Consider the following 72,089-nt stretch of genomic DNA (forward strand, 5'->3'; position numbering starts at 1 on the left):
CTACATCATTTTGGTAAAAGATCTTTTTCTAGTTTTTGCTCCACTTGCTTTTCAAGCACGGGTTCCACTATTCCTTCATGTTGATGTACTCTTTCTAGTGGATTAATAAAATGGCTTAGTGATTTTATTGACATCTATTTGTGTATCAAAATGCTAGTTGTGTGTCTATTTGCGATTATTTTGCTGTTCAAGTTCATTTTTGATATCTGCTTTTAAATTTTTTTCCATTAGAGATATTACACTGTATTTAATGCTTTGTGTTTTCACACCTACTCAAATTTTTCTTTGCCTTAAAGGAACTATTCTTTCTTTTAGGCAATCAATTTGATTATTTTATAGAAGAATGGTAAGAGTTCCTAGATCTTGTAAGAAAATCTGTCAACACAATGGCTCTTTCGACCCTTCACCATTTGATCTTATCTTATCATTTACAGAATATCCAAAGTAATATTTGATTTTAAATCTTTCTATTAGCTTTATCTGGTATTGACATGAGACTCCTTGATTGTTCCTCCTATCATGCCGAGACAAACCAGTGAAATTTTCGAAGGCTATCATCATCAATTATGTCTTGGAGAAGGCTCGCTGAAACTGTCCTACACAACATTCTCTTCATCCATAATTTTATTGCTCCTTAAATAATAGCATATGACACATCAATTGTGAAAGGCAATCTGAGGACTGTTTTGTGAGAAAATCATTGCCAATATACAAGCAGCCCATAGTACATCACTGAATTTCTAATAATATGACCTCGCTCCAACTAAACATTAATCTTTAAGGTAAATTTCTGATTGAGGACCACATTAATCTTTAAGGTAAATTTTTGATTGAGAACCTATTTGTATCGGGTCTTACGAAGTATCTCCACTTGAATAGACGCTGAATTTATACTTGAGGGAACAAATTACACTAGCCTATAGATCCTTAACCATATGATCATTTTCAAAGGCTATCATCATCAATTCTCTCTAGGAGAAGGCTCGCTGAAACTGTCCTACACAACAGTTTCTTCATCCATAATTTTATTGCTCATTAAATAATAGCATATGACACATCAATTGTGAAAGGCAATCTGAACATTGTTCTGCCAGAAAATCATGGATAATATGCAGGCAGCCCACAGTACATCACTGAATTTCTAATAATACGACCTCGCTCCAACTAAACATTAATCTTTAAGGAAAATTTGTAAATGAGAACCTATTTCTATCAGGTCTTATGAAGTATCTCCACTTGAATAGAGGCTGAATTTATACTTGAGGGAACAAATTACACTAACCTATAAATCCTTAACCATATGATCATTCCTTCAGCAATAATGTTAGGCCTTCACTATTTACAAAGTTTCAAATATGCCTAGGTTTTGAGATAAGACAACGATTTTAGCTTCAGGAATGAGGCTGTAAGTTTGAATTGAATTTTCCAATTATTACAACATAGCAAATCAAACCTTGGCTAGGAGTTACAACCATCATGATAGGAGGTTTACGTAGCTTTTTCATTAAACAGAACTATCAAAGGCAATTTGTTTTGTAACCCCTGTTCAAATTAGCAAGCTTACCAACTAGAACTTTCTAGAATATCAACAATGTGCAAAACAAAAACAACAAATCATGGTTTGGGATGGCTTGTAAATTATCAATCAGAAAGTTAGTATCATGTAAAAGGGGTTGAAGTAGCTTAATGCTTGGTACTATTACCAAAAATACCAAATCAACAAAGAGGTTGAAATATACATTTCATAATGGTAAGTCTTTTCCTTTGAGAATGTTAAGGACTTTGAGCTTTGGTAAGAGTAGCATGCTTATCTTTGGGGATGACAAGGCAAGTTAGGAAAACAAAAACAAAAAAAAAATTCACCAATGCTTTACTTTGCATGTAGAACCAAAAGTCATATCAATCTTTTGCACTTAATTCTCATGTCAATATTAGACAAGACAAGATCAAAAGTAGGCTTAAAATGGACAACAAAGCATTGCGGATGATAAAATGTGGAATCTACCAACCACATAAATGAAGAATGAATCGTGACTTTTAAAAGTCAAACCATCAAGGAAAACAAGTCATCATAGTAAAGTGATTTAGGTTTTTGGCAAGAGAAAATTCTAGAACCTCATATCAATGGAAACCTCCAACTAATTGCCACTTAAGATTGTTCTTAAACAATCATCTGCCACCCACCACAACTCTGAAACAACTCCACCATTGTTTGTCTTTGTCCATGATATCACAATCTATACCTTCTTAGGTTTTTGGCAAGAGAAAATTCTAGAACCTCGTATCAATGGAAACCTCCAACTAATTCCCACTTAAGATTGTTTTTGAGAAATCATCTGCCACCCACCACAACTCTGAAACCACTCCACCATTGTTTGTCTTTGCCCATGATATCACAATCTATACCTTCCACAAATAGAAAATATTAAATATAAACATACCGGGAAAAGCAATCTAACTCCAAAAAACAAGAAAGACCGAAAATGAAAGAATTAATAAATATAAGCATGCATGGAAAAGCAATCTAACTCCAGAAAATCAAAAAAACAAGCAAGACAAAAAATGTAGGTACTACTAAATATAAGTATGTCTGGAAAAGCAATCTAACTCTAAAAAAAGCAAAAAAGCAAGAAAGATTGAAAATGAAGAGTAGCTTATGTGAAATTGTTGCCAAATATAGTCTAAAATTAGACACTTGCCAAATAGGAACATATCACATGTGGACAAAAGTAATTTCATTGATTTTTATGTGACACTGTTGTCAAATATAGTCTTAAATTAGACACTTACCAAATAGGAACATGTGACACATCTCACATGTGGAAAAAAGTAATTTGATTTTTGTTTTCTACAAGGATTCCAACTACGTGCTCAAAAAAGACATGCAAACCCTAAAAAGAACATTCCTAAAAATAGCATTGTCATGAAATTGTTTTTCATATCACCAGAAGCAAGATCATCAACATTGTGAGCTTGCATGGATCAAAAGTCTGTAAAAAATTTTACAGGCAAACCCTAGATCACCTCTAGATGCACAAGCAAATCTGAGGTTTAACAAGCATATAATAAAACCAGTGGCTAACCGAATGTATGTACTTAAATTCTAATTATTGTGCCAAGAAGGCAATTTAGCACAAAACAAGACACATTAAATTCCTATACAAGATAAGAAATAACATCATGATCAAAAATTTGGCTAAAATCTTGCAACTAAAATAGCAAGTCAAAAGATCTCCACCCAATAAAATCATTATTAAATGCTATATAACATGTTCATGTTCATACAACTTCTAGAGTGGAATTAAGTTCTAGTAAGATTGTGAATCTTCAAGAACCTTTGGTTGGAAAAGAAACCAAAAAATCATTTCTAATGTGTGAATAATCTATTACATGTGAATAACCTACTACAATAGATCAGCTCCAAAGGTAATTATAGTTTTTAGAAGACAATTATATAAGAACATAAACAATGACTAGTACAAGTTATCATTGTCAAACGAAGTATTCTTACTACCTTTCAATAGTTATTTTGGCCCTAAGAAGACACTAATAGTTTAATAATTGCACAATCCGCTTCATTTTGGAAGCAATAAAGGATGCTACAACAGGCATATGGTGAGGGCCCTCTCCTCTCCTTATCAGTCGATCCCCCTAAACTGATAAGGAGAGGAGAGGACCCTCACCATATGAATAGTGAGTGACTCTCTAGGGTTCGTGGATAAACACCTCAGTCATTCTATTATAATATAATTGCGTGCTTATTCTCTCTCCCACCCAGAGAGAAACATGAATGGAGGAGAATTGTCAATTAGAGAAGAGAGAGCCTTGTTTGACGGGTGGACATACCGCATTCACCAGCCTTACCATTACACTTGATAAATGATTATGGGTACCACCTATTACCTATTGGTTCCAGCCGAGCCTTGACGATACGATTCATCAATTAGAACCCACTCCATCGCCAGGAATAGACAGACCTACCCGCCTTTCATTTGTCCCTGCTACCTACCCACCAATAGACTCTTACCCAACCTTACTTCTCACCTATCGCTTAAGCCAGGAAGACGAGGGTCAGCACTAGGATATTCACCCTTTACCCCTATGACCCCTGATGACTTCTTCTGGGTAGGGTACACTCTTACCTTTTGTTCTCGCCAAGGAGCCCCAATATGATTCATCAATTAGAACCCACTGCATTGCTAGGAATGATTAGAACCACCTGCCTTTCTTTTCATGCCTCCACCTTCTAGTTAACCACCTGAAGATAGAACTAGACCTGCTTATCCCTAGACCACTTGGATTAATGAAGCGCTTAGGAGGTAGGTACTGCTTAGACCTTCGATTATTGGGTCGGGATTAGATCGGCCAACCTTCCCTTAATTAATTCCTTCACCCTAGGAGAGAGTGTGGTATCCCCTTAACCATGGCTTGCAATTATGGTCTATCAGAGCAACCTCTGAGATGATGGGGATGAGCTTCATATTATAGGAGATTCTGTCCAGCCAGGATATGCTTCGTTTATCACGCGTGCAGGAATCTTAGGAAGGAGGTCTGGGGCATCTATTAGATTATACCTTTGACTGGTATCAGGACGGGATCAACAACCTCATCCTTACCTTGCTACTGCCTGAAACCTAGGAGAGGGAGTCTTGACTTACCAACCCATTAAGTAATAATAACAGTGGAGTGGTGGAGGAGTAGAGCACTTAGTTTACCTTGCTTTCCTAACGTCAAGCAAGCCCCTACCGGTCCTTGCTTTCCTAACGTCAAGCAAGCAATAAATTCCTCTCCTTATCAGTCGAGCCCCCTCCGGGTCCTTGCCCCCGGAGGGACAAGCGGCTTCGCACCTTGTTAATCCAGCAGCAGATGATCTATGAAAAAATCTTGCATCGTTTATAACATGATTCACTTTGATTACTTTGATGTGCCAGTTCCAGCTTTCCTACCTGTTATCACAAAATCACTACTGAGGGCTGCAACCAAGCAAGATTTCATGTAACTCTTTCAACCTATCTTTAGATCAAAGCTTAGCCTCTTTGATCAGAGAGGGCTCTCTCACACACTCTTGATAAAAAACATTCACTACAAAAGATGGCTAACTCTTTATTCATTCATGAAAACAAAGCTGGTTGGAAACATATCAAACTGGTTCTCATTGGGCTATGGAGTCTCATATATTAAGTAAACAAGGAAAACATAGTGATCTCATGGAAGTCAAGGCTCTTTGCATTATATGTCAAACATACTTCACCAAAACATAGCTTGCCAAACACACAGGAAGTCAGAGCATAGGATTATGAATTCTGAGTGATTGTGTTACAACAAGACTATAAAAGAACATAAAGTATAAAACACCATCATTATATTTGAACATAACAATCCATCGAGAATCTTGAGTAGAGAACAACACTGTTTTACTATTACTGTCAAAAAGGTCTTACAATGGCCCAAAACAACTCTGTTTTTCTATAAAATGTCCAACCTTTTTTACATAAGAGTTATTTCTATATATAGCCCATCAAAACATTACTACCTGAGACTCCTCAACAAGCATGAAGGGAGCTCGGAACTCTGTCATTAATGACCTTATCTATATCATAAACAAACTAATTAATTACAAGAGATATTGTGCTACGAAAACAGAGGACTCCATTACATTGACACTTCAAGTCTATCTCCTCGTGTACTTTGCTGTGTTCTGGAAACTTGACACCTGTAGCACTTCAATAATAGCCAAAACAAACTGAAAACACATTCAATGGATGAGCAGCTTCGGATGCCTGATGTGTAGATGATTCATCAACCAATAAGAATATGTACCCTACATTCACGGTTTCTGCCTCCCATTAGTGTTCATGTATTAATGATCATGTTTCAAGCCATTTAATCCCCTGATAGTCCCGCATGACTGAAGAAAACTAATGATCTGGCCATCCCATAACTGAACATGTGTACCACTCAACACCTCGGCAGCTCTATCAAAACCCTAAAAATTCGGACATAAAGTGAAAACTTTCAACAAAAAACAAAATTTCACCTTTTCTTCGAATACTTACACCTGGCATCCTTTTTTAAACATCTGACTGACTTTCTATAGTCTCCATGCTGGCATTAAGTCATCTCTTTAAATATTTGCTGACCTCAGCATTCAAACTCAAGTTTTCAACATAAACAGTCATCTACAGCAGTTTCGTAGCGCGCTACAAAACTGCTGTAGGTAATCAAAACTAAGCATATGAACCTTAAAGCAACAATAACTTAATTCAGTGATTTCTTCAGTCATTCTACACAGGTGTAAGGACATCAAAAAGTCTCAAAAAGCTTTAAAATGTTGACAGCCAAAATATACCAAAATTTGGAAAGCACATTTGTCATTGGATCATTTAGCTAGTTTGCCTAGCTTCCCTTTCAAGCTGTTGACTTCTTCCTTTAACATCTTGTTTTCTGCTCTTAAACTTGTATTCATTTGTTTCATGATTTTTGCCTGCTTCAGAGCTGGCACTGTCCACACATATGCATCAGATATCGAGCCAGCTTGACTGATCAAACTTGTTCTGCCCTTCATTACATCCTTCTTATAACTTGTATATCTTACTGCCCTTTCCTTAAAAACATTTTGAACCTGAGGTATTTCTTCCTTTGTTGCTCCAGCCTGTTTCTTAATAGCAATCACATTTCCACTTTGACTGATAACAACCTTATTATCCTTGTTCTTGCTTTTGGCTGCTTGAACTATTTCAGAGAAGATTTCAAGTGCCTCTGTCCTAGGCACTTCCAAAGGTGCTTTCTCTTTCTGAGCTTTCTCCACTTCTTTAATTTGCCTTCTAGTCACTGGTCTGCGTGGTTTAAAGGCATATTCTTCACTTGGTTCTTCAAACTTTAACCTTTTAGAAGCCCTTGATTTTTTAGAACTTTCAGGTGAGGACTGAGTTAGATCAATATGCATTGGTGGTACCAATTGATCTTGCTCAAGTTCAAGTGGTTCAATTTGTATTGGATGATCTTGCTCTAGTTCAATGGCTTCAAGTAAGTCATTTAAACTACCCTTTGAAATAGGACTTTCTTCCACAGGGACTGACTTTCCTTTCTCTTTGCTTAGTTGGCCTCTAGTTCTCACCCTTGAAACCTTTTCAACTTCACTGGATTTAGTTTCATCTTTCCTTTTGTGAGTCTTCTGCTTTGATGACTGAGGTGTTTCCTTAGGTGATGACTTAGGGGTTTCCTTTTCAGATACTCTAGATGATTTAGGAGTTTTATCTACTGATGCTTCAGGTGTTTCTTTAACTGCTACAGACCTCTCTGATTTCTTTGTTTTAGCTTTAGGCTTCTTATGGTCTGTCACTTCTCTTCTAAGTTCAGCCAAAGTAGGTTCCTCACTCCTTTCTTCTCTTTCTCTCACAGGTAAGGGAGTGAGGCCTGTTTTGCTTGGGAAACCGGCCATAAACACAAATGAATCCCAGTCTTTACCAATTTTTTGTAAACTATCCAACACCATCAATTTTACTAGACCATGATGAAAAAGGGATGTTTCATAAGCATCTTTCTTTAACTGAATCTTATCACACATTTTGCTAATACTCCTGAACAAATAGAAAGGTATGTCTATTGAACTCTTACCAGTGAAGTGTAACAGAAGTTTGAAGTGGTAGGAGTAAACTTTATTGTACCTACCCTCACATGTCAGGTACTTCTGGATGCATGTCAATAGCATAGCATAATTCTCTTTTAGATAGCTCCTTGGGACTGCTTTAGTGAGATCTTCATCTACATAAGGTGCCTTCAAAAACTCTTTGCATGGACCCATGTCAAACTTGAAGTTCTTGAACCATTCTTGGCCACCCCTCGGGATTTCTGTGACAGTGGAAATAACTTCAGGGGACACCGGAAACTCCAACATGGCCACCTTCGAATTCAGTCCAGTGAAGTTTAATGCGAAAGCCTTGGTCACTTCTGCATGTCCTCCCTTCAATTTTTCGCAAAATCGCCAGCAGCCAGCACTTCGAAATGCCTTTGCTACCTCTTCATCCCTGAGAGTAACATCTAACCCCTCCGGCTCTGTCCTCACACATTTACCAGAATGGTGTTCCTTTCTTTCCATGCTGCTTTGAGTATTTTTACACAAAGGACTAATGGTGGCTTGTAGCACGAAAACAAACTTCAGCTTTGGAGAGCAGGCTCGCTTGCAGTAGTCCGTTTAAATAAAAGCTTGAGCTTTTCATATAGCAAACACGTTCATATGATATGAAGAACCCATTATGAAATGACCACCTCTTATAACATCCCCTAAACTGACACACAACTACATGACTTCGGACCTTATTGGTGAAATAATGGCTTATCATGACATGGAGAGGGTGTTAAATGACAATCATGAACGGACTTGTGACTCACTACTCTCGGATTTGACATTCAGAGAAAAACGCTGCAAAAAACCCTGAAACCCCGATTTCGTAGCGCGGGCAGTTCAAATTTAACAGGATGCGCTACGAAATCGCTGACAAACAGAGCGCTGCGAAAACACGAAAACATTTTTTCGCAGCTAAACTGACCAATCACACCCGCGCTGCGAAACTGCGCAAGTACCAAATACATCATACCCGCGCTGTGAAACTGCGCAAAGTACCAATGACATGACATGCTTTAACTAACAATGATGGAGGGTGTCTAATGATTTTTTCTTTACACGAATTCACATCAATAGCTCTTGAATTTCAAATTTGAAATTGACATATACTAATAAACCTATTCACAAGACTTCAAGACTTTATATAAAACTTATGGACAACCTTATATACATGAACTATAGTTCCAAGTGATAACACTACCATCACTTCGACCAGCATTTCCGCTAGCAGCATATCCTATTCCAGATTTGTCAGTTGTGGATTCATAGCGAGTAGATTCACCAACATCTAAGGCATATAAGGCAGCAGGAGGAAAGGCATAGGCCGTTAGAAGGGGAAACAAATAGGGGCATGCACTAAAACAGATACTAAAATGGGCTCCTACTATATCCAAATGAGGATAAGGTGAACGATGGCTAGAAGGCAATTAGCTAGTGTCCAAACCTAGGTGGCTTGTCCTTTTGGTCCAATGTGGCTGGGGCAAGGTTTCGTGTATGCCAGAGATCAATATGTGGAAAAAGAAGGGGCGTGAAGCTTAGCATAGGTAGGGGCTTTAGCCCAATTAGTGCGGCTCGGGGCGTATCGAAGTAACCAGGACAGATGGTTTTCACCTGATTAAGATTGCGCTCCCATCCCAACCCAAGACAAAGCTCCAGTACTCTAGGCAAGAATAGTTATAAATCCACCCATGCTATACATCGATATATGTCTCTCTAGCTAGATAGTCGGGCGGGATGTAGTACCTGAACCACAAGACCTGCTAACATCGGGTGAGTTACTCCAGCTCTCCAGACGCTTCTTGGGGGTGTTTATAGTAGTGAAGGTGTGGCCAGAAACAAAAACTTAGAGTGGTTTAGGGTGTTTGGCTTAGGCCATCTCACCCCCGGTAAGCTTGTTAGATATTTATCAAACCCCAATTAAGGTTTTGTCTTTTCGTCATTCTTGATAGGTTAGGCATATATCGATACATAGATATCTGGATGAAGGGAATTTCAATCTTTTCCCTAATGGGAGGTAAGGTGAAGGTTGTAAGGGCAAGGGCTCACTCGAACTAATTCCACCTTAGATATTGGTGATTCGGGCCGGTCAATAGGCTCTCAAATGGGAAACGATGCTTGCACCGGCCAAATTGATTATGAAAATGGTTCAAATACAACCGCGGGTTCTGGGTCAATAAGGTAAGCAACTTGCTCAACTAGCTAACCAAACCAAACCTAATCTAACGCCTAATGAGATCTCCGCTCATCTCATCTCATATAAAGAACCAATCTGTCTCTAACCCCAGAAGACACTGAATCCGGCATGAGCCAGCCCCAATCGAATTAGCAGCCAAAAGTATAAGTCTTTTTTGCTACGAGCTCAATATTTGCATTAGGGTTCTCCTCAGGGATATAAGGGTTTCATGAGTTTGATGTTGAGCTGCCATCCAAGCACGAAGACCTTCGTGAAATAGAATAGATCTCAAATCCCCTACGGTATGATGGTTAGACAGTAATAGAGAGAAATGCTTTTTCAGGCTGTCCTCCGTGGAGATAAATGATGTTGATAGATAGACTGGATGATGGTGAGATGATGAGATAGCTGAATGCTGAAGGTGTGTAACTCCTCTGTGGAGCATAACTAGCTGCTCCATATGGTAGAGTTGTGTTGGCTGAGACCAGAGATAGATGAATGCTTCCTCAGGCTGGCTAGCTTCCGGTGGTGATAGAGATGAGGGTGATATAGATAACGGTGAAATGCTCTGGCTGACAACCCCATTCTTATTCTGTTTCAACCCAACCAGGGTAGAGCCCCCGAAGGGCAGCTCTAGTTTGATTCTTCTTTTTCTTGCTTCCTATCCATAAGCAAGGTCAGCATTCTGACACGATTCTTCTTGTCCGGCCTTAGGGATCAAAGGAAAGCTCTTCTTCCTCTCCCTATGGTCGAGCGGCTAACAGCACCTCTTTCTTTCCATCTGGTTATTTCCATAGTGCTTATCTTGAACCAGCCAAGGAGGTAATAGTGCATTGCTTCTTAGTACTGTCTTACACCAAAAGTCCCTTCTTAGTACTGTGTCCCACCATCAAGCAAGCAACACCAAAGCTTCAAGCATGGTTAGCGAAACACAGCAACAATTAGGGGATTCAAAAGCATGGTAAATCAACAAGAACCTCGGAATCAAGAACAAGGGAACAATCTGCAACAAATGAGCCACAAAAGGCATTCTCCCTTAATCCAATTGCTTCTGCCACCACCCACTGGGCAATCGTCTCAGGGATCACAACTCGCCTAATCCTGATATTGGCTTAAGAAAGTAGGGGTCCTAATTGACAGGCATAACCCTTTAGCAAAGATCCCGTCAACTCAGAGTAGCTGGATACGCCACCTTTTAGTAGTGAATTTCCCATATCTCAAGGCATGGTACGGTCGGCTGGTCTTGCTTGCTGGTATGGCTGGATGGGATGGATGGCATCGCTGGGATGGCTCACTGTTGGGCATAAGAAGGTAAGCTGGTGGGCCTGTAGCTGGTGGACTGAGACGCTTATCCTCTCTCTTTCCTAGCCGCATCAAGCGGTAAGTACGAGATACCACGAAAACCACACTGATCCAGTTGGTCTCATATATAACATGAGATGACATTGATGAGGGAGGGGTGAGACAAGAGCGCGGTTTCACTTGCTTGGCATATCCAAGTCCATGGCAAAGAAAGAGTTCGGAGCGGCGGACCTTTTCGCACAGACAGCGAATGAAGGCTGGGTGACTAAATGAAGGGTGGGTGGAAACAGTAATAGGATATGTCTGCAGTATGTGCAGCAAGCAAGAATCGTGATAGTTGTCTAGGTGGGCAGCTGTTCTCGCCCGAACTATACCTTTGGGGAGAGTGACCCTTAGAAAGAAGGTCCAGGGGTCGTTAGAGAGAGTGTTAATCATAACACATGAAGTAAAGAGGATAAGTCATCTTCATTTGGATGACAATCAGGCAGGGGTGCTCAGCTTGTAATCTTTCCTTGTTCGCCGAATGAAGGCCGGACAGGTGGAAGGAATGAGGGTTCTATCTGAGGAATAGGAGCTCAGGCTGCACGAGTAAGTCAGTGATTCATCCCATTCCTTCTGGGCAGGCTTAGCCCGGCCTAGTGTTCAGAGACAAGCTCCGGCTTGACAAAGAAAGTGTATTATTGATAAAATAGAAATGTAGTGAGTGATATGTTAATGATAAGTCTTACTAAAGGAGTAAGGTTGGTGAAGCAGGTGGGTAGAAGGCTCAAAGTACGGGACCGAGTAAGGCACTGCCAGGAGGTTCAGAGCCGATTGTCACTAATTCACAAATGTAACTGACAGGATGCCGAGAGAGAGAACCTAATTCACCACCGGTATATGCCAGTCGGCCGAGAGAGGTGTCCTTAATAGGAGGCCCTTTCACACCATGTTTCTGGATGGCCCTTTCACCCTTCAAAGGCCCACTTCTATAGCCGAGAGGGAGAAGTGACCCCATGAGCTGAGACTCGCATATCTACTTCCTTGCCAATTAGTCCGATGTGAAATAAATCCCATCTAAAAGAAATCTCTACATCTCTAGCTAGCTCTCCATGGGTTTCTGGTGCCATTGAAAAAAGAAATAAATAATAACAACTGTCCATTCTTGTTCAAAAGAAAGAGAAGAAAAAGAAGCATAAAGTATGATAAGAGCTCTAGCAAAGATGTTATAGACATTTTTGTGCCTCGCAACATGGAGCATGAAATGTCGATAATTACAGGGATCCTCAGTCCCTAAACATGTTGTTCTTACCCCTAGAAGAACAAGGTCAGCAAACCACAGCACTTCCCATCAGTTCTCCACCTGAAAACACTCAAAAACAGGCTATTTTTGGATCATGTCAGCTGCTCCACTGAGCATCTACGCTGGAATGCAACTGCTCCTCCTTGTACCTGCGCTGAAAGTCAAATCTAATGAAGGCTACCTGCGCTGGGCGAGATTGGCCAAGTGGCACAGTCATTCTGCAAGGTGTCAATTGCCCAGGAAGCTTCCAAACTGACACTTGGTTCATGGGATTCACCCTGTGATGAGTAAGAGGTACTTGATCTCCATGTGTAAGCAAGGATCTCCAAGTGGACTCAAGAACTGAAGTTTAACTGAAGAGGGAGAGGACACTAGTCAGCTTCATGCCAGCCTCAAGCTGACTCATCCTCTCTTCTTCTCTCCTATATATAGAGCTCTTCTATGAGGTCTAAGGAGGCTGGAATTTTGTGCAAAGCAAGGAAGTGCTGTTGGTTTACAGTTAGAGCTATTGGGTGATTGCTTTTATAGAGGTGAAGAGGAGATTTCTTGCTGCTGGGGAGGTGCTGCTGGATTGGAGCCATTGATGGTTGTAACCTTCTCATAACCCTTTTACTTCTATCAATAAAGCTTTGAATGTTCTCCTATATACTTGTATTGCATTGATGTATTGTATTTACTTGTATATCTGATTCACTCTAATCCATGCATCAGTTATGAGTACATGTTTCTTGTAGTTTCCCTCTCTTGTTTGTGCAGGATCTGTGTGTAGCTGGGCCGGCAAAGGGAGCAAGGAGCTGGGAACAAGAGACAAAGAAAGAGGACAAGATCGACAAAAGCGAAAGACACCGGTTGGTCAATCTTTTCTTCCTTCTCTGTACTTTCATAAAGGAAAATATTAAAGCTTTACTTTCAGTTGTTGCTAAGGACTGTCACCCTTAGAGTAGGGATAGGGTCATCCGAGTCGGATACTTTTCCCCACAACAAACTGGTGACTCCGCTGGGGAACCTAGTATCTTGTTGGTGTTTGTAGTATCTTTGCTATTCATTTCCTGAACCAAAGAGTACCAAATCGAAAAGCTTTTGACTATATCAAAAGCAAAGTAGAGGGGCTGCTACTCTTGCTCATTTACTGAGCAGATTCATGATTTGAAGAGCTGATCTACAAAATACTCTTGTACTCTTTGTGATAGCTTTTCATCCTCTTGATCATCCCTTAGCTTGTACTTGACCTATAGCTTTTTATTTCAGCAAAAACAGTGCATTTTTGAGCTTTTTATGACCCGGAAATCCTTGTAAACGCAACTCTCGTGTCTCAGTGCAGGCTGTCCACAGGCAGTCTGCATTCCAGCGCAGGTACTCCCTTCGGGAACTGCGCTGAGAGTCAATATGACAGACCAGAGCCTGCGCTGATCCAGTTAGGCTATGTCCTCCTGAGGTTTCCCACTGTGTCTGAGCCCTGTTTTCACTGTTATTTTGCTGCTGATTGCTTGTCATTGTACTTGCTGTAAACCAACTTTCCTTGACATTATTCCGCCTCAGTTGTGTGATGAAACTATGATTATTCTTTCAGTATTTCTTGTTTCAGTTACAGTTTCCCATTGTGAAAAGCAAACCAGTACAGTTGTGACCTCTTAAATCCTGAACTGTAAAAGTGTCTTTGTGATCTTAAGAGCTAGTTTTATTACTGTTCATGGTTGTTTGAGTTTGTTTGTTTTTCATTTTATGGTTTGAATTCATACATTTTTAGTGTCAAAACAAGTGCTTGTAAAGCGTCTTTTCATTTTAGACAAAACTTGTTTGTTTACGCTTCAAATTGAATTCGAAAATTATACGACAATTTCCTTTTTGTCTACATCAACATTAAGGGAAAAGAAAAGAAATACATGCATCTTGCATTTGCATATTTTGATAAGTTTGCGTGACTGATCTAGGAGAAAGTGCATTAGTTTGTGCTTGGTGCTCTGTGTGGAAAGATAATGTTTTTCTCTCCCCTCAGTAGTTAGGATTTTCAAAGCTAAAAAGATTATAAAGCTTGCTTATCATTTTAGCTGCATTTAGGAATTTGTACCAATACATCTCGTGGTGATCCTGAAAGACAAACTGCTAAACAAGATCAACTTAAAATATATTGAATGAATCTAAAAATTCATTGTAACATAACGCTCACAATAGAGGTCTAGGTAGAGACGTGTTCCGGCGTCGTTAAACGTAGTGACTGTCGATCTCTACGAAGGTGGGTGATTCCTCCTGAGGGACGATAGCACTAATACGGACTTGTGCTCCCGCGTACCGTCGCGTATATTGGGAGACCCCTATAGGCATTTATCCTTTATCCTTAGGAAGCCGTGTCGGCCGCCCTACTAATCGCGATGCAGTGAACACAGCATTCACGAAGATCGACCACCCGTACCGTAAAACGTATTTTGTGGTTTCGCGAGAGTTTTGGCACACCCTCTGCCTAGATCTCCAGAGCAGTTTCTTTTGGCCCTTTTCAAACTCTATAACTGAAAAGGTCCAACCGAGCATTTGTCACTTCGGGCTCGTTAATACATCGAAGGCGACTAGAGTCATCTTTAGCTTTTTCTCGACTCTTAAAACATGAAAAAGCAAAGTTGTGTCTAAAAGCGTCTAATAAAATTCATTCAATACGGAAACATAATTCCCCTTTTTGTATTTTAGTTGATCAAGTAATCCGCAACCGTGGAGGAAAGTCAATTAAAACTCCGTCGTTCGAGGAGACTCGCGAGTCAACCGTCTTTGTCTCCGGAATCGAGAGTAGTACGGACAAAGCGAACTCGCTTGACCGGGTCGAAATCTCCCATTAAAGTTAGAACAACAGTTCCGACAACATCTGAGATCCTGGTCACTCCTAATATTTCTGGAATCCCTGCCTCTATTGAAGAAGTTCAACAGCAACAGAGGGACAGTTGTACTGATCCTAGTCTGAAGACAAGTACTTGCATAACTGAACCAGTTCCATCTGAAACCGGTCCACAGAGTCTTGTTGTTCAAACAACTGTCGCTGTCGAAGCAACCCCTTCTTCGGCACCAGAAATCTTTTACGGACCTGACGGTCTTCCTCTTCCTCCTGGTCTGATCGCAATAGAGGAAATCGTAGAGGACCAGCAAGCAAATACTCCAACTCATTTTGGAGTAGGCACCACTCTTTTTCCTTCTGCATCAAAAGTTTGTCCATCGCCACAGGAAGTTCCTGTAGAATCGTTAGGCAGTTTATTGGATAGACTTAAAATGTCTGAGCAACCGTCGACATCTAGGACTGTGCCAAATGACACAGCGACAGCAGAAGCTCCTGCTGTCAATCCAACGATGTTTGCCGGCATACCAGCTGTTCCGACTAGCCCTCATCAGCTAGAAGGAGTCCACCCAGGGACTATTACGACAACTTGGTCTGTTCCAGTTTGTTCTCCCGGTATAATACCCGGTAATTCTTATGTTGAAACTAGACAAATTGATCCCTTTGGAAATCAGTTTGGGCCATCCAGTCCTCAAAGGCAATCTATACCCTTGAGCTCCGGATTGTTACCGTATGGGGGGCAATATGCCCTTTCACTTCCCCTTCCGGGGGGATACCCATACGGCAGTTTTCAACAACATTCAGGTTTGACTGAAGTAACGACGAGTGGTTGGGTACCTATGTTACCCCAACAACCAAGAGTTGTATATTCCATGCAACAGTGTGTACCTATGTCTAGTATCCCGACGACGCCAGCAATTGTAACCGTGTCGCAAGTTCAATCGATGCCTGTTGTATGTCAACCCCAAGTTGTAATGCAACAGCCCATTGACCCTGCAACACAACCACAATCGCCAACTGCCGGGACGACACAGATACAAACGGGAACCATAACCCCGCATCTTGGTCCGTCGGTTAGTGTCGCACAGCAAAACATGGCTTCACAACCATGGATGGTGCAATACCAACAACCTCAGTTTCAACAGGTGTACCAGGGATCTGAGCAACAGATCTTTGCGAATAGTGGGCAACCCTATATTCAGAACGGGTTAAATCAACCACTTTACAGTGGCCAAGCCCACCAGCCGTATCAGTCATATCAACATCAGTTGCACTATGCTGGTATGCAAAGACCTAGTGCTCAGGCGATTCCATCGTATCCTGGATACGCCTCGCCAAACCTGAATCAGCAGTTGCCATTCGTGGCGACTCTAGAATTACCCGATTTACATCGATTGACGAACGATCCAATCGCCTATGCCCATTGGTGGCCAGCGATTCCTCACAAACTTCCTTCGGACATTCCTAAATTCAATGGAAATCCTGGTGAAGATCCGTCGAATCATGTGATGACATTCCATCTGTGGTGTTCGTCGAATACCTTGAATGATGATTCGATAAGGCTTCGCCTTTTCCAGAGGACATTGACTGGTCCGGCGGCTAAATGGTATATTGAATTACCTAGAGCCTCTTTCGACAATTTTAGTTCCCTAGCCACGACTTTCTTAACACACTTTCAGTTACCTATAAGGTACGAAACTGGAACAGAGATCTTGACCAATTTCAAGCAGACAACAGCCACACATATATCAGATCATATACATGAGTGGCGTCGTCGTCGCAGAATGGTAAAGACCTACGTTCCAGATCAGCTATTAGCTGAGTGGTTTATAAAGTCGCTTCTTCCTGCTATAACAGAAGATGTGGCCAAGGGAGGCGTCGTAACAGAGGAGCAAGTTATTGCTCGTGCTCAATATTTGGACTTAGTATATACTCAGTCGGGCACGCTCTATGATAAGATACCTGACGCCCCCAGACCGGAATTTTCAATCCCTCCTCCTCCCAGATCGAATAGTGACTCTCATGCCGGTGATGGCGTGATTGGAACTGCAAACGCTAAGTCGACAAGGGATTCGAATAAGAAAGCCCGTAAGACTTCGAATCAAAAAGCAAATCAAGAAATTCTTGCTTCGGAGGTAAATGTTGTATCTACGGATAAAGGCAAAAACTCCAATCAACCAGGAAGCAAGAAGAAACAAAACAAAGGGAAGAAGAAACAGGGTGAGTCATCCCCTCAGAAAACTTCTTCAGGCTCTCCAGGAAAGAGGAAACCACCCCCGTCAGGGTGTCAGATATGTGAAGAGGATCATTGGACGAAAGATTGTCCATTCAAAGCTGAGTTTAAAAAATTCGTAAAGAATTCGTAAACCCCAGCTGTGTTAAATGATCCGTTTCCAAATCCATGTCAAAATCTGGTTGATAGTAGGGATGCTTCTAGATGCGAAGTACTAATGTTGTCGACTTCTAAGCAACAAAATGATGCTTTGATTTCGACAAGAAGAAAAGATTGTGAGGATCCGCAGTCATCGAACAGCAAAGGGAATGATCAACCAAGCAGTTCGACGACAACTTCGGCAGAAGTTGTGCAACCTCGCATCATGGGAAGCATTCCAATAATCCATGGGAACAATTGTTCTCTCCAAAATATCGGATTCATCTTCCTAAAGAACCCTCCATTGACGGGTACTTTCGCCTTACCGCCTCCAAGTAATCTGGCGGAAATGGCTACAGTGGAGTATGAAACTTTCTGTTTCTGATGGATCTAAAGTTTCGAGGATAGTTCCTATCTCAGGTCAACCTCGTTAAAAAATGAAATAAGGATAGTTCTTTACTGTGTCAACCTTGTTAAAAAATGAAATGACCCTAGGGGGCATGTGCCTCCGTTGCATTATTTATGCTGGGGGCATATCGAGCAGTTTTAGCACATAGTTCATGCTCGTTAAAAAATAAATGCAAGATCCGAGCAGTTTTAGCGCATAGTTCATGCTCGTTAAAAAATAAACATAAGTTTATGAGCAGGCTTTCCTTTAGAGTTCAAGCTCATTCAGAAAAAATGAACCGGTAAATACCCTCTTGAGATCGTAAATTTATTAGCCTTAAAAGCCTTGGTCGTGTTTTCATCCATCACCTCCACTGTCATTTGGCCGGTCGTTCACCCCCATATGTGTGTTTACCCATTTTGAGGAGCATCTGCGAAGAGTGATTTCATCTAGCCATCCTTGTGACACTACCGTGATTGGAAAATTCCAACCTGTACCTGGAATCTGCTGCTATCCCTGTTTATCACTCGTTCCTCAAAAGACGAGTCTTCTTTGAGCTCTTTTCACTGACTCGTAAAATATGAAAAGTTTGCCGAGTTTTGGCCTTCCAGCTCGTTAAACGACCGGAACGCTATCCCTCCTCTAGATTTTAATCTTTTTTGGACCTGAGGGATTATTGCACAAAAAGATCGAGCGCTTGTCTTGTTCGGCTCGTTAAAGCAATCGAAAACTCATCCCTTCTGTATTGTTTTATACTTTTTCGGACTTAAGGGATTAGATGACGAAAAAGGAATTATGGAGTTAACTTTCTGTACCTTTTCAGACTCTCTAAAAATGAAAAGGACCGAGTTTTCTTTGTCGTTAAACTCGTTAAAATGATTAAATAGCGACAAACTTGTCTTTAGACGAGAACGAGTTTCCCTATCGCTAAGCTCGTTAAATCATAGCGATGGGCTTGCCCGAAGGGCAGGTTATAGAACAAGCATATGTTATCCTCCTCAAGCTTGACAAAAATAAAGAGGTACTGGTCAGAAATGACTGGGGAAAAATTGGGAGAACAATCAAAGCTTAATGGTAGCAAGTCGCTCTTGAACATGACACTTTTCCTCCATTCCACATCGGGTTGGGTTGTTTCATTCACCGGTCTCATCACCATGGTCTTCGCCAAACCATCCACATTTTGGGGTAATGCTACCGATCCATCGCATCAGTGTCGTTATATGTTCAAGAGAGGTCATTCTGAAAGTGTCAACCATGTCCCATCCACTGCCATACATTATCCTTCATCCATTCATGATCGCCACCCTGAATCATATATCACAGTTTGTTTTCACCTCCACTAAAATCATTAGCTCCGTTCCGTGTCATTGATGTGGGATTCATTAAGGCCCTCCTTTGACGGATCGCTTCTTGTCGACTTCAGCTCATTATCCAAGAAGCTGATCTAGGAACAACCCCATCAGTACTTTGAAGCTTGCATGCCTCAATGGCAAGCTTCTCACTTCCGGCGACAGGTATACATCAATGACCTTCGACCAGAAGATTTTGCGTGGCGTTCGACGCCAAGTCCTTTATTCACGCCACGTGAATTGTACTGCAGTACCTTGAGGGTCATTATCATTATCGGTGATTCCTCTCGCGCTTGTTAACGGTTTTCATCATTGACCGGTAATCAAGCGATGTCTTTCCATGTTCGACTTCAGCGAAATTCTCACATGGATCGACTTGTACTTAGAGTGAAGATCGAACGAGTTTGAAGACCCCGGATCTAGTTTCATCCATCCGGGCTGCGATACATATTCAGGAAATATAAAAGCATTTGTCATGTACATCATTGCAGCAGATGATCATCCTACTCAAAGGATGATAATTTCAGCAGAGAATTATCAGTCTACCATCAGACGATCGTCTGTTCTATGTACCAAAATGTATTTATAAAGCTGAGCATGGGAATGCCCGCCTCAGCTAGATCATGAAAACAAAATGAAAAATAATGTATTGTATTGTATTGTATTACAGGGTGCCTCCTCAGCACTGGAATGAACTTCGGACCCTCTAGATAAAGCATTTCACCCGATAAACGGCCTCATACTTTAGGGGGCAACTGTTATAGACATTTTTGTGCCTCGCAACATGGAGCATGAAATGTCGATAATTACAGGGATCCTCAGTCCCTAAACATGTTGTTCTTACCCCTAGAAGAACAAGGTCAGTAAACCACAGCACTTCCCATCAGTTCTCCACCTGAAAACACTCAAAAACAGGCTATTTTTGGATCATGTCAGCTGCTCCACTGAGCATCTGCGCTAGAATGCAACTGCTCCTCCTTGTACCTGCGCTGAAAGTCAAATCTAATGAAGGCTACCTGCGCTGGGCGAGATTGGCCAAGTGGCACAGTCATTCTGCAAGGTGTCAATTGCCCAGGAAGCTTCCAAACTGACACTTGGTTCATGGGATTCGCCCTGTGATGAGTAAGAGGTACTTGATCTCCATGCGTAAGCAAGGATCTCCAAGTGGACTCAAGAACTGAAGTTTAACTGAAGAGGGAGAGGACACTAGTCAGCTTCATGCCAGCCTCAAGCTGACTCATCCTCTCTTCTTCTCTCCTATATATAGATCTCTTCTATGAGGTCTAAGGAGGCTGGAATTTTGTGCAAAGCAAGGAAGTGTTGTTGGTTTACAGTTAGAGCTATTGGGTGATTGCTTTTATAGAGGTGAAGAGGAGATTTCTTGCTGCTGGGGAGGTGCTGCTGGATTGGAGCCATTGATCGTTGTAACCTTCTCAGAACCCTTTTACTTCTATCAATAAAGCTTTGAATGTTCTCCTATATACTTGTATTGCATTGATGTATTGTATTTACTTGTATATCTGATTCACTCTAATCCATGCATCAGTTATGAGTACATGTTTCTTGTAGTTTCCCTCTCTTGTTTGTGCAGGATCTGTGTGTAGCTGGGCCGGCGAAGGGAGCAAGGAGCTGGGAACAAGAGACAAAGAAAGAGGACAAGATCGACAAAAGCGAAAGACACCGGTTGGTCAATCTTTTCTTCCTTCTCTGTACTTTCATAAAGGAAAATATTAAAGCTTTACTTTCAGTTGTTGCTAAGGACTGTCACCCTTAGAGTAGGGATAGGGTCATCCGAGTCGGATACTTTTCCCCACAACAAAAGAAGCTGCTTCTTGTTGTGTCCTTTGAAAGAAGGAGGAAGACCTAGGGCCCAAGGAAAGGAGGCGAGGTACGAACCCGCTCGCCTTAAATGGGGGAAGCCGAGGGCTTTTCACCAAGGCTGATCGAACCCGATGAATTGATTGATTGATTTGATAGCCCACATCTTTACAAATAGGCGTTCCCATGGATGAATGAAATATTCACCACCGGACAAGAGGATTAGGCCATGATGTTACCGCAAAAAGAATCCCCCACAACGTGAATCACCTAACACGGGCGGGAATAAGCCACGGGACGGTACGGCAAGGGAATAAGCTACAGGACGGTGCGGGGCCGAGTTAGTTAGTCACAGAGTATATATAATAGCCGGTAGTAGATCCAAGAGTCAATCACTCAATGCCCACCAGTCATTGTCCCTAGTAATTGGCTTTTATCCATTGCCGATAGTACCTAGTCGTAGTTACCGTTGGAAGTATTAGCTAGAAGGTAGATGCAGCTAGGCAGTGCATTAAGTTCTTGTCAATCAGGAATTAGGTATAGTCCATGGAAAGACTCATTGGACACTCAGTTAAGTGCGTGAACCTCTGGTCAGCATGAATGAAGCTCTGGTTTGCCCGTGAATGAAAGAATGAAGCTCTTTTCAGTGCAGCAATTAGCTCTTGTCGGTGCAGCTAGCCTACTATAATTAGGGGGCAGCAGCATGATGAAGCTATGGTTGGTGCAGCTAGAAGTTATTGCCTTGAGACAGAGAAGATCATTCCAATAAGAAGAGACAGGAGACCTCGACCCTCAACTAGACCCAACAGTGGCCCTCGAAATAGACCTCGAAATAGACCCTACGAACTCTAAGAACTACACCCTAGCTGCTTTAAGAAATGGGAAAAAGCTGCTTTAATAGCTAACAGGTGGAACAGATACCCGCGAGCAGAACCTAGCTAATTGGTAATAGCTGTTTGTGATGTGAAAAAGTGGAATAGCGACCAATGGGCGTACCTCCCTAGCTTTTATTTGGTAACAGCTGTTTAATTAGAGAACATAGGTTATCCGTAACAGAGTGTTGAGTGGTTTTAAAGCGGTTTCTCTTGGGCTGTTGGCAACTTTTTCACCTCAATCACTATCTCGTCTCGTGGCATATGACCTCACTCACTCTCTCGTCATCTGGCGGTAAGGACTTCTCCCCTTCTCCTCTCATCGTCTGGGGTATTCTGTGAACCCCCGTCCACCGCCCACACGGGGTTGAAAGTAGAGAAAAGCCATCCATTTCCTTGCTCTCCTAACGTCAAGCAAGCGGGATCCTTTCCTTGCCCGCTAGCCTCTCTTTCATCTAGTGGGAACATGGGGATAATCCTCATTTCTCACGTATGGCAACTTGGCTCTCTCTCTTCTGGTGGTAACGATGGGGAACTTCTCTCTCGGGATGGGGTCCTTCTCTGCGGTAAAGACTTCCCTCTCGTCGTCTAGCGGTAAGGACTTGACTTCCCTCTTCTCTCGGGTATGGTGACTCGATAGGGGACATCTCCTATCGGCTAGTGATGTGGGCTTCCTTCTTTCTCGGCCAGTGATGTGTTCCTTCTCTCTCGGGTATCGTGTTATGTGGAACTCTCTCTCCTCTCGTCTGGGGGTAAGTCCTTCTCTGCGGTAAGTCCTTCTCCTCTCTCGGCCAGTTTGATGTGGGCCTTCTCCTCTATAAGCTTCTCTTAAGGCTGAAGTGTGTGAATTCAACGATATATGGCTGAAGTGAGTGAGCTCAACGATATAAGGCTAGTAAGTCTGTCTTGTCCTCTCTACGATTCTAAGAAGGCTAGTGAGTTCAACTTCCTTCTACGATAGCTGGTTCCACTACGAGAGCTAGTTCCCTCTATAAGCTTCTCTTAATGCTGAAGTTGTGGATGCTTTTAGGAAGGTAGGTTGGCTTGATTTCTTTGATAAGAATGAAACTAGATAGAACAAAGTCGATATAGAATAAGGCCAAGTATCGTCATACACAACTCCATAGAAGAACCTTATAAACCCTGCTTGCTATTGTTCCTTGGCCCGAGGATTAGAAATACTTCGTTACAGTAAGGCATCCTAAGCCGTCGGGAAGATATGAATTTAGGGTCTTTAGACCGAGAGAGGGGAATAAATATAGTAATAGTCGTCACTCCTTGCCCGCCAAATGTCAGTGGCCGGCATCCTCGTTACGGGAATTCAGCAGCCCCCTCCGATCGATTCTCTTGGAAAAAAGAGAAGTGAATCTTGGAGAAGTAAGGATGGTTTCTGACTTCAAAGTAATATATTGGGTGGATTATAAAAATACTTACCCTGCCCTGCTGGGTTTTGAATGGGTGAATGAAAATTAAGCCATCATTAATATGAATAAGGGGGAGATGTCTTTCGAGGCAGATGGGATCAAAGTAGTACAACCCATAGACCCTGATAAAGGACCCTGATACGCAGAACTTGTGGATGACACCATGGATGGAGCGGCCTTGGACCAGTTGTACAACTTGACTGCGGGGATGATTAGTCCATCCATCCATCGATCCATCCATCTTCGCCAGCCCTCACAATATAAAGGCTTAGGTTTCATCATTCCTTTCAGTTGACCTGAGTTGTCGGTATGGGGGGCAGTGATTCTATTATTATATGTTAACACAACGAATTTGGCATACTTTTCCACCTCACGATTTCGACCTCTTAGCTCTAATTTAGACCTCAAATAGCCCTAATTCTTGTTATTGGGGTGGGACACCAGTAATAGAGCCTTTAACGAGGGGAGATTCGTGAGTCAAACTCAAATTCATGCTATTAGGATGAGGCAGTTCTAGAGCACTGATCTGGGGAAATACCGAATTGGGTCAATCCCGGAACCAGACCTTGCGCACCACACCCCGGAAAGCTGCGTTAAGCCGCCAACCAGTCAAAATAAATCTATCTTCTCCCAGTTTCACCCACCCAGGAAAGCTTCCAACCAGTCAAATAAATAGATTCTATCCAGTATATTCACTCACCCCTACAAGCCGGAACACTCAATATATCCAGACAATCAAGAAATCCCTTAGTCTAGGGGGAATGGTGAAGGAGAGCGTTAACAAAAAGAATAGGGAAAAAGAATCAGGAAAGACAGTAGGAAAGAACGACCGAATACCCTAATGCCCAACTGCCCTTAACTGCTTGGGTTGGTTTGGGTTGGTTGGGAAGGCGATACGAACTTGTTAACCGTTGAACGGGGAGGGGATGCTCTCCGGGGAATTCGGAAGTATGGGGGAGGCTCTTCTCAATCAATCTATCCTATCCAGTAAGTGGTTTCACCCGTTCTCTCCTCTCCAGCTCTTCTCAATCAATCTATCCTATCCAGTAAGTGGTTTCACCCGTTCTCTCCTCTCCAGTAGAGAGTTTCACCCATCCCAGGAAGCCAGCCAGTGAAAGGAAATCTATCCTATCTAGTAGCATAGTTTAAACAACTCCTACAAGCCAGCCCTTCCCAATCCCAATATATAGGCAAGGATCAAGCCCTAAAAGTTAGGTTCATAGTTCAATGAAATGCGATGGCGGCCTTCTTCGCGTTGATGGCGGCTTTTGGGGCCCCTACCCGAAAAGAGAGTTGTACGTTAGTGACTTTTAGTTACTTATTTGAGAGCCCAATAAGTAAATTGAAAAGAGGAGGTGGGTGATTCTATTCTGGTTCCTATCTCGAATGACGTAATTACGTATATAATGAATGCCGACCAAGACAATGAGTAAGTGACTGCTGGTCATTATGCATGAATGAGATATCTCTTTGTATACGATATTATGATTGATGATTCGAGCGAATCCTATAAACCGCCTAATTGATGGTGAAATGGTGGTAGTTATATATGAGCATATGGTAGTTGCGGCTTCATAAAATAGAGATTAGGGCCCGTAAAAGTCTCACTGAAACAATAGCTAAGGGAAGAACATTAGCTCACTGAACCAAGAGCTAATCACGGGAAGAAACATGACTCGCTAACCTACAAGCAAGCAACCTAACCGGCCTAAAGAGATCGACTGATTCTACTGCCTTACCTCCAAGCAATCATACCTGCTAAGCTATCCTTCCAAAGACATCTATCCAAAGCTACTGCCTACTGAACCATCCTTCTACTGCTACTTCTCGGAACTACTGCTTCTATCGCTACGGGGAAGAACCTTTTCTCGCGAGCTCACCAATACTTCTCCAAAGCTAACTCACCCAATACTTCACTGATAACCTTCCACGGATCAAATAAGCTCAGGCTGGGACGTAGAAGGCCCTTGGTCTTCCCACCCGGTTGACCCTCGATTAGGGCTCAAAAAACGACCTCGGTATGTCTATTTTGAAGCTGGAGCCGGCGTGTCACATAAGAAAGAACCCCATAATAAGAGCCAAGAACAAACAATATGGGAAGACTAAAATGAATGAAGATCAAACTCACTATCTGACCCTGCCGGATCACGGAGTACGGACTCCAACTAATCAATGTCGAGGCCAATGAATGAGTGTCGGGGATATTGTGAGCAACCATGCTTCACTCACTTTTATTGATAGAAGGTGTTTAGGATGCTATGCTCCACTCTAGCCCAGCAGGCTCGACTGTTAAGGACCTTTAGGTGCTCGACTGTTAAGGACCTTTAGGTACTCGACCATAGGGAGAGGAGAGGATGCGTAAGCAGGCTCGACTGTTAAGGACCCTTTAGGGGGCTCGACTGATAAGGATGCTACAGCAGGCTCGACATTGATTAACCGGAACCACCCGACATTCATTCTTGTTCCAAAGACTGCCATTAATCCCACCCACAACCGTGCAGGAGATTTGCTACGTAACAGAGTCCCATGCTAAACGGAGAGAAGAGAGATCCCCACAGAAGCGCGGGCCATACATACATACGTCGTAAATGCTATGTAAGAGCTCTAAAACGGGTGGTTGGTATGGGTCAAGTCATAATCCTCAACGGGGTATCTGTCATGCATTTGTTATTAGGCAAGTGGCTTCATGATAACATTTCAGGTAATTCCCACATCATTCGATCCGGCACTTATAAAGGTCTGATAGCATTCCCTCCAAATCCCTCATGGTATAGGGTCAGTCAATATGTATTTCTGGTAGGTTGTTTGTATGAACAAGGTAAGTTCATATCATAGTGTCGTACTGTAAGTCCTGCATCCACCACTTTTTCTTTTACAAGCCCTATTTTGCCAATTAGTTGTTCCCCCCTATATATCTTAATTACTTCCTGCCAGCCTTGAGTTTGGGTTTATAAAACCATAGAGAGCCCCAAGTTACCCATGCCATGAACCATTTAGTTTGGGTTGATCGAACCAGAGCCTCTTGCTCCCCCCATTAGAGATTGCTTGATTACATGGATGGTCGTCTTACTTATTCTCTTTAGGGCATGGCATGGCTGGGCTGGCAGCAGGTATTCTTATGGCTTGAAGCTTAATGGGTAGGCGAATTCTTGCTGGATCGGACGAGGTGCGAAGCGATCGGGAAGGGACGCGGGAAGGGGAAGCTTCGATCCGGGAAGCATTGATATAGAGGAATTGCTATATAAGTATGATGACGTTAAGCAGTTACGTGAATAAGTTACATTAGTTGGTTGCCCTAAAGCAGTTACGTAAAGCAGTATTTAGAGAAATAAATAATCGATCTACATAATCAATCAGGAATAGCGCATATTTACTCTCTCTCCAACCGAGGGAAGGAATAAGGAAGGAAAGGAAGCACCAAAGGAAGGAAACTATTGACTCTATATCTAATAAATTTATCCCCAACTAAGAAATAGGGAATGTAATTTACCGCCATTACTTACCATGTAATCAAGCAATCTCTAATGGGGCCGGGAACCCATAAATGGAAAATTCGTGGCTCTATCGTAGCTAAGACACTGATCAAAATATATATATAGGGGATATAATAAGGATACTCTTCAGTAAAGAATATGAGAGAAATCACTAAGTATGACAATTGAATAATTCGTGTGAAGAGTTCATGCCCCACTAAAGAGTTCTTGGGTGAGTCCTCGATATAGATTCTTGGGTGAGCCCCAGCACAGGAAGGAAACTTACTTCTATTCTTTCCTGGCTTCATAAGAGGTTGAACATGACTCCCTCCCCTCCATGTCCTGCTAGTGTTTCGGTAGTCAATAAAGTTTCAAGGGTAAGGTGGTTTCTTTCAAAGCACATGCCATAAAATTCCAATCCCAGTTCTCCCTCCGGTTCTCTGGTTCTCTAGTGGTATCTCCCTAAGATTGCTACCTAAGGGCAAGTGCGCAAAGAGATCCTTGTCTGGGATAGTATCCTATCAGTACTAAGCTTGTCCACCCACCATTCAACAAGGCTTTATGATGACCCATAAGTGAGATATCCAGCAGTTGTAAAACGAGAAAGGTTTTCCCTCCCCTCCCTCTTCCTTTTCGGGACCATAATCCCCCCGAGCATGCAACTTGGTTCCTTGGCTAATGACCGCTATTCAGTAATCCAGCGATAGTGAAAGCATGGGTATCAAGATAAGAAGGCTAGTTACGACAGAAGGTCTCCATCCAGCTGCGTGTCTCTGAAGTGGCTGTATATACTTATCCAGGCAGTGAAACGATATAAGCTGCTTATTCTGGCTGTCGAGAATTCAATCCCACCCAAGAAGGCTGTTCCACCCAACAACAAAGGTAAAGATTGCTGTAGTTCAAACTAAAAGTAATTCCTCCGATACGGCACATCTATAGGTTTTCTATATTTTATCCCTCCAAATAGAAATAGCCTAACGCGGCGGTTGGGCCGTGAAAGACGGTAAGTAGTGGCAAGCTAAAGTGTGGTCATATTATATACGTAATAAGAGTCAATTCAAAAGCCCGCTGTCAAGGCCCGCCCGATCCGATCAGCCTGCCTGTCAAAAATGTGTTATTGTGGGCTCCGTATTAAGGCACCCAGGTGGGTTCGGTCGATCCCTCCCAAAAGCTTGTCCAACAGCATATTTGAATGAGAGAAGATGGTGTTTTCTGGGTGAGTAGGCCTATTTCATAGTTCCCGAACTTGCTTTTGTAAGTGGGCAACTTGATGATTGAATGCCTTTCAGGTGATGACTTAATTCCATCCATACATCCATGCATGCATCCTCCGGGGGCTTTCAAAGGTCTTCTCATGATGATTGACTCACTTACACTGGTGCATTCCAGGTCTCTAGCTCCAGGTCTCTAAGTTCTGGCAAGTGAAAGAAAGAGTAAGGCAAGGTCCCGGAGGGGCTTACGCTTCCTAGGGCAAGGGAGTGTGGTCATCCGTCATAGCATGATGTGCTCCTGGCTACTTGGGTCTTCCTAGCATCTCTAGTGTGTACTGTATGCTCCTAGGATTCAGGTACAAAGAGGTAAGTTCTTATAGCAGTGCCTCCTATTTGTAATCCCTAATGGTATAGGGCTGGTACAGAGAATATCCTCTTGATTTCTGGCAGGTGTATTGTATGAACAAGGGAAGGTCTAATAGCATTCCCTGGAAGACCTAAAGTTCTAGGGCCTGTGAATATATAGTGATTGCAGGTAGCAGGTTTACAAGGTCTTCTAATCCTGTCCCCTACTGATCTTCCTTTCCTGGTTTGAAGAAAGGGTTGTAAAGTTCCTCCATGGTCCTAGGTTTCCAGCAGTATAAATATAAGGGTAAGGGTTGGGACTCATGTACTCTCTGAGGCATATGGCAGGTAGTTCTATTGGGGTTTCTACAAGGTAGGGCTCATGAACCAATTCAAATTCCCACTGGCATTCCACGATCCAACGATCCATCCGTGGGTTCTAAGGCTCTCCATGGCTGACCTACTAGGTGATTCCAGTTCTCTGGCTCCAAGTCTATGTCTAGCAAGTGAAAGAAAGGCAAGGTCCCGGAGGGGCTTGCGCTTCCTAGGGCAAGGGAGTGTGGGATAGAATGTTCTCCTGCCTACGTTGGGTATTTCTGGCTTCTCTAGTGTATACGCTCCTAGGATTTTGGTCTGTAGAAGGTATTCCCTTCAACTCTAAGGCATATGGAAGGCAGTTTGTGACGATTCTAGGTCTCTAAGGTAAGGTCTAATGACAACCAATCCCTGCCTCCAATTGCCCATTCGAAGCTAAACTACTGAGGGAAGCTCTTCAATCGGCCTTTGGTTCACAATGTCGCCCATAGTAGTGACCCTTATTCAGCTTCAGCGGTTGACGACCCATTGGAGATGATGGATCTCGCCTCTCCTTTATCATTTAAGGGTGAGCCTTTCTTTCTTTAGTAGTGGTTTTACTGCCAATGTGTTTCACTTAGTAGAATCTCATTTCCTGGTTCCGAGAAATCGTTATCATCATACCGCTCTCTCAGTAGCTCCGAAAGTCTCTCCTTCCCACCATTTTGGCAGCTCTCATTACATGGGCTTTCACCACTACTCTGGTAGCTTTGACTCCTCGGGCTTACTTGACTCAGGCTGCTTGGATTATACCTATTGATAGCAGGACGGGACGGCTGCTCACCAACTAAAGGCCGTAGACTACTGACATTCTCTCTGCTGCTACCTTAAGAGAGGGATATCGGGCTACCAATCATAGTAGCTGGATGAATGAGATAATTATGATAAGTACACAGGCCCCCCAAATACTGTAAATTCACTAATGTGAAAATAGTGATTTTGTGCGCCGCCGTAGCTAAGAATGATCTTGAAACTGATTTGATTTTCGGGGTAGCTTTGATTTGTTACATCATATACTAAGCGAGAGCACGTGCATCATATATTAAGCCTGCTTGATGAACTTACTCACAATTGGTAATTCTTTAATAATTAGAAGGGTTGGATTGAATGTTGGAACTATCTGGGTTTACTTATCTGCTAAACTCATGATTTAAACCACATTTGGATTGATTTCTACCCCTTCGCTTACTGATTGCTACCCACAGGCTTTCACTTTTAGGGTTGCTATAGGTCTTATTCTTATTACTTTGGCTCTGGAACCATTTCTGATTTTAGATACCTTTACTTGGACACTTTTGACTCCCTAGGTCTACACTGCTCTCATCTCTTTCACTCTGGCTGCTATCTTGAAACTGACTACTGCTAGTCGGGTGCACACCATCTATAGGGTGTAGCCTACTGATACTGCCTTTACTGCTACCTACAGATAGGGATATTGGCACCATAATAATACTAGCTGGAGACTGCGGGAATTTATGATTGGTACATTGGCGTTACAAAGAAATGGAACTGCGTGATATGCGTGATTATGTGCCCTGATGCTTCAGAGATCGAAAAGTCGTGGCCAACTCTGATGACGGGTCGCTCTCGGTCCTCTGACACATAATAGGCTGAAACGGACGTTCTTTTTTCTGGTCACTTAGCGTGTTCTTAAACAACAGCTTTATCCAGTTGCTTTTCGTCCTTCATATACCAGATTGTTTCAAGCATAGGTGTGCCCAGTTGGTTCATCCCACTCACGACCATAAGGGAGAGGATTTCATGCGAAGCGACAGATTGGCCAATAGAGAGTTTTTCGATCCAAGACCTTATCCGTCCGTCCGTCCGCCAAGGCACGAGAGGTCAAGGTTAGCCTGTGTTTGATATCATCAGCATGCATGCATAGCAGGCATATCTTGCCTGCCCTGGGTACGAAGTGTCTGGTGTGGCTGGGGAACTAGCTAACGGGATGTGATTCCTGGGGAACAAGCTACTGTGCTGTAAGTTGATCAGCATATTGAAATGAAATACCTTCTCTATATTTGGAATGCCTTATCCTTCACCATATTTGAAATGCCTTACCTGCCCTATCCATGAAATTCAATATGCGTTGCAATCTAATATCTATTAGCAAGTGTTTGTTCATCAGTCTCATTCTATGAAGAAATGATGCTGTGTTAAGCTGAGTAGAAATAGATGAGAAGGAAGCATCCTGCCAGTAGCGTGTGTGAGGTGGCAGGATTGTTTCCTGGGAGAGTAATCAGCTAAAAGAGTTGGTCATATCATATCTATTTTGAGAATACATATATTGCTGCGATGCGTGTGTTTTCGGGCCCACACTCGGCCTGCCCCATATATATTGGGTTGGGAATATAGTTGAGAAGCGGAAAAAATACGTGCACTGAAAGCGGATCTGATGGTGAGAGGTGTAATAAGCTTACATTCCTTGGCTACTAGCAGTGTCATGGGCAAGATCATAATCTATATTGGAGTGGCTTATATTGGAGTGGCTGGGAGTGAATCTGTGTGTAGAAGTGTGAAAATGAGATACTAGGCCCCAATGGAGGTACTAGGATGGAATGGGTAGAGTCTCCTTAGTATGCTGGGCTGGGTGTGCTTGGAATCTACATAAAGGAAGTACTGACAAGGTCAGGACTATTTGGATATAAATAGGAGGTACGTTAGTGACTCGACCAGCGGGAGAGGAGAAATGCTCCGAACCAATTCCTTGCACTAGGAAGCGCAAGCCCCTCCAGGACCTTATTCCAAATAAGGACAACAAGTATTTCAACGTTCATTGTTCTCTTGGAAAGACTCAAAACAATGGGTGAGGGTGTTAAGTACGGCAGGGGCATAGGATACCAAGGAAAACTATTGATCCAACCTAGTATGCTCTGGCATAGCTTTTAGTTCCTTTGAAGGATCAGGAAGTACCTGGGATCACCCAATGATCAAACTGAAACAAAGGGCACGAGCCCGAAATCGCTGTCGTGGAGTTAACCCATGAACGAGCTCAATTGAATCCATATATGTTACTGATAGCTTTGCAATGAGATCTGCTACTGGAACCGGGTAAGCTCGATCTCTAACTGTCTATAGGTAATGATCAACTTGGTCAACTGCCTTTCTAGTATTTTCAGCATCAAAGAAAATGAGCAAGATTCCCGAAAAGAAGACTTTCTCATTTCAGCTCTCACAGGGACTATCACCACCAATAGTGATACTTGGCTGATTGATAGCGGTGCTTCTAAGCACATTACAGGGTCTCGAAAGGCTCTCACAGATTTGATAGAAAAAGAATTCTAAATACAATTGGAACTTGGATACAATGCCAAGTATACTGTGAAAGGTGTAGGTTCAGCTTCATTCCAGCTAGAGTCGGGAGATTCTTTATAGATGAACGATATACTATATGTACCAGGTTGAAAGAAGAACCTTGTTTCCATCTCAGCTTTGGAAGACAAGGGTTATCAGGTTGCATTCATGAATGAAAAAGTGCTTATATGGCCTAAAGGATCGAGCATGGAGTCAGCAGGTGTGATTGGTGTTCGAGAGGGAGGCCTATACAGATTCTTGGGAAAACCAGTGCAGGCCCTGGTACATGACAGTGTCAGCTTGAATTCACTATGGCACCGAAGGTATGCACATATACACTATAGAGCTTTACCATCATTGAGAAAGGTTGTTACAGGTCTTCCAGAACTGCAAGTAGAGCATGATGGTATATGTAGAGGATGTGCACTTGGCAAGAATGCCAATAAATCCTTTCCAAGCAGCAGTAGCAGATCAAAGGGCACTTTGGACCTTATACATTCAGATGTATGTGGACCTATAACAGTGACATCCTTGAGTGGAAATCAGTACTATGTGATCTTCATTGATGATTTCTACAGGAAGACTTGGATATACTTCATGAAAACAAAGGATGAAGTCTTCAACAAATTTCGAGAGTGAAAAGCGATGGCGGCCTTTTAGTTCTTCAAGTTCCTCCCTTTTGGGGCCCCTACCCCAAAAGATAGTTGCTTGTTTCCTCTCCTTATCAGTCGAGCCCCTGACGGACCTCCCACGTTACCTCACCCTAGTGGAGAATATGACAGAAAGGAAGATCAGGGTGCTAAGGTCAGATAATGGAGGAGAATACACCTCAAATGAGTTCCATAATTGCTGCAAGGAGGCAGGAATGAAGAGGGAGCTTATAGTTCCTTACAACCCTCAGCAGAATGGGGTTGCAGAAAGGTGCCGTAAGGCCTAAAGACCAAAGGGAGAGGATGCCCCCTTAAGGGAAGGGCTATCACGGAATCTCTCTCATTCACCAACAGGTCAGATCAGATATCATAATGAAGCGTAATTACATATATAATATATCTAATTCATGACTGTAAGAAATGATTCTCTTTTCTTTTTTCAATGAATAGATTTCTTTTGGCTTTCTTCTGCCTTTTCCTTGTACGTGATTCCAGTGATGACTCGAGATATGTACTCGATGCATTCATTCATTATATATGTCATTATGCATTGATGATTCTTCTCTTCGACAATGCAACTATTATATATGTCATTATGCATTCATTCATTATATATGTAATTCCATGAAATGAATGAGATATGTCATTCATTATATGTGTAATTACGCTTTAGCAGATCATGCATATATGGGCATATGTCATTATGCATTCAGGAATTAGAAAAGCTTGTGTTATTATATATATAAAGTAAAGAATGACCATAAGATCGGGTTAACATCGAAGGTTCGTTTCAATCTTTCCCTCATAAGAAAGGAGAATGACGTGTCTTGTTTAGTTCAAACGCTCTCTCCCTCCCTACAAGGATACAGATATCGAAGTGTCCCGGATGGCAACAGCAGCTCCCAGATAGGTACTAATATACTGCAGACATCATATCATATCTCCATCACAGAAAATACAATCTACACACCGCTCGCTGCTGCCTTCTCCTAACTCAGATATACCTCCACTCTATTGCTTCCTCTCTTACCCATTTGATCTCAGCAAGCACTTATCTCTATCCTGCTTCCAGATGGCACCCTTACCTCTGTATTCCTTCGTACATGACTTGTCCGCGTTTCTCTCGGCTGGCGTTATTTAGAGCCTCTCATGCCCCTATCACGCCCCTGATTCTCCCACTCGCGCTTACACTTCACTTAAGGGGATCACTTCACCCCATATATGAAATGATAACTATAGCCTTAGATATTCTATGAATCCTAACTTAAAGAGCTTTCTCCTGGCCTAACAGATTTGATTAGACTGAGGAAAAGCAGGTGCAGTACGGATCTTGGGAAGGTTATGTATCTTGGGAAAGGAAGGTGCAGTACACATCTTGGGAAAGGACAATTCCTCGCATGTTCCCCTTAATACTGGGGGTGGATTTGTGGATTGACAAGGAAAGGAAAGGATCGAGTGGAAGGCATCCATCATTAGTGACTCTAGCCGTTAGTGACTATAGCTAGTGGAAGCGGTACACATTGGAAGTACACACCGGAATCTGTCGATGGAAGTGAGCGGTACGACTGCATCTGACTAGTACGAATAGCTACGATAGCACACCTTACTAGTACAAGAGTGACTGGTATGAGAGGAAGAGCGACTAGTACGATAGCTAGTACGAGAGCTCGTATGATATTGGTAGGGAACCTTGCTCTCCTTTTCTCGAGCAAGCGCTTCGCACCTTCCTTTTATAGTTATTATGGTGTGCTCGTCTTGACAAAAACGAATTGACTCAGCCGGGGATTAGATTGACTATTACCTCAGTGCCCCTATTGAGGTTCAATATGAATCTTTGGGAACACGAAATCAACATTATCGAATAAGAAAAGGGTAGAATGGGAGAAATCCTCTCCTTATCAGTCGAGCCCCTACCAGTTCTTAATATGGAAAACGTTGTACTCGTTTCAATCGATAAATAGAAGAAGCCATACAAGTCAGTATGTTTTTCCTGGGCTTCTGAACACCCAAATAAAGAACTACCAGTTATCCATTCTGAATCTTATGATCTTTTCATTCGTGGATAGAGATCGAGGTTTCAATAACCGGCTTGAACCCAAGGCTGAATCCTGCTCATGATAATGCAGAGCTTATGACGGAACGAGCCAAATTATTTATAATAAAGTGATTGATGGAAAGTCATGAAACTGCTATTAATATATCACTTTGGAAGAAAATATACATCACATCTCATTCAAGACTTCAGGTTTGAAAAAAGACAGCTATTGAATGGTCAAAATACCGGAGGATATCTTGCTTGCTTGAATCAAAAGCTTGAGGAAAGACTTCAAGTGATGTCCCACCGCCCCGCCCCCTTATTTTGTTGGTTTGGTTTTCTTGCCCTTCCGTCTGCCACCCCGGGTTTGTGTGTGAATAGGTAGCTTTTCTTTTTTTTGCCGCCATTATCATAATGTGAAAACGCCTTTATACTTCATTGGTGTTCAGGGATGTTCACTTGAATTCGATATGATTAGTCAACAAATTAAGTCATGTTTTTCTAAAGACGCTAAGGGAGCTATTAGGGTGTTGAAACACAGAGGGTGGAATGCGCTCTGCGCCGATCTTTCCAGGGTTTATTATACTCCTCTCACATGGGGAATCTCCCTCGAGGAGCTCCAGGCGCGAAGCTTTGCTAGTACTAAAAGAATTGCCCTAGAAGTAGCCAAAGCACGAATATAAATCGTAACTTTGTCAAATAGAAAGAAGCCTGCCTGTCTTTCCTGAAGAGCACTTAGCGCGGTGGGTGAGGTTAGTAGGTTTTCATTTCTCTCCTTTTCTCGAGCAAGCGCTTCGCACCTTGAAAGGTTCCACGGTTGAGGGAGCGGTAGTAAGACAGAGGGCATTGAGTGTGGGTGGTAACCTAACTACTTAGCGGGTTCGGGAGGGTATGGATCCGACCCAGTAAAGAAAATATGTCCGGCCAGCACTCAGCCACCCCACAATCCAGCTAGCACTATGAATTCAATCAAGTAATAGCGGTACAATCCCATCCATCTAGTTAGCTCTCAATAAAAGTAAGTAGCGGTGTAAGGCTTCCTGGAAGACTGTCCAACTAGGGATATCACCACCCACTCTCCGTGTAAAAGAATTCATCAGTGTATTAGTTCATGCACGTATATAAAGCATTAAGTAACTTGGTTTCATAGAGGACGAAAGAAGCACTTGGCCTCCTTCCTGTCTTTCCCTCAGGGCACCTAGCTACCTACGGCATCGGGCAAGGGTGAGCCTGTCGAACTCTTTTTTAGTTACTTATTTGAGAGACCCAATAAGTCAATTGAAAAGCGTAATGACATATATAATATATGCATTATCTGCCTCCCGCTCGGCAATAACAAGTCTTTCCCTCACCACGAGCGATGGCGGCCTTTAGTTCTTCAAGTTGATGGCGGGGGCCCCTCCCCCAAAAGAGAGGAACGCGAAGAAGGCCGCCATCGACTCATACATTCATATGTGTGAGGGATTTCTTGCTCACCTGACCTAAGAAAGGTGAGGGACTCGACCGATGACAATGCATATATTATATATGTCATTATGCCATGAATGATAGATCGATTTCGCTCACTTCTGCCATTCGTTTCTTCCAGTCATGAATGCATAGCTTAACTGAGACCTATTCATTAGGCAAGTTAGGAGTGGCTATACAGCGTGCAGTAGCCTGTGGTAGGACGCGAACTTGGGGAGAACAGAACCTAGATCGGGCCTTCCCGCTCTCCTAACTACTATTACTATGGCTGGATAGATGAAGCCCCTCAATCTTCCTCGCAGAATAACTTTGACTCAATATGATCTCGTCATATTGCGAATGAATATATCCACCGCTAACCATGATGGCGAAACCCGTTCCCTCGATCGAAAGCCTAAAAGCCCCGAGGGGAGCAAGGTCAATTGGAGAGGCGTGCCCTATACCTACGATCCGGTAACAAAACGGAGAAGGTATTCCCAGCCCCCTACAGAAGGGGAAACCTCGGGCACCCCAAAACAGTCTAAAGGGAAGCAGTAATGGTGAATAGTGTAATTTGCTATCTTCGGGGTATCCCACCACCGTTCCTAAGCTTGCCTCATCCTATCGTTCCTGATACGCCGTCGACCTCCAACCAACAAATACGAAGTTGATTGCCGGAAGTTCGCAAGAAGAGAGCAATATGGGTCTCAAGAGATAAGATCGAAGTAAGCATAATATCGTATACAAAGGATCTTGATACAATCTCCCATGCTTTCCGTTCTTGACCCCCTCGTCGGTGTTGGTTGGACGTAGTAAGTAAGGCTTCCATTCTGTAACAGGTGGTGCGAGTCGCAACTATAGGACACTAGCTGGTGACTGAGAAGCTTGGCGTGGCATATGCGTGACATCCGAATCGAATCAGATATGTATGTAGGATGCGTACAATGGGCTACGTTTTACCTTGGTCTTAGCGACTGGCTAGGTTCCAACATGGGAAAGTGGCGACGTTGACGTAAAACTTTGTGAATATTGCGGAGTTGCATTAGTTGGTCTACGGCTTCCTAAGCATGGAAGCAGGATCGATCTAACTGGTGCGACGACGAAGTCCCCGTCCCGACCGATGAATGGTAGAAGCATCCAAGGATAGCAGGGAATCTAGTTGGTGCAGGCTAGCAGTATATATGAGGGCCTTCGTAGGTAGGTGCAGTTGGGTATCCATTTACCTCTAGGAACCTCTAGTGCCGGTGAATTATGGATTCATAGTGCGATCGGAGCTTAGCGTGAATAAGTAAGGAAGTAGGCGAAATTACTCATTAATAGCGGGATCGGGAACCCGTCTTATGCGCTACCTTGTTGGCCGACGTAGGTATATGAATTTACCAGTATATTATAGGTGCACCTGACATTACATTTCCACGATTGAATCATATTCCATCTCGGTTGTTGCCACCTTCGCCGTTGCTCCTATGATTACGGGCGCTTTATCTAACAAGCTAAAATGGCCAAATTAGTAGAATGCGTAAGCATGCTCGACTGGCCGCCATCGAAATATGTGAAAACCTCCGGGGATTGGGGTGGGTGGGTAAATAGTGGCTATAATAGTAGGGAATCTTGAAAAACCTCCGCCAGAACTGAAACAACGGCTGGAATGAATCAATATCTTGATGGAAGGGAGCAAGCCCCCCGTTTCCCCACCCGAGAAAGCAGGCTCTTCTTAAGCCCAAGCAGAACAAGATTTTCAGCCTTCAAGGCTAGAATCACTCCCGAAAGAGAATTAGTCAAGGTTGACCAACTAGTTAAGGTGTCTCACTGCGGTAGATGTACCCGCAGAGAAAGCCGGGGAAATGCGGGGAAATGGGTTTCAAGTTGTCAACTCTTATCAATTAAGGGTCACTCGAAGAACTATCCTTTATTGAGGGCTGGGTCCCGGGCAATCGGAGAGGAATATTTCTGTCCTCAATCTTCAAGCCATCGGGGAAGCTACGTAAGGGCTATCTGAGAGCCGCACCCCTGAATCAATAGGAAGGTGAAACACTTTGTTGTTGGCTTATTCTGAAAGCCGTATTGGAAGGTTCGAGGGCTCTATGACGTTCTCTCCCGATCGATCGGTATCCACCCTTCGGGGATCTGATGGAAGTTCCTATTGCAGGGGAGTGGGAAAACAACCCGAACGGCGTAAAGAACATTCGAGCAACCGGCCTGCCCGTTCAATGCCTACTGAGAAGAAATGATCTTCTTCCATATGTGAATCTTATTCTTCAGGAAAGGGCAATCTCCCTACGTCAGGTTAAGACGGAAATAATAGACCCAGTTCAGAAGACTCAACAGATAGGCGGCTCAATTCAGTAGATGACATGCCTGATAAGGTAGGTCAAATTGATAGGCCGAGGGGATAAGTAGTGGTTTTCACATATATAATAGTGTCACTTGAGTCAGTAGGTTCTTAAGATAGTGCCTGTGATAGAGAAACCTAGTTCAATGCAGGACGAAATGAAAAAACATTAGTATGGGGCAAGCATTTGCGAAAGAGGCCGGTGAAAAGGTGCCCGACCTAAAAGCTAAGAGAGAAACTTCATTTTTGCCCTCCGTCCGCCCAAACCCCTATTTTCCGTTCGATCATGACAAGCGCTCAACCGGTAAGTCGAGGAAAGGATACCTTTGATTTTGGACGTAACCCCAGATCTTGAGAAGGGCTATCGGGAAACCTCCTTTCTTTCGCCATGGTCTCATCATCTCCAAGGGCGGCGCATCTTCCGGCTATGGACCTTACTGGTCTCGGCTCTCGCTCTTAAGTGGGAAGGAATATATTACTTGCTCTTTATCAAATGTTATCTGCCTGATCTGAAAGGTTGAGCTCACCAGAAAATTGAGTGCATCTATTAAGGTCCCTAAACCGGAGTTTGAATCATTGGGAAGGCATTTGAACCTGCCTCTTGACTGATTCTCTACTGCCAGAACCGCATTCCATTGGCACGAAAATGACCACGCTTAGGCGCCACTTTCAACGCTTCGAAGGGTCAAAACAATGAGGCAAAAAGGTTTGGAACAATGGAACATCGATTCGCTCTGTCTTAGGCCGACGGCCGAAGATCTAGTGAATCTCGTGTGTAGGGATCTGATAGCGAGAGGATCGAAAAGAAAAACTGGGTGAGTCGCCACATGAAGTACTACCTATAGTGTGTGGAAACTGCGGAACATCGATTCGCTCTGTCTTAGGTCAGAAGCACAGCCAGCCTGTGTAGAACGGCAACGATAAGAGTACTGCCCGATCGACTTACATAACCAGTTTGGGTGGCTCGGTTCACTGCACTCACACCCCGATGGTAACTGAGTCCAGAGATATATGGGACCATATCGAAGCAAAGTGAAGTAGAGAAGGCTGGAGTGGAGTGGGTCGAATGAGTAGAGTGAAATAAAAGGATTGAATGGTTCAAAGAGTGGATGGGTTGGAGGTACAAAGTTGAAAAAAGAAGTGAAGGCGGCTCAATACTTAAGAGTGCGAGCTGTTGGTACACAGAGTAAAGAGCGCGAGGGATGGGAAACATAGATGGAATTTTGGTCATTTTGTTACTACCATGGGTCACCATACAGAGAAGGAAAGATCCGTGTAGAATGGATAGGAAAGGTTGACCTTCGGCACATGCATGATAGATGGAGCGGCACGAGTCAATGGCGTGATGAGAATGAATGACGAATTGGAAAGATCCCAACGGCCGCTGAATAAGGAAAGGATCCATCCGGAAATGGGAAGACTAACTAGCTATTTTGGTAGTACTGTAACAAGTTATGGCATTCTTGAATTCGTCGCATGGTTGATTGACTTGGTTTCAACGGTCGCTCCGGAAAGGGGATAACCTATCTGGCATAGATCAGAAGTATGATTATTTCTCATTGATGGGGAAGACTTTTTATATGGCTCTAAGCTTGAAGTGTGGGCCCTAATACACATTTCTGTGCCAGCTGAAGTGGAGTCAAACGGTACCACCGAGTGTTGTATGATGCGCGATCGATCTGGAAACATACTGAGCAGGCAATCCTTCTGTCCGGTAGGCTGTCAGTTTATGCTTCCTTGCTGCATAGAAAAAAGGTAAACGGGGGGTCGGAGTGTGACATATGTAGGGAAAGCTACCTGTCCCGCTTTCTTAATTGTAATACCAGCCCACTTCAAGTTGTCAAATTAATAAGGACAATAGTAAGGTGCGAAGCCGCTTGTCCCTCCGGGGGGCAAGGAATTCCACCACTCCCAGATTCGATCGATAGAGAGTGAATGCTGCTATGGGCATATGTCATTATGCATTGTCGGCGGTCATTAAAGTCTTGATTAGAGAGGCGGTCGTTTGCTCACCATCGGAATGGTGAGCCCCTAGCGGTCGTTTCCTCTCTCTTAAGTCCTAGACTTAAGTTGCCTATAAGGACCCCTGAGCTGAGGGTCCGCCGATTAAGGCATCGTCTAAATGGAAAGACACCCCCTCATCGGGAAATCCTGCTCATCGGGGTGGGAAATCCTGGTTCAAGTCCAGGTGCTTTATGTTCCGGCGGAGGTTTTGGACATTCTCCCTTGCCCGATGCGGACAAGCGACTACGTCCCAACTAATTTACTTATTGGGTGGGGGGCTTACGGTCGAGTCACTAACCAGCCGCACGAATTTTGATTTCGACGTCGTGTCTTTATATACGCTATTTCCGTAACCCTAAGTGGATCCAGTCGGTTAAGCGCGAAGCCCTAACCGGTTGGTTCAGAGAGGGAGAAAAGCGTGGGGAGTGGATCCAGTCGGTTCCGCGCCCTAATCTTATCAGCGCTCAAGTCGGTTCAGAGAGAAAGCGCTAGCGTCAGCGCCTTATCAGTTAAGCGCATCTAGTGGATCCAGCCAGTCAGAGAGAAAAGCGCGGGGAGTGGATCCATCATCAAGTGGATCCAGTTAGGCTCAGAGAGAGAAAGCGCTAGCGTCAGCGCCTTATCAGTTAAGCGCGAAGCCCTCTCCTCTCCCTCTCCTCTCCTTATCAGTCGATCCCCCTAAAGGGACGGGGTCACTCACTATTCATATGGTGAGGGTCCTTAACAGTCGAGCACCTCTCCTCTCCTTATCAGTCGAGCCCCCTAAAGGGTCCTTATTAGTCGAGCGTGCTTACGCACCCTAAAGGTCCTCTCCTTAACAGTCGAGCCTGCTTACGCATCCTAATGGTCGAGCACCTAAAGGTCCTTATCAGTCAAGCCCCCTAAAGGGTCCTCTCCTTAACAGTCGAGCCTGCTTACGCATCCTTATCAGTTGAGCAGTGGATCAAGTCGAAAAGCGCGGGGAGTGGTTCCGCGCCCTAATCTTATCAGCGCATCCTCTCCCTCTCCTCTCCCTTATGGTCGAGTACCTAAAGGTGATGGCGGCCTTAACAGTCGAGCCTGCTTACGCATCCTCTCCTTATCAGTCGAGCCCCCTAAAGGGTCCTGTTGTCGAGTCACTTAACGTACCTCACCCTCACCCTACCGGGCCTTTGGTCAAGCCTGCTTACGCATCCTTAACATTAAGGCATAATTACATATATAATATCTCGAATTACTCAAATAAACACCCCAAAAGAGAGTTGTTCGTCTCCTCACACGTTACCTCACCCTCACCCTATATTTCTTCCCCTCAATCTTGACAGTGATAACCTTACCTTGTATTTGGCAGACTGAGCTTCTATGGGCAAGTGAAATCACCAAATATCATTATATATGTTGCACTGGTTTGAAGAGTGAGGGAAATAAGTTCCTTAGAATGGAAGGAAGGAAACTTATTTCATATTAATGAATCTATCCGTTCGATATCCCGTGGGTAGATACAGGTTGATAGTAAGCTGCTTTGATGGTGATGAGCTAAGAGAATGAGTCACCTTATTGATACTATGATTTCCATGGAAGCTTATTAAGGTGTGAATACAGCATGACCTTTACATACAAGGTTTCATGAACTGGTAGGAGTAAGCTTGGTTTCTACATTGAATGGTAATCACTATGCTTGGTTCTGTGAGTTTCTATTTTCCCTTGCTCCAGGGTTTCAAGGAGTCCTTCATATCAAAATGCTCCTGGGCTTCTTTCTCTTCAGGGAGGGAGTTCCTATTATCACAATTGGTAGCGGGGCCTTCCTTCTTTCAAGCGGTAGTGAAAACCTCATTATCTCTTCTTTGGTCGTTCCTCCCACCTTTCATTTTCCCTTTGAAAAGGCCCTTATCACTATACCCAATTGTCCTTCTTGCAGTACTTCAGTGCGACAATGCTATCAACCTGTTGTGTTAACCACCCTTTCTATACTACTTCACTTACAAAACTTACTCATTGCCCTTCCAAACCATTTGCTTGAGGAATCTTAGTGGGTAGGCACTATTTCTTTCTCTTGTTGGGCCGGGCGAAGCCCGGGATACCATTGATTCTTTCTTACAGCACACAGACCACACCACCACACCCAGATAGCGCTTCTTGGATATTGCTTCTTGTGCCGGGATTCGGGATACTCATCAGGAGAGATTGGGAAGCTCATGGATAGGATCGCCAAAGAAAGCCACACGTACGTATATCGATTATGCCAATGGAGAGATTGAATCGCCAAAGAAAGCCAACGTATATTGTTATTATTATGGGCTTCGGGACTACTACCTGTAGTACTTATGTTGTTGAGTTTTTGATTCAGCACTCACGAATATATTTTACACAGCCCAAACCGGAGTTTGATATGGGGATCTTCTTTAGAACCCGCCTTTTGTTTATTATTCTTTAGCGAGCACCCCACCTCACCTTGAGGATTCTATTAGACGGGACTCTTCTTGATAACCTTATTATGGATATGATTTTTACCCACCCACCAATATCCATAATCAGTTTCTGAATACAAGTATCTCCCCATATGAAACAATTTGTTCTTCCAGTCATTCTTTATATGTGTAATAACACTAGAACTTTTTCAAATCTTTTGGACAACTTTGTCCAAGAGGAAACAAGGCGAAATATAGTTGCACCTAGAGTGGAGATCAATAATATAACCCTCAATGGGAAGGTGAGGAACGCCAGTTGTGAAAGAAGCAGTCAAGGTCGAAGGGAAGGTGCTCCCCCCCAACTAGGTAGGCCGTCAATCAATCAATCGCAAGCAGAACTGGAAGGTTCCTCGAACGCTGGCTGAGATGGATGGCTCGAGGTCTTGCTTACTGGTACGGCTGGGATTGCTGGGACAGCTGGGATGGGTCTGAGGGTGAGGGTGAGGGACGAACTCTCGACGATAGGAGAGGGATAACCCTATGAAATGGGTCGGTGCTACAGCGTACAAATATAGCCTTATAAAGAGACTTTCGAGCTTGCTTGAGACCCAACCCCTATCGAAGTTGAAAGTGGGGATACAGCGTGCGTCAATGGCCTTGGAATATAAGAGGTAGGTTTTGACTTTACCCGCCTGCTTATAGCTGCCCCTCAGAAGAAATGGATGTGCGCTACCATGTGAGTGTGTTCCAATAACCAGCGGGGGTTCTTTCCTTCGCGAGCCCGCGATTTCTCCTTTTTACCGCCCGGTAGTTCGAAGGAGAAAAGATGGATGGCTATCAGTGATAGGGGCAGCAGCCCCTCATTCTATTTGGTCCATGGCAAGGCAGCTGCTGGCTGGGATTATTGCTGAACGAACGTGTCAAGAGGAAGTTCAGCGCAGACTTCGTTCCTTGGGGCGGGAGAGATACTAATTAGGAAGGTAGTGGAGTTATTAAAGAATTCAGTTTACTTTAGACAAAAAGTTAGTTATTTACCCCAGATGGGGGATCATAGCCTAGGACCCTCAAAACCAATCTTTTCTTTCTATAATACGCGGAGGGGTTTTCTCGACCGGAACAACCCCAATATAGCAGATTTATCAAATAGGATTAGATTTGGCTCCGCTCCTCATCTTTAGTTTCTAATTCTGCCCACCAGAATCTTCTGTTTCATATGCAAAGGGACTTGTCTGAAAACACTTATTATGGAAAGGGCCTATAAAGACCTATCGGACCTATCCACCAAGTTGTAAATAAACTAGTGAAAGGGTGACCTACCCACCAGCCCAATAGATGGTAAATGAAGTATTCAAAGGTGGCATTGCGAATGCTTCAGTGCCCATTAAACTTAGAAAAACTGGGAAATGAATTAGTGAAAGGGTGAAATAGAGTGTTACTGTAGTATGGAACATACGTACTAGCTGCTGTAGGTATATAGTAATAAGACGCGCCCAAGCGTAGCAGGATACCAGGCAGTTATTTCCGGTCCCACACCTGTTTATTTAGCTTAGGACCTTAAACCATTTTCTCTTTCTCCATTTCCAAGTACAGATTCAAATCCTCTTGTTGCTTCATCCAGTGTTTAAGAGTTCCTAGTAACGGATCCAGTTCCAGGGTCTTTAGTCCCATATCCATTTTGGAGTGTCCCGCCCGCAGATTCCGGTCAAGTCGATGTGGGGCGAGCTCCCGAACGAGCGGCACCCCAATGTAGAAGTGAACCTATTGCAAAAAAGGGAACCATATATATAATCAGAATCATATCTCGCGGCACTATTGGAGAACGCACGCCTGGGCCTAACGGGATTGGTCGAGTCGATGTGGTGATTGTATCAAGATTATGCTAAAGGTAAAGGTCTCAATCAAGCAAGCGAGTTCAAAGTAAAGCGAGCAAGGTCGAATTTGTCAAAATGAAGTACAGAGTTATTGAAATGTGGGCAATGAAGTGAGTAAGTATGAAGAGTTGGATAATGTGGAATATGTTCTAAAGGGGGTAGTGCTGGACCAGCATCTTTTTCTCGTTGTATCTATTAAGGGGAAGGCTGCTGGCTGGATGAGCATCTGGTTATGGCCGTTAGGGAGAAGGCTGGCTGAATACGATGATGATAGGGGAATGGATAGAAGAGAGGATTAGAGGCATTGTGAAAGGAAAGAAGGCCATCCGACCGAGATCATTCAACAGAGGCTACTGGGGTATATTGCATTATTATCCTGTGGTGAGGATGTGCGTTTCGTGGTTTTTGGTTCAAAGTGGTACGGTGCTTGATTGAGTGACGTAGGTACGGACTTTGTTAGGTCTTGCGTGTGGTTATGAGTAAACTAGTGGGAGGTTTTGATCCAGGGATGATTAGCTTTATTTGAGGGAAGAGGTACGGAGTCGCTTGTCCGCGTCGGGCGAGGGCCTGAACCCAATAGCTATTGTGATTTCATCAATAGAATAATATTGTAAGAGATCTTATCATTATATATGTCATTACGGTTTAGCAGACAATGCATATATTATAGATGTCATTACGCTTTAAGGCTCAACCATCCGTACGGGGAGAAGAAAGACTAGTTCGTGTCTCCTTGCACTAGGAAGCGCAAGCCCCTCCGGGACCTTGGTTCATTTCGACCAGTGATTCCAGTCATTCATTATATACGTAATTACGTCATTCGAGATATTTCATTATGCATTCATTCATTATATATGTCATTACGCCATCTCGCCGAGGTGCACATCTCTATCTCTACCGCAACTACCACATGCTCATATATAACAATGACTGGTCTTTCTCTCTCTCTCTAGCTAGGAAATCACTATCATTATATATGTCATTACGCCATACTGAACCTAAACTACTACATGCTCATATATAACTAACTACCACCATGCCCAGGTACGTTAGTGACTCGACTGATAAGGACCGGACGCGCTCGACCATAGGACCTTTAGGTACTCGACTGTTAAGGATGCGTAAGCAGGCTCGACCATAGGGAGAGGACCTTTAGGTACTCGACCATAAGGAGAGGAGAGGGAGAGGATGCGGAGGCAGGCTCGACTGTTAAGGACCTTTAGGTACTCGACCATAAGGACCTTTAGGTGCTCGACTGTTAAGGAGAGGGAGAGGAGAGGACCGGATGCATTTTCTGCTAAAGCATAATGACATATATAATATATGCTCGGAATCTCCCTCATTCAGAAATCGATATGAGAGATTTCATTACGCTTTGGTTGACCAGCCTTCCCGTTCGCTTTCGTCCTCCAATAGCCAGGACTAACCAAGAAGAGAAAGAGTGGTCCTACCTACCTTTGACGGAGATGCTTTGACGATTGAAAGCCAACAGATAGAGACCTGGCGGGGTGTCATGCCCAGTGGACGGGGCAACGAATTGTGACAGATATGCCTTTGAGAGTTATTCACTGCCAACAGATTTCATGCCCTAACGGGGACGAGGTGCGAAGCGGGACGAACTAGCCACTTGCAGGGATGGAATGACCGATCGAACCACCCCGAGCGAGACCCAACCACGGACCGAAAGAGACACGCACCTAACCAAACATATTTCACTTTAGACCCACCACCGAAGCTACCTATGCGTGAATACCCATAGCCGCGAATAAACAAGAGCAAAGATTAGGTGGTTCAACCAATCCGGAAATCTTCAATCCGGGCGGGAATCAACAAGAAAAAGAGCGGTCACCGGATCCCGGTACGTGTCGGATAAAGCTCTATAAAAGCTCCCTAAAGGGTTGGTTCTATACGGACGGACCCAACCTAAGAATGGCCCCCGTCGATCGAGAAAAATAGTGTGCTCGCGCCCGATACCACGCAGTAGCTGCTCGGCACGCGGTAAAGATGCTCCGTTGGCGAACACCTACCTTAAGCTAGCTAATGGACGTCCTCCTCGTTCTCTCTAATGGATTGGAGACTAGGGGCCTCAGAAGCTTATGTATGGCGCAAACGAACATATACCAGTGCCATGCATGCCTCATGGACAAGGGGAAACTTTCCTTCGCCTGAAGCTCAACCTTCGCAAAGGGAGAGTATTACTCGCGAGAGGACAAGCTTGGAAGCTAGAAACAACGATCCGAGCATTCTTTATTTGATGAGTATGAGCAGAGCGCCCACTCAATCAATTCGCAACAATATCATATCGTCGTTGATGATCTCCCTTAAGATCCTCGCCTACATTGATCGCAACAGGCTCCTCATTTTCCCCCTACGAGAACAAGCTTGTCCTTTCTGCCTGCCATCTTTACGCGACAAGATGATCGGATCCAGAGTAGGCACGAAAGCTAAGCCCGGTGGTCTGCTCTCGAGATTCACTCGTCGATACGAAGAACAAGAACTCGCCATTCGCATACAAACACTTTCGTTTCTACTCTATAAAGTGCCCTTTGCCTTTCCTTCCTTCTTCTACGCACCTCAACTTCATCTATAGCCAGTCCCCCCCCTCTTTTGTATCGAGACGGAAGATTCCCTATCAATTTTTTGATCCACCAGTGTCTAAGGTAGAGGTATAGGTAGAAGCAGGAGCAAAGGAGGGAAAGGCAGCAGCAAAGCCAGGTTCGTTAACACGAGATCCAGTTCGTGAGCGAGATCAAGAGTAAGATCCAAAGCCAGCAGTTGTAGCAGAGATAGGAGCATCATAGCTATCTATATAAGCAGCACCAGTACGAGAGTCAGTAGTTCCAGGGCCATACCCATAGCTAGCGGCAGTAGATCCCACTTATCCACCAATAGCCTCAGTAGCAGCAGTCGTGGTGCAGAAGTAGCCCCTTGAAATGGTTCAGCGGTTGGTCCAGTAGATGAAGAAGCAGTCGGTAAAGTAGCTGATCCAGTGAAAGCACCAGCACCAAAGCCAGAGGCATTACAAGATCAAGATCCAGACTTAGATTCTCGAGAGGAAGGTCCTTATGATGAGTGGGACCCAGTTACTTATGATGCTTGTGATCGAGATCGATATTATGATTGTAAAGAACGAGATCCGCCAGTTTATGCTTTTTGTAAGCGAGATTCAGAGCCTGCTGCTAGTAAGCGTGATCCAGACCTATATCCAGCAGATCCAGACCTATATCCAGCAGATCCAGACCTATATCCAGCAGATCCAGTACCGGCAGTAGACTAAAAGTATCTCCAGCAGCAGTAGCTCCGGGGGGGAACCATTTTGTCAGGTGCAGAACCAAAGCGAGTAGTTCCACCAGCAATAGTTCGAGATGCAGCTTACTAAGTTACATAAGCAGGAGCAGGGCCCAGCAGAGGTTACAGAAGGTTACAGAGACGGAGACAGAAGCAAAGGTAGCACAGAGAGCATAGCCAGCAGTTGACCGAGTTTAGTCAGAAGCAACCATTGATTCAGTGGATCCATAACCACCAGTCGCGGGTTCGAAGCTAACAGTAGAATAGACAGCACCTCGCCAGGATCCAGATCATCCAATAGTAGAGTCCATAGTTCAAGCCCCACTAGTTAGGGTTTCATATGCATTTATGGATCGAGGAGTAGTTGACCGAGCATCGGTCATTTCGACTCCAGTACCAATGACATTTCGAAAACTAGCATAATACGTAGTACTTTGTCCACCTTTTGACCCTGAGAGAGCAGCACTAAAGCAAGCAGCATAGCCAGTAACAGACCCATATGCACACGTAGTTTCATATCTTGTTCTGGCCAGATTCTGATCCAGTTGGAGTAGAAGGTGGAAAAGCAGTTTCTCCATCAACAAAGGCAAGGATAGAGGTATAGGTACCACCGGGGTAGAGCACCCTTCCCTCTAGGTCGAGATCCAGTTTATCCAATTGAATAACCAGTTTATGCCTGATGATAGACATTGTGTTTTGGACACGGTAGGTACTTTTTCTTTTGGATGTACTGCAGATACGGATATAGATGTATCGGTATCAATTAATGGATACGTCTGGGGCAATTCTGAGCATAGAAACATGTGCAAATCCCATACTTGACTCGCGGGGAAGCAAGAACTCGCACTGGTACATTCACTGGTGATTCAAATATCTATAACTCCGCCTTGGCTTCTGCACCTTAAACCGGATCTTTTGCTGGTTCTGGGTCAAATGCTACTGAAATTGGTGCTACTGAAGCTGTCTATTACTTTACTAAGAACACGTATTAATGCACTGAAGTGATAGGGACACTATCACATAATGCTTAGACCATGCTGGCTATTGTATAAAGCCATTAGAATTGTGCTAGATTTTGGCTCAGTAATTGGCAATGGCCGCATATATGATGGTATGGTAAAAACAAAGTTCTTTAGTACATATCATTTTAGGGTGTAGTCTTGTGGTTATAGTCTTTTCCTGTCAATAGCTTCACTTTCTGGTCCAGCTTTGTTTGTATAGTACCTAGAATGTATCGGGGCTAAGGGGCTAAAGTAATTCATCAAAGCAATTATAATACTAGTTTACGAGATTGATAGGCTCGAGAAAGGGATAACCTTGAAAAGCACACCATAAGTAGCTCGCGTAGTCTCTACGATCCAAGCGTAATAGCTCACTGGTACAGCTCCGTATAAGCACCTACAAATAGTAATAAGCAATGGGTAACTAGCACGGGAGTATGGAAGTTCCGGAAACGCATAAAGGTCGGATCGCACTCTCAATGATCAAACGTAACTTCACTTCCAGTTATTGGAACAACAATCAAACCTGACCCAACTCCTACTGAAAACTCATATTTACGTCCAAAAGATAGCAACTGAGCGTGAAATATCGAAGTATGGGAAACATCATCCATCACACACCATATTGAATATATACTTGACAGGTTTGCTATTAATCCTACCAAACTGACTCCCATCTCTGGTCCTGCTGCTGATACCTAAGGACTAGTACTCTACTTTACTCACTTTCGCTGCAACAATGACGGTACTTGCTGTTTCTCATCTCATAGGGGCTTGATTTCAGGGGGACAGTCATATTGATAGTGGCGGGGGCTTACATTACTTGAGAGATGGTGGTCCTTATTGCTGTAACTATGGGAGTCTATTCTATGGCATGAGCTACGGGTCTTACTGCTCTCGGTAGGGCATTGGTATTTACTGATAGATGACTTATCACTGCTTATAAAGAGGCGGTGGTATGGGAGCGCATTGTTATAGACATTTTTGTGCCTTATAGCATGAAGCATGAAATGTCCATAATCTAAGGGATCCAAAGTCCCTAAACATGTTGTTCCTACCCCTAGAGGAACAAGGTCAGCAAACCACAGCACTGAATAGCAGTTCTCCACCTGAAAACACTCAAAAACAAGCTAATTTAGGATCATGTCAACTGCTCCACTGAGCATCTGCGCTGAATGTCAACTGCTCCACTGTCTACCTGCGCTGAATGTCAACTGCAAAGAAGGCTACCTGCGCTGGGCGAGTTGGGACATGTGGCACAGTCATTCCTCAAGGTGTCAATGCCCAGGAAGCTTCCAGAATGACACTTGGATCAAGGAATTCGACTGGTGATGAGTAAGAGGGTCTAGATCTCCAAGTGGAAGCAAGAACCTCCAAGTGGACTCAAGAACTGAAGAATAACTGAAGTGGGAGAGGACACTAGTCAGCTTCATGCCAGCCTCAAGTTGACTCATCCTTTCTCCAAAACTCCTATATATAGAGCTCTCTCATGAGGTCTAAGGAGGCTGGAATCTTGTGAATGTAAGGAAGTGTTGTTGGTTTGAGTTTAGAACTATTGGGTGATTTGCTTTGAAGGAGGTGAAGAGGAGATTTCTTTCTGCTGGGAGGTGATGCTGGATTGGGCCTTTTATGGTTGTATCACTTCCTGAACTTTACTTCTTCCATTAATAAAGCATTTGAGGTTCTTCTATATGCATGTGTCTCAATGGTGTATTGTTATACTTGTGTATTTGATTTATTCTAATCCTTGAATCAATTATGAATGTATGCTTCTTGTAGTTTCCCTCTCTTGCTATTTTGCAGGATCTTGGTGTAGCTGGGCCAGTGAAAGAGCAAGGAGTTGGGAGCAAGCGGCAAGGAGAGAAGATTGGGTCAATCATTAGCGGAAAGACATCGGTTAGTGGATCTCTTTCTCCCCTCTCTTACATCTCATAAAGAAGTAATCTCAAATAGCTTTGCTTTGATTGTTGCTGAGGTACTATCACCCTTAGAGTGGGATAGGGTCATTCCGTATTGGATACTTTTCCCAACAACAAATTGGCGACTCCACTGGGGATCGTATCTTGTTGGTTGTTTGTGTTTTTGCTATTCATTTCCTAAACACAAAGAGTACCGAATCGAACTGCATTTGGATCTTTCAAGTGCAAAGTAGAGGGCAGCTACTCTGGCTCAGTTTTTGGGCATGTTTATGATTTGAAGAGTTGATCCACAAGGACTCTGAACAACTCTTAGTGATAGCTTTTCATCCTCCTTTTCATCCTTTAGTGTGTAATTGATTGATAGCTTCTGATTTGGCCAAAAACTGTGAATTTTTGAGCAATCTGTAACCCGGAAACTGAGAAAAACGAAAGTTTATCTCTTCATTGCAGGCACTGTGAAGGCAGTCTGCATTTCATCGCAGGTCCCGAAGGGGCTACCTGCGCTGAATGTCAAACTGACAATGTACTACCTGCGCTGAACCAGTTTTGCCTTGTGCAACTGGGGTTCCCTGCTGTTTATTGCCCTGTTTTCATCCTTGTTTTTGCAGCCTGTTGTCAGTCAATGTGCCTATCTGAAACCAACTTTCTTTGTCACTATTCCGCCTCGGTTGTATAAAGAAACTGTATTTGTTCTTTGTGTATTTCTTACATCATTTGCAGTTTCCCATAACGAAAGTGAACTAATCTTGCTGTGGCCTCTTAGATCTAGACCTGTGATAAAGTGTCGTTTTGATCTTAAGAGTTAGTTTGTTTGCTGTTCATAGCTAATTGAGCTTTTTCTTTCGTCATATGGTTTGAATTTATATATTTCTAGTGTCGAAACAAGTAAATCTTAAGGTGTCTTTTGATTTTGGACAAGCTTGTTTGCTTTCACTTGAAATTGAATTCAAAGTTATACAACAGCTTTCTTTTTGTAATACATCAACATTAAGAAAGAGAAAAGAAATACCTGCATTGTGCATGTGCATTTTGACAGCTTGCATGTTGATTTAGGAAAAAGTGCATTAGTGTGTGCTCTATGATCTGTGTGAAAAGATGATGTCTTTCTTTTCCCTCAGTAGTTAAGATTTTCAAAGTTGAAAGGTTGAAAAGCTTGCTTATCATCTTAGACTGCATTTAGGGGTTGTACCATACATCTCGTGGTGATCCATAAAGGCAAACTGCTAAACAAGATCAACCTTAAAATAAATTGAATTTACATAACAACGCATTGAAACATAACGCAAACACATAGAGGTCTAAGCTAGAGACGTGTTCCGGCGTCGTTAAACGTGATATCTTAGCGTTGAGTGGTTGGGTGATTCCTCCACGGTGAAGCGATAAGTATCAATACGGACTTGTGCTCCCACGTACCGTCGCGTATATATTGGGAGACCCCTATAGGAACAAAGCCTTTATCCATAGGAAGTCGTGTCGGCCGCCCTACTGATCGCAATGCAGTGAACACAACATTCACGAAGATCGACCACCCGTACCGTAAAACGTATTCTGTGGTTTTGCGAAAGGTTTGGCACACCCTCTGCCTAGATCTCCAGAGCAGTTTCTTTTGGCCTTTTTCAAACTCTATAACTGAAAAAGTCCATCTGAGCATTTGTCACTTCGGGCTCGTTAAAACATCAAAGGAGACTAGAGTCATCTTTAGCTTTTTCTCGACTCTTAAAAAGTGAAAAAGCAAGTTGTGTCTAAAGCGTCGTTATAAAATTTATTTTAAACGGAACATAATCACCTCCTATTCCTGCGTTGATCTGTAGGTTGAGAACATGGAACGCCCCAACCAAGGAATTCCTCATGATGGAAATCCTAGTCCTTTCTCCTCTTGGGGAGAAGTTGGTGCGCCCCACATGGCCACATTGTCGCTTCCAGGACTGACAATTGGCCTGCCAATTTGGCTATTCTCAACCAATGTAGTTCAAAACACCATGGTTCCTGAACAGTCGAGTCAACAGTTAGATCAGTCTAGAGCTGCCCACCAGCCTTCTACTTCCTATAACTCTTCCTCCGATCCTTCATCTTCGCAAGGTAGAGCCGGCAAAAGCCAAGCTCCCATGGAGAAGAAGGAGAATAAAAAGAGAGAGAAGAAGAAGAAGGAGCCTAAGGCGACTGGGGGCAAGCAAAAGACATCTGACAAAAATCCACACACATCACAGACCGGGCCTAAATCGCCATGTGTCATATGTAGAGGAGACCACTTCCATAGAGATTGTCCCTGTATTCCCCGGATACTAAGAGACTGGTCCCCTCGTTTGCACAGTTCGGGAGCATCAACCTCTGATAGCCATGTTGAATGCTTACCGTCAACCAGCGAAAGTGAAGGTTCAAGACAAAGAGGGGGAGCAAGATCCCCCTGCAGACTGTGTGAAGGAAATCACGCCATCCACCGTTGTCCCTTCTTAGACGAAGCGAAGAGAGTTTTGGAAGATCCTCCAGTTTCACCGTTGAGACTTCCTCCTGGATACAAAAAACTCGTGCCAAGTCCTTCGTTGGTTGAAAATACAGCTGGCCCACTCAAGTGGTCGGCTGAAGCGTCAGTCATTGAAAATGAACCTACTGAATCCAGACCGGATGAAAGTCCAAAGGTCGAAACGGCAGTTGACCCGGTTCTGCCTTCAGAGGTTTCATCTTCAAATGACACCGTCAATGAAGATTCATCTTCAAATGACACCCTCACTGAAGAGAATAAGGATGACACCATCCAGATTCTTTTCATCAACACCGACTCTGATGAGCATCAGGGCAATGCGCCCATTCCTTTATCGCAGGAAGGAACATCGTCAGGGTCATATCCGGCCGTGTATTCGGTCCCACCACCAAGCAACCTGGTTGTGTCCTTTGATTGGAACCAACTAGGCAGACCCGGTTGCCAGCCAGTGTACCATTCAGAATCATAGTCCAAATTTATAGAATGGTAATGGCCGGCACTATCATTGATGAAGGGGCATCTGTGAGTATCCTTTCCTCTGTTGCTTGGAAAGCACTGGGTTCCCCAGTGCTTTTGCCTGAGATAAGAAATATCTCAGGTTTCGATAAAGGAACCAGTCGACCATTAGGGATCCTCCCCAATGTACTTGTTACATTGAAAGGGAAGACCGTTCAAATGAACGTGATGGTCGTTCAAGGACCCTTGGATTATAACCTACTCCTTGGATGAGACTATATATATTGCATGGGAGCAATAGTCTCCTCACTCTTTAGAGTAATGTGTTTTCCACACGAAGAAAGGGTGGTCAAGCTCATAGACCAACTTTCATTTCCGGGATCACGAATCGCAAATAGTCACATACCAACCCTGAATGGTCTATTCAATCAAGAAATGTCTCCACCCCCAGTCCTCCTTCTCGATGAGTGCGAGTGATTCGGAAAGATGGGACTGGAACCCAGGGGGCATGCATCCTGGTCTGCTTCGGGCAGAGAAAACCTTAGGTATAAGATAGAATTTCCGCGAGAGAATATGACTAGTCCGTACCCCGTCCGTGGATGGAAGAGGGGTTGTTCTAGAATAGGATTCTTTTGTCAAAGTTACGTGTTTGACAAAGATCATTAACCCTTGTCTATTTCGGTAGGCATTGCCGAGGAAATGTTTTGTTTGAAAGATTAACGAGACAATCTTTGGGTAACTAGAAAGAGGTAAGCCTCCCTCAATAACACAAATGTTTTGTCTTTGAGTAGTGTTCTTCTCTTGTCGCAAGTAGCTGCTCTCTTGTCGCAAGTAGCTGTTCTCTTGCGATCTTGCAAAAGATCTGTTAAAAGTTGGGCTGATGGGAAGACAAGTACCGCATAAGACCCGTTAAAAATAAAGAGAAGACAAGTATCATTAACATTAGACTGGCAAGACGACAAGTAGCTGTGAACACCCAAAGAAAAGCAGAGGTGGGGGAGAGGAGGGTCAGCCTTGAAATTGTATTTTATACCTGGGGGCATGCAAACCTTTTGGAGTGCAAGCTAAGAGCGGTTATTTATCTGTTTTTTGGATTAGCCGTTTCCGAACTTGCATAAAGAAAGGATGAGATGGAGTAAAGCTTAGTGAAGATGAAACTCCTTAAAAAATAGAGATCTCACAGGGGACATTTCTTATCTTATGACTGGTATTTCGAGCAGTTTTACCGCGGAATTTATGCTCGTTAAAAAATAGAAAAGCGAGATTCGAGCAATTTTAGCATAAAGTTCATGCTCGTTAAAAAATAAACGCAAGTTCGAGCAGTTTTAACGCGGAATTTATGCTCGTTAAAAAATAGAAAAGCGATATCGAGCAGTTTTAACGCGGAATTTATGCTCGTTAAAAAATAGAAAAGCGATATCGAGCAGTTTTAACGTGGAATTTATGCTCGTTAAAAAATAGAAAAGCGATTGTGAGCAAGAGTTTCCTCCAGAGTTCAAGCTCATTAAAAAATGAACCCATCCCGGTAAATAACCACTGTGATCGTAAATTTATCAGCCATAAAAAGCCTTGGTCGTGTTTGCACCTGCCACCTCCACTGTCATTTGGCCGATCGTTCACCTCCATATGATTGTTTACCCATTTTGAGGAACAGCTGCGAAGAGTGATTTCACCTAGCCATCCTTGTGACACTGCCGTGATTGGAAAATTCCAACCTGTACCTGGAATCTGCTGCTATCCCTGTTTATCACTCGTTCCTCAAAAGACGAGTCTTCTTTGAGCTCTTTTCAACTGACTCGTAAAATATGAAAAGTTTGCCGAGTTTTGGCCTTCCAGCTCGTTAAAATGACCAGAAGAGCTATCCCTCCTCTAAATTTTAATCTTTTTGGACCTGAGGGATTATTGCACAAAAAGGTCGAGCACTTGTTTTATTTGGCTCGTTAAAGTTATCGAAACCTCATCCCTTCTGTATTGTTTTATACTTTTTCAGACTTAAGGGATTAGATGACGAAAAAGGAATTATGGAGTTAACTTTCTGTACCTTTTCAAACTCTCTAAAAATGAAAAGGACCGAGTTTTCCTTGTCGTTAGACTCGTTAAAATGATTAAAATAGCGACAAACTTGTCTTTAGACGAGAACGAGTTTCCCTATCGCTAGGCTCATTAAAACATAGCGATGGGCTTGCCCGAAGGGCAGGTTATAGAACAAGCATATGTTATCCTCCTCAAGCTTGACAAAAATAAAGAGGTACTGGTCAGAAATGACTGGGGAAAAATTGGGAGAACCTCAAAGCTTTAATGGTAGCAGGTCGCTCTTGAACATGACACTTTTCCTCCGTATCACATCGGGTTGGGTTGTTTCATTCACCGGTCTCATCACCATGGTCTCGCCAAACCATCCACATTTGGGGTAATGCTACCGATCCATCACATCAGTGTCGTTATATGTTCAAGAGATGTTGTTCAGAAATAGTCAACCGTGTCCCATCCACTGCCATACATTATCCTTCATCCATCCATGATCGCCACCCTGAATCATATGTCACAGATTATTTTCGCCTCCATTAAAGTCATTAGCTCCGTTCCGTGTCATTGATGTGGGATTCATTAAGGCCCTCCTTTGACGGATCGCTTCTTGTCGACTTCAGCTCATTATCCAAGAAGTTGATCTAGGAACACCCCCCTCAGTACTTTGAAGCTTGCATGCCTCAATGGCAAGTTTCTCACTTCCGGCGACAGGTATACATCAATGACCTTCGACCAGAAGATTTTGCGTGGTGTTCGACGCCAAGTCCTATATTCACACCACGTGAATTGTACTGCTGTACCTTGAGGGTCATTATCATTATCGGTGATTCCTCTCGCGCTTGTTAACGGTTTACATCATTGACCGATAATCAAGCGATGTCTTTCCATGTTCGACTTCAGCGCAATTCTCACATGGATCGACTTGTACTTAGAGTGAAGATCGAACGAGTTTGAAGACCCCGGATCTAGTTTCATCCATCCGGGCTGCGATATATATTCAGGAAATATAAAGACATTTGACATGTACATCATTGCAGCAGATGATCATCCTACTCAAAGGATGATAATTTCAGCAGAGAATTATCTGTCTACCATCAGACAATCGTCTATTCTATGTACTAAAATGAATTTATAAAGCTGAGCATGGGAATGCCCGCCTCAGCTAGATCATGAAAGCAGAATGAAAAATAATGTATTGTATTGTATTTTATTACAGGTCACCTCTCAGCGATTGAATGAACTTCGGATCCTCCTGATAAAGCATTTCACCCGATAAACGACCTCATACTTTAGGGGGCAACTGTTATAGACATTTTTGTGCCTTACAGCATGAAGCATGAAATGTCCATAATCTAAGGGATCCAAAGTCCCTAAACATGTTGTTCCTACCCCTAGAGGAACAAGGTCAGCAAACCACAGCACTGAATAGCAGTTCTCCACCTGAAAACACTCAAAAACAAGCTAATTCTAGATCATGTCAACTGCTCCACTGAGCATCTGTGCTGAATGTCAACTGCTCCACTGTCTACCTGCGCTGAATGTCAACTGCAAAGAAGGCTACCTGCGCTGGGCGAGTTGGGACATGTGGCACAGTCATTCCTCAAGGTGTCAATGCCCAGGAAGCTTCCAGAATGACACTTGGATCAAGGAATTCGACTGGTGATGAGTAAGAGGGTCTAGATCTCCAAGTGGAAGCAAGAACCTCCAAGTGGACTCAAGAACTAAAGAATAACTGAAGTGGGAGAGGACACTAGTCAGCTTCATGCCAGCCTCAAGCTGACTCATCCTTTCTCCAAAACTCCTATATATAGAGCTCTCTCATGAGGTCTAAGGAGGCTGGAATCTTGTGAATGTAAGGAAGTGTTGTTGGTTTGAGTTTAGAACTATTGGGTGATTTGCTTTGAAGGAGGTGAAGAGGAGATTTCTTTCTGCTGGGAGGTGATGCTGGATTGGGCCTTTTATGGTTGTATCACTTCCTGAACTTTACTTCTTCCATTAATAAAGCATTTGAGGTTCTTCTATATGCATTTGTCTCAATGGTGTATTGTTATACTTGTGTATTTGATTTATTCTAATCCTTGAATCAATTATGAATGTATGCTTCTTGTAGTTTCCCTCTCTTGCTATTTTGCAGGATCTTGGTGTAGCTGGGCCAGTGAAAGAGCAAGGAGCTGGGAGCAAGCATCAAGGAGAGAAGATTGGGTCAATCATTAGCGGAAAGACATCGGTTAGTGGATCTCTTTCTCCCCTCTCTTACATCTCATAAAGAAGTAATCTCAAATAGCTTTGCTTTGATTGTTGCTGAGGTACTATCACCCTTAAAGTGGGATAGGGTCATTCTGTATTGGATACTTTTCCCAACAACACGCATGACCGGGGATACTTCATAGGTATTTACTACAGCTTTTGTTTTATGCTTACGAGTAAGATTGCTACTATTTCATGGATGATCTGGATGAATGTTACTTTATCGAGGCTACAGATTGGTTGGTGTGTGAATGAGAATAAGGTTGAGCGTGTGAAGCGTGAATAAAGTTATGCGGGTGCAGGATGAGCGTGAAAATTCGGGTATGGGGTAAGGATAGGACGTGGACGACCTTCATCCCACTATCTCACCGGGTCCAAAGACGTTGCTGATGGTGCCGCAAACAAGCAACACCCATAGCTGGCCCTACCGGACAGGGGGGAATACCAGTGCGGGCTAAAATCGCACACCGCTTCTTCAGAATCAACCAAAAGACAGAGAGATGCACGGAACTATGGGATCCAGGGAGGGAAAGTCACTACTGAAGATAGCTTAATGGATTTATTATCTACTTAATGATTGATTGAATATCCATAATGCTTATTTCCAGATTCCAGATGCTGATTCTTTATTATCTGTCACTGCTTTCTTCTCTATCTTCACCGCTTTCTTCTTTACTCCCACTTCACTATTGAACGGGATATACTCTAACTACTAAAGTGAACGGGTTCTGGTTCATCGACAGAATAAGCTAGCTCTGGGTCCGGGCGAACCGCTTTATTCATTCAGTGCCTGCTTTATCCCGCTCCTGAAAAGGCGGGGCTAAAAGAAATAAGCTATGCTGTAACAGCACTTAACGCAGGCGAATCCATATCACTTCATGGAACTATTGCCCTGTATACCCTAGTTCACTGTGCTCCGGCTCCCTCTTCTGTATGAAATGGGATCTGTTCCCTTCGCTTCAGGATTAACGAAGTCAATAGCCGGTAGATCAACTGCTTGAACTGATAGATATATTGGTTCAATGGTAGCTGCGGGCCAGAAGCATAGGTAGCAGAAGCATAGGCAGGTGCAGGAGAGACAGTAGTTTACCCATATCCAGATCGAGACCCATTAGCGGTTTACCTTGTGCCAGGAGCAGTCGATCCACCACCATAAGCAGAGGAAGAAACAAGGGTAGCAGTGGTAGAGGTAGAGCAGCGGGAAGAGCCAGTTCGTGATCCAGATTCTGATGTTCAAGATCGAGAGCCAGATCCAGATACGGTTGAAGCAGTGGATCCAGCAGCACCACCAACAGCAGCCGGGAAGGATTAGTGGCTCTTAGCATTGGTAGATAACAGCATCGGGGCATGCGACTGGATGGGATCAATTGATTGGTTTGGCATTGGTTTCAAGATTTGCAGGTCAATTGGCAATGGTATCTCGCTTAGGGTCGGTAGCTATGCGACTGGTGTCGGATCGATCGACATCAACGACATAAACATCGGGATATGGGGTATGGCTAGGCGGCTAAGGCTAAGGGACGCGCGGGTAGTAGACCGGCAATTCGGATCAAAATGCGCTGCGTTGACGAGGTGGCTATAGGGCGTATAGTGAATCGACAATCGCTATCGGTATCGATGTGTGATTAATTATCGGTGGATGGCATCGAATTGGGAATAGGTGAATCGGTAATTGCAACAACAAGGTAATGGGTCCTGCAGAATTGCTGCTCGTAGTTTCTGGCTTTAGTTCCCTTCCCGTATCAATCCACTTACTTTGACCTCGACGTACACTTTTTCCCCTATGTATAGTCCACTTCTACCACCTACGTATACCTTTTTCCTCTACAGGTCTACCCCTACAAATACCTGGAGTCAAGGGGTCGCCTCGTCCTTCTTTGATTTACTTTGAACGCATTGCGGTCTATTGATAAGGGGTCACCCACAGAGGCATAGGTTGCATTCGAGTCACCATAAACAAGGGCCGAGGAAGCAGCACCTAGCGAGCAGTTCCACCACCAGAGGCATGGGTAGTAGTTCCGTTTCCAGTTACCCATAGCTTCCACCCGCAGATCGAGTAAGAGGCTCAGAAGCAGAGAAAGCAGCAGCTAGGATGTAGATAGCATCCTCGTATGTTAGAAGTGAATAGTGAAAATAATGGGTGTACTAGTGTTAAGAATAATAGTAGTACAAATAGTCTAAGAAAGCTGGTCAAGAATCCTCTCCTGAAATTGAGAGCCCTCTCCTCTTAGTCGAGCGTTCGTTACCTCTCCCATAGGTCGAGAGTTCGACAGGCTCACCCTCACCCTGACGGGGGCATCCTCTCCTTTTAGTCAAGCCATGCTTCCTTGATGCTTATTGGGTGGCCCCTCTCAAATAAGTAACTAAAGGGTGGTCTCATTTCGTTCCTTGCCCTATGAGGGCAAGCGACTTCACGTACCTTCCTTCATTTCATAAGGGCAAGTATTCATGAGCATAGTGTAAGGCATAAAATAAGGTAAGACCTGGCTGGTTGCACCCACCTACGGAGACTAGTGTTGCTAGATACCTACGGAGACTAGTGTTGCTAGATAGGGACCTTGACAAAGTCTTAGTGGATTGTGCTAGATAGCTGCTGTACTTTAAGGAAAGGGCCTAAAGGACCTTTTTAGACAGACTCCCCTTTTCTTTCAGACAAACTCAGATTAGGTAGGTTCTGATGAGATGAGGCAGATGGGAATCGAAGAACATATATTGGCTGGCTGGTAATGACAAACTCACTTTCCTTCGAGGTAAGCCAAGGTAAGCAGTCATAAGTGTCAAATCAGGACCCCTCACACGCACCTACCGGTGTAAGGACCTATCTTCCGGCAATGAACGCCTGCGAATAGAGGCGAGAATAAGGAGGGGCGGATGATGAGATAGGTGAGATTAGTTCGGGCGAGACCAGTTCGGCCGGACATGCTTGCTTGTTATTACGGCCACCATTATAAAGGGAACCCATGAAAGGGAACAACCATTATCGAAGTAGGTAAGTGACCTGGGTGAAAAAGTGACCTGGTCAATGTCCGTATTTGTTCTTCCCTACTGTCTTACCGTATTTGTTTGGGGGGCTTTGTTGCCGGCCATCTCCTTGTGCCGCATCTTCTTGTTGCCGCATCTCTCCTTGCTGCCTGCACATCTTAGGTCGGTGGTGGATCCGTTATAACGTGTAGGGATGAGTTTGTGGTTTATATGAGGAGGAGCCGTCCTTCCTTTCCTTTCTTATTAAGAAGAGTTGTTGGATTGGTGCTTCCTTAAGCTGCTTGCTTGCTGGTTCATGGGTGGGGGTTTGAAGAGAAAGAATTTCTCCTTTGCATCAACGTCGTCATTCATTGAGCATTGAAAAAAGGTAAGAGCATCGTTCAAGTAGCAGTTAAGGTGGTTCTTTTCCTTTTTACTGACTCTTGCCTCCTCCTTTCTCTCTCTCTTTGACTAACTGATAGAAAGTGATAGTCGAGAGTTAAGTGAAGAAATATCATCACTATTCGAAGGTGAGCCGTGTGGGTAGCCGTAAGGGATGGGAACTGTCTTTCTAAGGCTCTCTCAAGGGGGATCAATGGGTGATAACCGTCGTGAGAGGTGAGGAACCGAAAGGGAGAGATTGAGAGGTTGAAGGAAGGTAACTGTTCATTTCTCACGAACGCATTCATTGTCTTCCTCACAATATATGAAATCGCTTATTCATTCGGCTTGTTAAGGTATAAAGCATTATTACGTATATAAGAAACTATGACTGAACGGCTTTCACTTACTGGTGGCTTCTCTCTCTTTTTCCTCACACACAATATTGGAAAGAAGGGAAAGTTGACTTCTCTTCAATAATAAGGAAGCCAGCCATAATTACGTATATAACGTGCGTGACACCGAATCTACCCTACCCAATGACAAACTTCTTCCTTTTCTTGGTTGATTTGGTCAAACTGAAAATCGAAATAACGTATAAGACGGGTTGACGCTGATTGAGATCTCCAAGAGAAATGGCAAGTTGTGACATAATCTCATATGTAATGAAAACACCATGTTTCCCCAAATGCTCTAGTCGAAGTGAAAAACGTAGTCGAAATAGGAAAAGTATAATATCATATATAACGAGCATCACCATGTGACCAAGTCGAAGTGAAAAGAGATAATGGACCATGTTAGATCCTTCAACCGATGACTTGCCGCTGATGACTTGACTCGATGACTTGCCACCGATGCCCCGTATATTATTTCAAGCTCTCCTGACCGAGAAAGTAATTACCAGTTCTTATCCATCGACGAACCCTTCTATGACCCATTGTCTTGGTTGGCCAGGAAAGAAATGCATAATTACATATATAATATATCTCATGAATGACTGGAATCACTGGTCGAACTAAAGCGTTGTCGAAGGATTGACCTTGTCAACTCGTATCGGATTGATCGATTCTTTTCTCAATTCTTCGATAGCGTAATGACATATATAAAGAATGACTGGAAGAACGTTTTCAGCATTCTTAGAACACCGAATTGTTATTACATATATAAAGAATGACTGGAAGATCCCTCCACATTCTCGTTAGTTCAATAGAATCTGTACGAATTCTATAGTCAGTCGCGCTCAAAATGCAAGGCACTGCACTCTAGATCTGATCTAATCCACAGTAAGGCTTGGTTATACTAGACAGCGAGTAACCGGCCATTTCTTATCTATCTATAGACGCCCATTCCCGTCCCGGTTCTGGGTTCAGGGTTGGCCATTCCGGAACTCTTCTCGAATGCAGCGGACAACCTTAGATAGTACTTGTGAATGTGGGGAAGAATACGTTGATCGTAGTCTCGGAATGGAATAAATGGCGTTGTTTCCATCTCCTGTTTCATCTTCGGGTGGGGATCTTGATAGATAGGGGAGGTGGTTTATTGGCTCTCCCGACCGGTTCTTCCGCAGCGAAGAGACCTGGCCGCCCACAGACGTTGGGGATCAACTACCGGTAAATGGGCCTGCGATCAACCAACCACTTCATCAAGTACCGCTCCCTACCCACCCACCGCACAATATATTCAAGGCTAGCCTCACAAAAAAACACTCCTCAAATACCCATCACTGCCACTCCCAGAGGGGCGGAGTGGTCAAATTCTTCTGCCACCTTGGCCCACCACCCCAGGGGTGGGGATATAGAAGTTCGCTGGCGCAATGGAATAGTTGCTCGGGTGGATAGGGAAATCAAAACGTTGATTGGCACGCCTTATATTCCCACCTACCTTTCATATATGCAGTCCTCCTTCCCTGACAACGTGAAACACCTATGTTCGCGGAGATAGGAAGCAATGTAGGGGTATAGGGCCTCGATGGAATGTTCTGCTAACTGGATCTTAATATAATACCACGAGGAGTGCAACGACCTATAGAGGGCGATTCGAAGTTCTGCCGCCCCACCGTTCTTAATGCTGCGTCGCCCCTGTACTGCGGCAAAGAAAAAGTGGCTGCGTACCGGCATTGCAATAACAGGTAGAAGCCTTCCCTACCACCTTCTGGTCGATGGAAAGGTACGTACGTAGGTCGATTCCTAAGCATATCTGTCGATTGAAAGGGTCCATATTATGCCAATGGAAAGATCCCTCACCATATGAATAGTGAGTGACTCCGTCCCTATGGCGATCGTATGAGTCAGGAGGCGGTGAAAGAGGAGTGGTTCTTTGGACATGGATTACTACCTTGTGCGTGCATAGATCATGATGGGCTTATATGCTAGGGGGAGGGGGGTACCTTTTTGTCTATTTGAGAGATATATGGTCTGCCGCTGGTAGATCAACGAGTGCTTCAACAGGTTCAACCACAATAGGTGCTAACCTTGCCTCCGCCCCTAGTGCTTTCGTTGCTGGTGCTGCTTGCTTTGATGCCTATCCTGCTGGCGAAACTGTTTCTTTGCTGCTTAAACAAATGCTACTTCTACGGCATCTTTGTCCTGCCCTTGCCCTAGCTTTTGGCTTTGCATTTCAATCTGGGTCTGGAACCATAATTGCGAGAGGATGCTAGGCGAAGTAGTGCTACTTAAGGTGCTGGGACTGGGTCAACCACTTATGGATATGGAATTCAATCTCGAGCTGCTTCCGGCTCAAATGCTTATGTTAGTGAGGGTTAACCTTCCGCCTTGACTCGGTCAACAGGCACAGGATCAACTGGCTTTTGAAGGAGCTCCGCATCTAGAACCGTATTTGCTCGACCTCCCTGAACCCCTGAAAGCGTCACCCATCCATATAATACATGGTTGAAGTCGCGTCGGTCTTGGCCGATCAATCTCTCTCGGTAGTGGTTCTGTCTTTCGCGAGAATCTATTATTTCATTCCCCTCGCTTTGCTTTTTCAGGTATGCCCCCCCTGTGCTTTGTTCCCGCCCATCCTGTTTCATAATCAAAGCTTCCCACCTCCCGCTCTGGCAACTCTGCCTGTTTGATTGTACTGGTTCGTGCATAGTCTTGGTATGGTATAGTCCAGTAACACTCGTATGCCTGACTGTCAGGGGTCCGACAGCTGCCGAAGAAGGAGTAGCTTCTTTCTGTCTGTCCTGTGAATGCGTATGAATGGGTAAGAGTGTCCCTATTGTATGTAGCCGGATGTCTGAGTGGAGCTAAGTATGCTCCCTTCGGTAAGACTGTTTTCTGCCCCCGAAATAATGAGTCGTCTAAGTGGTAGCTCCTTTGTCTAAAGGATGGATAGGGTGTAGTTCCACTGGTTGGTGTGAATTCTTTTGCTGACATTGTCGCTGCCTGCCCATTGATTGGTTTTAGTTGCTCTGCTCGCCCGTAATATAGTGAATGAATGGCTCTCGTACATGACTGGGTGATTCTGGTAAATGAAAGAAATCGGATGCCTTAAGCGATAAGGCACGTTGAGTGTGCCTTTTCCCTCACTCCAGCCCGCTTTCTCTCGGGGTGACCTGTTGGGGGCTGATCGGACCAATCCTTGTTCAACTGTCTCGCTTGGCTTTCTCCTTTCCATCTAGTTGTTTGGTTGGATTGATCGCATTAGAAATAATAGAAACGAGGGTGAGCCTGCCGAACTCTCGACTATAAGGCCGCCATCGAAATATGGAAAAAGCCGGTTCTTTGAATTCTTTGGTGAGATCAAGCCTTTACCTGGGCACATCGCACGTAAAGTCTTGATTAGAGAGTTAGTCAGCCAGAAAGAAAGCTAGAAAGAAAGCCAGCCATCCCTTCCAAATCTGTCATAGTGCTTGGTTGGCGTAATTACGTATATAACGAATGAATGCATCGATATGTGTCATACCAGATTCGATGTGAGATATTGCCCCAGTAGTTTAGGTTCAGTATGGCGTAATGACATATATAATGATAGTGATTTCCTAGCTAGAGAGAGAATAAAGACCAGTTATTGTTATATATGAGCATGTGGTAGTTGCGGCTTCATAAAATAGAGATTCAGATCGTAATGACATATATAATTCAATGTAGACCTACTCGATCTATCTCTCTTTAGCTAGCCTATGTTGCGGTAGTTTTCCAGAGCCCCGTGGAATATCGTCTGAAAGGATGCGTAAGCAAGCTCGACTGATAAGGATGCGTAAGCAGGCTCGACCATAGGGAGAGGACCTTTAGGTGCTCGACTGATAGGGAGAGGAGAGGGCATTTGCATGCGTTTTTACGGCGACTTGACACACCCAAGCTGGGGTACCAGCGTAGACCTCAGAAATCGTCTGAAAGGATGCGTAAGCAGGCTCGACTGATAAGGTCGCCATCGAGAGGAGAGGAGAGGGGCTCACCATTCCGATGGTGAGGAAACGACCGCCTCTCTGATCAAGACTTTACGTGCGACGTGCCCAGGTAAAGGCTTGATCTCACCAAATAGATGGAAAGGGCCCGCCATTCTCACTTCCCCGCGCTTACACACTCAGCCCCTTTTTGTTGAAGGCCGAAATATGTTGGAAAGTGGAGAACTCCCTGTCAAACTCGAGAGGCGTCCCAGATATCTCGCCGCAACCTTCTGCGGCATTTAGTATCGTGGCGGCCATTCTGCCCACCGGCATAACCTCGAACAAGGAGGGGTCCTTCCACTCCACCACACGGAGTCGGGAATGAAACTCCTCTGATCGCAAGGTTACCGGTATCTCGGGTAAAGCTGGTACCAAGATGACCGGCGTCTTGATCTCATTTCGGAATGCGTGTTCCCCTCGCCGGTAGATCAAATGGAAGGTCGAAGGAGAGCACAAGTAGATGAAAGACCTGGCTATAACTACTTTCTTATACGTCATTACTGAAAAGCATATTCTCCGTAAGTCAATTCTGATTCTATTTCTTGAAAGTGATGAGCTAAGCCAGCCGCACCAGAAATATGCACGGGGCTCTTTTTCCCGCTATATAAGCCTGGAAGGCCCAGTACGCATTATCGCTTGCCTCCTTGGTGGTTCATGTTTTTTCAACGTTGGCAAGGGAAACAACAGATACAGATACGGCAACGGCAGATATGGCAATAACAACACGCCAACAAACAGCTACGGCACGCAGCTACAATGGATATGGCAACTACGGCAACTACAGAATATATGGCAACAACAAGCAACGCCAGCTACAACGAACGGATACGGCACACTGCAATAAACGGACGGACGGACACAACAGCCAACGAAAGCCAACGAACGACGTATAGTGTTGTAAGGTGCACCAAGAGGTAGAGAGGTGGTATCTTAGTATGCTTGCCGGGTTCTTAAGCTGCTGGCCGGTTGAAGTGACCAGAGGTTCTGTATGCAAAGGTGGGATGCTTGCCGAGTGCTTGCCTACTTCGTGTGGTGCGTGCTTGATCCCTAACGCTTGCCTCCTTCGTTTGGTCGTCGTGGTTGATCAATATTGCTTGCCCCATGAGGTTGGAATGATCGCTACCACTTGTCCCCATGAATAGAAAAGGATCGCTACAGATCGATTATACGCCCCGCATGACCTGGCATAACCAGATTGGCAAAGAAAGGTTCCAAGTTCGCTTACAACAGATTTCATAAACCTCCTAATTCTTTGGTTTCTTTTATGAAAATGCTACTTTGGGGTGTCCAAGGCATTAATCCTCATCGGGCCATACAACTGGATTTTCCTCCATATCAACTATATCCTCTTAGAGCGTTTCTCTTGTATAACCGGTATTTCATTGCCCAGGCATTGATGCCCATCAGCGCGCGTAGTCCTTGCTTACTCTGGGGTTTCTCCATTCAGCCCATCCAAACGAACAGGAGCTTGATATGAACCGTGAGCATGCTTAGGAACATCACATTGATTGAGCAGCATGAAGAACTCAGGTTTGATACATCAACCGAGCCCATTCGGTAGTATTCCAGCAGAGAGATCTAGGTCCTTTTCCAATTAGATAGAAAAAGTAGTAGAAATTGGAGAAAGAAAGGCCGGTCATGCCTTCACGCTTGTTTCGGGAGTAACCGGGAAGATATAGATATAGATATATCTAGCTAGCTCCGGAAAATAGACAAATCAAGAGGGGATACAGGGTAACAACCGCAGTACATCAGTTGGTGCGAAGCGCCGGTATGAAACGGGTGCGATAGGACGGACTGGATCACCTTTGATAAGCTTCATAGAAGCAGCAGGTTATATATATGATCGAAATCGCGTTATGGTGTGGCTCAAAAATATGCAGCTAGCGAGTGCAGGAAAATTCTATAGAAAAGGCGGATTGGATCTTAACTCTCTTCAATGCACCAGATAGATAGATGGAGTTGGCTAGAACGTATATAAGACTGCAATCAGGGTCTCGAGCTCTCAATATGCTTGAGTGTTGGCGGTTCATTAGAGCAAGTCGAGAGGATGATAAAGCGAGGTATAGTTCGGGTTAAGGCAGGTCCCCGTAGCTCCTAGCCGAAACTGCGCTACACACCGCCCGCTTTCAACTCTACCGAAGTTCATGAATTTAGTAGCTGCATTACTATTTAGCCAAGCAGCTGATTAGCCAAGCAGTCAAGTAGGCCCAGCAGCCATCCCATTTGATTAGCCGAGCCCGGGAGCTAATCCAACCAAGTAGCCCCTGCCCCGTGCCCAATTGAGTAGGCCCTGTCAATATTCCCCTCCCGATGATCCGAAAACCTCCGCCAAGCTAAAATGGCCAAATTAGTAGGGATGTAGTCACTTGTCCGCATCGGGCAAGGACCGGTAGGGGCTTTCTTGACGCTAGGAAAGCAAGGGTTTCAACGCTCGACCACTGGGCCGCCATCGAAAGATGTGAAAACCTCCGCCAAGCTAAAATGGCCAATCTCGTAGGGAGAATGTCCAAAACCTCCGCCAAGCTAAAAGGGCACATAAAGCACCTGGACTTGAACCAGGATTTCCCACCCCGATGAGCCGGATTTCCCGATGAGGGGGTGTCTTTCCATTTAGACGATGCCTTAATCGGCGGACCCTAAGCTCAGGGGGGTCCTTATAGGCAACTTAAGTCTAGGACTTAAGAGAGAGGAAACGACCGCTAGGGGCTCACCATTCCGATGGTGAGGAAACGACCACCTCTCTAATCAAGCCCTTACCTCATCGCACGTAAAGGCTTGATCTCACCAAAGAATTCAAAGAACCGGCTTTTTCCATAATATTGAGTAAGCCAGCCCCCTCAAAGATACCCCCTCCCGAGCATTTCCTATCTATTCGACTGCCCAGAACATCAAAGTGGGAAGCCCCACTCCCTCCCCTATCCATCTATTCCTCCTGGGGCCTTAACAGACAGATAAAGCAGAAGTTTCCGTCTACGTCACTCCATAGAAAGCTAATAAATATCATTTGCTCCCCTTTCCCTCTTCGGGGGGCTCACCCTGCTGGTCCTCGACGCGATTCTCATGGACGGAGTTTATGTTTTTGGGGTCATCATCTTTTTCAGCCTTGGCCTCAGGGATGTTCTTTTCCTTGCCCTCAGAAGCGCAAGCCCTCCGGACCTTGAAAGGGTTCACACTTTGGAAATACAGTTTTGCACTCTTTCTTAGCGAGATATTGTGCTTGATCGCCAAATTTCGAATACAAAACTCCTCGAAACTAATCCCCCAGCACACCGCATCGTATATATCTGATTTGGACATTTCTGCGCAAAGCAGATTCAAGTCGAAGAACGGAGGCTTTGTATGAAGGCTTGTGGTGTACCACTGCTCCCGCGCGAACGCATTCATGATCGAAAAGAAGTCGTCATAAGTTATACTTTCTTCTGGTCTGAACCCAATCATAATTTTTGGTCTATCCGGAAACCCAGAATCTTTAGCACTACTTCTAGCGATTATTAATACCAAAGGTTTCCTGAAATATTTGATTATATAAAAAAAGAGATCTTTTAGCTCAACCTCAACAGGGTGGGGAAAATAAATGACGATTTCCGCGAAAAAGCAGGGGAGTTTAGCCCCGTCCTTACGGAAAGTATGGAAGGGATATGGGCTGGCTTGCTACACAAAAGTGAGGCTTGCTTGTTATAAAGAGTGGATTATTCTCCGTCAAAATTTCCCCTAATTGTCACTGCGACGGACCCTTTGTCGCTGCGACGTGAACTCCGAAAAATAGGGATACTAGCAAGGAACGGTTTCATGTAAGTTTGTGCTCCGAGTTCCTCCGATGGATTGATAGGGGCAAGCAACTGTGACGGGCTATCTTCCCCTCTTCTGATCGAAGGACTGGATCCTTCTTGTGATGGATGGGATTGACCCGATTGATCAAAATGATGGGTTAGATCGAAGGTAGAGGTGAAGATTGGGTTGGAATGATCCCACCATGTTGCTTGTTGATCGAAGAGGCAAGGGAAGATATTAGTTGCTGGATCAATAGAGGGAAAGGGGTATATCCCGATTGCGCACCCCTCCCCTAATCAGCTATTCAGTTTGATAGTGAGCTAATCAGCTGGTCAATAGTGACTAATCCAGTAGTGAAAATCCTTCCCTGATTACAGGAAAGCGCCCTCCGGGTCCTTGTTGCCAAGCCGGGGTAGTAAGCCCCTAGTGAGTGGATGAGGAACCAACCCTAGTCATGATATTTCATCCTAGTGCTTTAAGTCCAAGGACCCTGAACCTTGCGATATTGTTTCTTATGCTTTCCATGACCCCTAGTGGATCGTTCATTCTTTGAAGCCCCCCCACCCAATAAGTAACTTAATCAATCGCTTGAAAGACAAGACCTTATCGCCGGTACCACACCCTCACCCATGCCTGGCCATCACCGCACACACCTGCCTCACCCATACTCATTATCACTATAGCAGCTTTTAGTGATCGCTATCGCGCCCCTTTAACCTGTGCCAGAATCAATAAGAATCTGGGGCCCCTCCCCCTAGGTTCCGCAATAGAGAATAATCTGGTGAGGTGAGTTAGGTGAGTCAGTCAGTAAGGGTTTCCATTCCCAATAGCCCTCAAGTCATTGTTTTTGTCCGTTGTGGGACCAGATGGATTGACTAAAAACCTTATTCATTTGGCTTTTGGCCTTTGTCAAAACCTCATGAGATAGGAGACTCCGCTACGCTAATTGGGCAGACTCTAATGGGAACCAAAGGAGCCATGTTGGTGACTTAACGAGCGTATACACCAACCATGTAGTAAAGCTAGTAGTGTCCATATAGGCTAGTGGGAGCTAGTACTAAAGCAAATTGACATGGAGCTTCTCCTCACCATATGAATAGTGAGTCCCTACCGGGCCTATGGCTTTCACTATTATATGGCCTTAATCTAGGAAGTGTGTCCTAGGGGTAAGCTCTATATAATCCGCCTTCTTAACCTACTATTGCAGCATACCACCTAAGCATAAACCTATTACTTACGAGCATGCCACTTCAGTCATTTGGTCCAATTAAGAAAGCGCAGTCTCTAAGGCCTTACTCCCGACCTACAGCTACCGACAACCATTTTTACCCCCTTTCATTAGCTAATAAAAAATTCTTTATTGGGCAGGAGGACGGGCTTGTAAATCTAAAACTTACTGAATACTTATTGGTTTGGTGCTTTATCCGCGATTCTTTATATAGGTGCTTCTTTCAAGTTCTAGATATGGGTGCCAGTATTGCTATTTAGACCTTCTGCTTCGCACCGCTACGCCCCTGTTGGACTGCTAAGTTGTGGGTGAGGAACGAACGAACTGCCCGAATTATTCACTGTTATATTCTTTATGATATCTTACTTACGCGCTTGGATCGGCACTTACAGCTTTGTATTGACAACCTGCCTGCTTATACCCCCTCCGTGCCTTCTGTTCGATCTAAAGCAACCAACCACCTGGCTGGCGTATTCACAACCCCTTAGAGAACGGTCTAAACTTAGAGCTTTGCACGGACGTTCGAAAGGAAAGATAGATAGCATTTTTGTACGGGCGTTCAACAACACACTTGCTTAAATAATCCTTAGTTGGTAGGCACTTCAACAAGCCATTGTACCTTACCTTTTAGCATTGCCCTTCGATAACACTTGCTTGAGGCACGGAGTGAGGTGGCACTATCTTCTCTTTCTTGTCGGGCCCGGCTAAACCCCAGATACACTTTCTTAATTCAGACAGACAGCACTGGCACAACTCCAGCTTTGACAAGTAAGTGCTGCTTCCTTAATCCAACTACTTCAACATTGCCCTTACTGCTTTTAGGGAAGACCTCCTTATTAATGCTTGTATACACAATTCATATATTTTTTACAGCTACCAACCAACACCCTGTATCTTTAGAACCCTTGATATACCGACTTACCTGCTAACTTAAAGCATTCATTGCATGAGTGGGCTTTGAATACACTTGCTTGAGGAACGAAGTGTGGTAGGGTAGCAGCACTATACCTTCTTTTGTAGGGCCCGGGCTTAACCCATAGATTCTTTATTTCTATTTTTACAGCACCTTATTTGATTTGCACAACCCCAGCTTTTAGAAGAAGTGCAGAATCCAACT

This window comes from Pinus tabuliformis, chromosome 5_2, assembly GCF_031772625.1.
Source record: "Pinus tabuliformis cultivar Carrire ecotype Pingquan chromosome 5_2, CPIR1, whole genome shotgun sequence".
Lineage (NCBI taxonomy): Eukaryota > Viridiplantae > Streptophyta > Pinopsida > Pinales > Pinaceae > Pinus > Pinus tabuliformis.